The 72089-nt window shown below is 36.9% G+C and overlaps 4 long non-coding RNA genes across 5 annotated transcripts; 2 read left to right on the forward strand and 2 right to left on the reverse strand.

Annotated features, from left to right (window-relative positions):
• Positions 1-12983: 12983 nt before the first annotated feature.
• LOC138889031 (uncharacterized) lies at positions 12984-14241 on the reverse strand. The gene is made up of 3 exons (XR_011406588.1): positions 14080-14241; positions 13935-13980; positions 12984-13408 (listed from the first exon to the last, which is right to left on the reverse strand). It is a non-coding gene; the product is annotated as an uncharacterized lncRNA (long non-coding RNA).
• A 12857-nt stretch (positions 14242-27098) lies between these two features.
• LOC138889032 (uncharacterized) lies at positions 27099-28344 on the forward strand. Its single transcript, XR_011406589.1, has 3 exons — positions 27099-27260; positions 27360-27405; positions 27932-28344. It is a non-coding gene; the product is annotated as an uncharacterized lncRNA (long non-coding RNA).
• A 3197-nt stretch (positions 28345-31541) lies between these two features.
• LOC138889033 (uncharacterized) lies at positions 31542-32497 on the forward strand. Of its 2 annotated transcripts, none has more exons than XR_011406590.1 (3): positions 31542-31697; positions 31821-32033; positions 32139-32497. It is a non-coding gene; the product is annotated as an uncharacterized lncRNA (long non-coding RNA). The 2 variants fall into 2 exon arrangements; XR_011406591.1 differs by having other exon boundaries at positions 31833-32033.
• Positions 32498-46359: 13862 nt separating this feature from the next.
• On the reverse strand, positions 46360-47619 carry LOC138889034 (uncharacterized). Its single transcript, XR_011406592.1, has 3 exons — positions 47458-47619; positions 47313-47358; positions 46360-46786 (listed from the first exon to the last, which is right to left on the reverse strand). It is a non-coding gene; the product is annotated as an uncharacterized lncRNA (long non-coding RNA).
• Between the last annotated feature and the right edge of the window lie 24470 nt (positions 47620-72089).

Consider the following 72089-nt stretch of genomic DNA (forward strand, 5'->3'; position numbering starts at 1 on the left):
TAATAGGAATGATTGTATAACGGCTTATTTAATGTCATTTATTACTCATGATTATATCATTAAAGCTGAGACTTCATTCCTTTACTTAGAATTATCTATAAAAGGAAGAAGTATCATCATTTGTAAGGACACGGAATACTATTGAGAATTTATTGAAATACACATCTATTTGTTTTTTTTACCATCGTTCTCAAAAGTATTTTATTTTTGTCTCTTGATTATCAGTAACCCGAATTTCTTTTTAGCTTTGACCAAAAACTCAGATTTTTGGTTAAACAAATTGGTTCCGTTACCGGGAATCTGATAATCTTTCCTTTTAAGCCATATCTTATCTATTGTCGTCACCATGTCAAACAACAACGCCGACAACAATAGTAATACCACATTGGGAAACCATGAGACTCAAATACATCAAAATCAAGAGAACGTGGTTCCCTCTCATTTAAATTCACCACGTCAATCTCGTGAAGGCACTCCTGTTACTGAATCCCGTGCTGATCAACAAGAGCAATCTGAACATTTTGAAGGAGTTACAACTGAAGCTTGGCAAAAGCTAATTGATGCACAGGTCGGCAAAGCTCTTCAGGAACTTGTTAGTCGATTGCCTGTTGCGCCACCTACACCAACTCCTAATAATAATACATTGGAGAACCCCCGTTCTGGTCTTGATAATTCTGGAAACGGAGCAACCCCCAGTGAACCACAAGAAGGGGGACCAGGTAATTTAAATAATTCGTATTTGCAAAATTTAGTACTAACCTTGCAGAAACAGCTTAAGGAACAAAATGAGCGTATTGAACAAATCCCTGGAGTTCCACCTGTAATAAAAGGAGTAGACATGGACAAATACTCACAACAACCATGGAAGCCTAGTGCTGCTCCCCTTCCAATTCCGAAAAAGTTCAAAATGCCTGACATCCCGAAATATGATGGTACTACAGACCCACGTGACCACGTGACTGCATTTACAACCGGCGTAAAAGGCAACGACTTGACCAAACAAGAAATTGAATCAGTATTGGTCAAGAAATTTGGAGAAACACTCACCAAGGGTGCATTAACCTGGTATTCTCTTTTATCTGAAAATTCTATTAATTCTTTTGCTGAGCTTGCAGATTCTTTTATTAAAGCACATTCGGGAGCACAAAAGGTTGAGAAAAGGATGGAAGATATTTTCAAAATCAAACAAGGGGATTCGGAGTTGCTTAGAAACTTCGTTGATAGATTCCAGCGTGAAAGAATGACTCTACCTCGTGTGCCTGACAATTGGGCTGCTATAGCTTTTGCAAGTAATTTAAATGACAAAAGTTCTGAAGCCACGAGACGACTCAAAGAAAGTCTTCGAGAATTTCCTGCAACCACATGGAATGATGTTTACAACAGGTATAGCACGAAAGCTGCGAATCGAAGAAGATACCGTACCTAAGCTCCATCATGAAGAAAGGGGCGGTACCCGAAGGTCAAAAACCGAAAAAAGATCAGGTAAAAACAGGTACGATCCATATATGGGACCCGCAGGAAGGGGCCCACGGTCGAAACAAGATAGCCAGCAATATGATCAAAAATCGAGGAACCAGGATTCTGGCTCTTCTTCAAAGTTCAGGAATGATCGGAACAGACAAGAATCACGAGATGATGACAAAAGTTTAAAGGCACGATTCGGTGGATATAATTTTAATGTCTCTACCTCTGAGCTCGTAGCTGTTTTAAGAAGCATGGGAGACAAGGTACGGTGGCCAAAAGAGATGCGGTCAAATCCAAGTAGACGCAATCCGGATCATTGGTGCGAATTTCACAACGATCACGGGCATAAAACTTCAGAATGTAGATTCCTGCAGAGTGAAGTGGATCATTTATTGAAGCAAGGATACCTCACTGAGTTATTTAGTGAGAAAGGAAAACAAGCTTATATGAAAAACAGACAAGAGCCACCACAACCTCCTTCACCCAAGAGGACAGTGAATGTCATAAGCGGGGGAGAAGATATTCATGGCGTAACCTACACAGCCTCCAACAAGGTTTCTAAGGTAACGATTACACACGAGAAACGGGTGCGGCAGGTCCTTGAAAATGAAAGTATTTCGTTCGATGACGCAGATACCGAAGGAGTGACAACTCCACGTAATGACGCACTGGTAATATCTTTACTTGTACATGATACTAATGTAAAACGAGTTTTGATTGATCCAGGGAGCTCTATAAATATTATATTACAAAGGGTACTGCGGGAAATGCAAGCTGAAGACAAAATGATACCCAAGGCGCACACCTTGTCAGGCTTCGACAATTCAAGTGTAGTAACAAAAGGTGAGGTAATACTAACAACTTTTGCTATGGGTGTTGTGAAGGAAACTAAATTTCAGGTAGTTGATATGGAAATGGCCTACAATATGATCATGGGAAGACCATGGATACACGATATGGATGTTGTCCCATCAACCCTACATCAGGTTATTAAATTCCTATCACCATGTGGAATTTGCCAAATTCGTGGGGATCGGCAGATGGCTAGAAGTGTCAACGCTGTAACAAGTACGAGCGCCGTAAATAAAGCAAAATAGCAATTACAGGAAACAGTTGAAGGTAAAAAAGATCAAACTTCAACTGAACAAGAGAAAACAGATTTGGACTCAAGGCCTGACACAATTCAAGAACCTGAAGAGAATGAAAGCATCAAAACGACGATTGAAGATCTTGAGAAAGTGATGTTATTTGATCAATGGCCTGAACGGAAGGTTTATATCGGGGCTAATTTAAACACGAACATGCGAGGTATGATAATTGAATTTTTAAAAGCTAACTTAGATTGCTTTTCTTGGTCCCATGCTGATATGCCAGGGATACCACCAAATGTGATGACTCACAAACTCAATGAGGACCCTTCTTTCACACCAATAAAGCAAAAGAAATGGAAACAAGGTGCTTTCAAGAACCAGGTGATTCAGGATGAAGTCCAAAAATTATTAAAAATCGGATCAATCCGTGAGGTAAAATATCCTACTTGGTTAGCTAACACGGTGGTTGTACCCAAGAAAAATGGTAAGTGGCGTGTTTGTGTAGATTATACCGATTTAAATAAAGCCTGTCCAAAAGATTCCTTTCCCTTACCGCATATAGACCAACTAATTGATGCAACCGCAGGTCATGAACTTTTAAGTTTTTTAGATGCATACTCGGGATATAATCAAATTAAAATGGATCCTGGTGATGAAGAAAAAACTTCTTTCATCACAGACAGGGGGACTTACTGTTATAAAGTAATGCCCTTTGGTCTCAAAAATGCTGGGGCAACCTATCAAAGGTTGGTCACCAAAATGTTCCAAGAACATTTAGGGAAAACAATGGAGGTATATATAGACGATATGCTCGTCAAAACCCAGCAATCTCATGATCATATTTCTCATCTATCTGTTACTTTTGAAATTTTGCGAAAATTTAATATGAAACTCAACCCAGAAAAATGTGCATTTGGAGTTGCATCAGGTAAGTTTTTGGGTTTTCTTGTTTCTAATCGTGGTATTGAAGTGAATCCTTCTCAGATCAAAGCAATAGAAGAAATCCCGGATATACTTACTAATAAAAAGGAAGTACAAAGATTAACGGGAAGAATTGCAGCTTTGGGGAGATTTATTTCCAAATCCTCGGAAAGGTGTTTTAAGTTTTTCTCTGCACTTAAAAAGCAAGATCATTTTGAATGGAATGAAGATTGTCAACAAGCCCTTAGAAATTTGAAAGTTTATTTGTCAAAACCACTGTTGTTGGCAAAACCAAAGGTGGGGGAAAAACTTCTCATTTATCTAGCTATATCTGAAGTCGCAGTGAGTGCTGTTTTAGTCCGCGAGGACCAAGGTAAACAATCTCCTATTTATTATGCAAGTAAGTCCTTATTGGAAGCTGAGACATGATACCCACAGCTAGAAAAATTAGCATTAGCTTTGATCATGACATCTAGAAAGTTAAGACCTTATTTTCAATGTCATCCCATTGTTGTAGTTACTGCTTTTCCGCTTCGAAATATTTTGCATAAACACGAACTTTCAGGAAGATTAGCAAAATGGGCTATAGAACTAAGTGAGTATGAAGTTATTTATCAACCCAGGACCGCTATAAAGTCTCAAGTACTAGCTGATTTCGTGGCTGATTTTAGCCAGGGGATGCATTTAGAAGCAGAAAAAGAATTACTAGTTTTTAATGGTGCGAACCCGGGGACTTGGGCTTTATACACTGACGGTTCATCTAATGTAAAAGGGGCAGGCCTAGGAATAGTCCTCGTACCACCTGCGGGTGAGACCATTAGACAGGCTATAAAATGTCATTCTATAACTAACAATGAAGCAGAGTATGAGGCTATAATTGCAGGTTTAGAATTGGCACGAGAACTTGGCATAACACAGATTATAATCAAGAGTGATTCTCAACTCGTGGTTAATCAGATGCTGGGGACTTATACAGCTAGAGAGTCACAAATGCAAGAATACCTCGCAAAGGTACGGGAGTTAATAAAGCAATTCCAAACTTGGAAAGTAGTGTAGATCCCAAGAGATGAGAATGTAGAGGCAGATGCTTTAGCAAACCTTGCATCCGCAGCAGACGTGGCAAACAATACAGATGCTTCAGTCATACATCTATTTCATTCCGTTCTTGAATCTGATAAAAACGAGGTAAATTTTAATCATCTAACATGGGATTGGAGAAATGAAATTGTTGCCTTTTTACAGCACGGAACCGTGCCTAATGACAAAGGAAAGGCTTACGCGCTTCACAAAAAAGCTGCACGATATTGTTTATATCAAAGGAAATCTTTATCGAAAGATGTTCGGCGGACCACTAGCAAGGTGTCTCGGACCCTCTCAAACCGAATATGTCATGAGAGAAGTACATGAAGGACATTGTGGGAATCACGCAGGAGGACGGTCACTGGTAAGAACATTAATTCGCACAGGATATTATTGGCCTAAGATGGAAGAAGAGGCCACCGGTTTCGTGTCCAAATGTGATAAATGTCAAAGGTACGGCAATAATATGCACAGACCAGCTGAGTTACTACATCCTGTTTTAGCCCCATGGCCCTTTATGAAATGGGGAATGGATATCGTAGGTCCACTTCCACAAGCAAAAGCTCAGGTAAAATTTCTACTTATACTTACATATTATTTCACTAAATGGGTAGAAGCAGGGGCATTTAAATAGGTACGAGAAAAAGAAGTTAAAGACTTCATATGGCGAAATATAATATGCCGCTTTGGCGTACCAAATGAGATCGTGTGTGACAATGGACCACAATTCATTGGAGCTCAAGTTACAGAATTTCTTCGAAGTTGGCAGATCAAAAGAATAACGTCTACGCCATATCATCCAGTGGGGAATGGACAAGCAGAATCAACTAACAAAGTTATTATCAATAACTTGAAAAAGAGGTTACAAGATTCAAAAGGTAATTGGCCTGAGGTGTTACCTGGAGTACTATGGGCTTATCGTACAACGACCAAAACAGGCACTGGAGAAACACCATTTTCGATGGTTTATGGTACGAAAGCCTTAATTCCAGTTGAAATAGGTGAGCCAAGCACACGATACGATCAGGCAACAGAGGAATCTAATAATGAAGAGATGCGGGTTAGCCTAGATTTACTTGAAGGAAGAAGAGAAGCTGCTTTGATAAGGATGGCAGCACAAAAGCAAGTAATAGAACGATATTACAATAGGAAAGCACGCCTCAGATTTTTCAAAATTGGGGACTTCGTGCTTAAAAAGGTGTTCCAATCTGCAAAAGCTGCTAACTCAGGAAAGCTAAGTCCAACATGGGAAGGACCATACAAAGTCCGTGGCATTGCGGGAAAAGGAGCATACCAGTTGGAAACAATGGATGGTAAAGTTTTACCCTCACATTGGAATGCTGTCCACTTAAAAAGATATTACTTTTAAGAAAGTACCTACGGTCAGGTATCATCATGTTAAAATTTCTCTCTTGGTTTATTAATATTTTACTAACGATTTTAGATGCTAGGCAAAATATCCTAACTCGTGCCAAATGATGAGTCACAACCTGCAAGGCAAAATGGAGTATTCTTAAATTCCTAGCCCAGGGTTACAATTAATCTGATGGAAATACACACGAGTTAGCCGGTCTTCATCTATAATCGCACCTTCGGGTCCCACATATTTTTCTGTTTCAGGAAAAGGGGCAGAAATAAACAAGTGCTCAAGGCTTCATACTTCACCGCTCAAACACTTGGGGGACTACAATATTGTACACAGATACGTGTAGAAATGCAGATACGCAGATACGAATATCGAACGATGGAAGTCAAGTGTTGAGAAAAAATTATGAAGTCTTCAGCATTCAAGAGAACAACAGAGTCATCTTTCAAACTCATAAACAAAGTCACCTTTCAAACCCTTCTTAATATGTAAAGATAGGGTCATGACTATGTACTGAAACAGGTTATGAAGAAAAACCTTGTTTATTTTATGTTATTCACAAATCTGTTACAAGAAAAACAGTTACGAGAAAGTTGTAGATGTATTGTAATACATGTAACAGTCAAACACTTGTTAAAAGTTTATAAAAAAACTTGCCAAAGTTGTTTCATACAAAATGTGTGTATTCCTATTTCTTTCATCGTATTATAACACCATTATGAAGTTGAGACGTCTTCTTCATTAAGTGTCGATAAAATAAAAGGCCCTCTTTTATAAGCCTCATGTTAATAAGTCATGAGAAGAATCATAAAGCATTTTCAAAGGATAAAAATGCTAAACTATTCTATAAGTCCTAAATAAGTAAGCAAAAGGCAAGAATAGAACACATTGAAGTACTAACGAAACTTCTTAATATAATTAAAAAGATTAAGTAGAAACTTAGTCAATAAAGGTTTATACAAGTGCCCCATTATGATAACTGGGGACTTTCACCAAAAAATCCCTTAAAAACTAAGGGATAAAACCATCATCCAATTGAAGGGGTTAGCACATCCGAAGTGGCAATATTAATTTCACTTTCAGCCACAGGGACGGTGGCAACTTCTGAAGAAGCGGCAACATGAACGGTTTCAGCTGAAGCAGGAATTGTAATCCCAATTGCTGCAGTATTCACTTCTTCATTTAAAAGTTCTTCTGTTCCAGGAACTTCAAGTGCAGGAGAAGGAGTATCAGTAGACTGTTGGCTTTTCTCGATGGTATCTACGACTTTGGCCAGTTCAGACTGCAAGTCAAAACCTTCTTGAGCAGCTTCCGTCAAAGCATCACGACGAGATTTCAGGAAAGCCCAACTCACCTCTATGTTAAAATTTTCCTCTAGAAGTCCATATTCCTTTTCCCACATAGCAAGATCGTTTTTTAAGATTTGATATTCAGCTAAATGGGAATCAAGGGAAGCTTCAAGAGAAGCATGAGAACTCTTCAAGGCATGAATCTCGTCAGAAGAAGTCTGTAAGTCAGCCTGAGCTTGAGTCAAGCTTTGCACTAACTCTCCTGCATATTCTTCCTTCCTAGCCAAAAGTGCCTTCAGCTCCCTAACTTCTTCACTAGCCCTGGATAATTGTTCTGACAAAGAGCATTCCAAAAGCTCTTTGTCTCTTTTCAATTGGCTTGAAGAGGCTTTGACAGTTGCCAGTTCAGAAGTTAAACCACGGTTTTGCTGCTCCAGGAGATTTTTATCTTCTTGCAACTCCTCTATGGTCCCTTGAGCATTCTCGAACTGCTCCTTCCAATTGGTTGCTTCAAGCTAGGCTCCCCTAGCTATTTCTTCGGCCTCGTGGACAGTCTTTTCAGACTCACGAGCTTTTCTTTCCAGTAGGGAAATTCTTCCCATTAATTCCGTGCCAATAAGGTTAGCCTACAGAGATAAGTCATAGAAGTGAGAGATTGAAGATAATTAAAAAAAAACTTGTTGGTAAAAATACCTTCAAAGTAGAATGAACTACGTCATTCATCAGAGTTAAGCAGCTATGGCTCTCCATCTTCTTCTTCTCGATATCTCCAATTAGAGGTTCGAGCCAAACATCGGCTCTACCGGTCTTCCTCAAGAGGCTATGATTGGCAGGAACCTCCAAAGTAACACTTCTCATAGTCATACTTCCACTGCTAGAACCTGTCTCTGTATGATGAACAGGGGGAAGAGGAGCAATGGAAGGAATGGAAGGAAAAGATGTAGAAACCAACATAGGAGCGGAAGCAGGTGCGGTAGAAATAGCGAAGAGAACAGATATAGGAGCGGTAAAAACTGGCAAAATAATGGAAGTCGTCAAAACTGGTAAAGAAATACTTACGGTTGGCAGAGGAATGGAGGAAATAGGAAAAAATGAGGAAAGATGAGCTTCATCAAAAACAGGGCCGAGCTCGCCACTCCCGAAACCACTATCAAAAAGATGCTGAATTGACTCATTATTATCTCTTGGTTCGGCGTCCTCGTCAGAATGAATCAAAACAGGCTCGGTGGTGGAGGTTCGAGCAGGAGTGTTTTCAATTTCATCATCAATGATTATTCGTCTCCTGACCCTTGGCCTGGTAATTAGGGAGGTACCCTCCTCTTCTTCTTCAGAACTTTCCTTTGTAGCTTTCCTTTTAGGCAGCAAGGCTCGAGCCTTATCCAAATCAAGAGCAGCATTCGCAGACATGCGAATGGCCATAGCTACTTCAGCCGTCATTCCTCTAATGCCAAATCCTGATTAAAGGATGGATATACATGATTAAAGTTGAGGAAAAATTGCTTAACATGTAAAAAAAATTTATAAAAAGGGGGATACCATGTGTTTTGACCTTCCAACCATGTAAGGAAGAAATTGATTTCCAAGTTCTCTGCTCCCTAGAAGCAATCTTCAAAAGTGAGTCTACCCAACCACGAAAGTTGGGAATAGGTTCCACATCTCCCATGGTTGCTACAAAAAACCAAGAAGGGACGAGGTTAAAAACAACTTTCTTTTGAAATTCTCAAAAGTAGGTACGGTAAATAAAAGGAAACCTACGTTCAAAATTCCACTTCTCAGGGAAGGGAATATTTGTTTCGCCAATCAAGTCCACTGTACGGACAGCAACGTAACGGATATACCATCCACGATCTTTGTCATCCTCAGGATTTACCAAAACTTTTTTGCTCCTTGCAGTTAAGGTAAAAACCCCATGGCGTATTAAGTTAGGATGGTATAGATGAATGAGGTGAGAAAAGGTGAAATTGACATTGGCCTTGGAAGATAAATATCTCAAACAAGCCACTGTTCTCCACACTAATGGACCAATTTGGGCCAAACAAATTGTAAAGAAACGACAAAAATCTAGGATAACTAGGTCAATCGGAGGATTAAAACCTAAAGTGAAGGGCTAAGTATAAACAGAAGAATACCCACTTCTAAAAGAGGAAATTCTTTGATTTGGGGAAGGAATTGACATTCGGAGACTATCCTTCCAGTTACAATCTCTTCTTATGGTGGGGATTGTAAGCTCAGTTACTATTGTTGGGTAAGTATCGGCTCTTTCTAAATTTTTAATTTGTTTTTGAAGAGACGTTTTGTCACTTTCAAAAGACAAATCGCCGGGAACTATATCATCAACTGAGGGTTCTTGAGAAGGATCAAGAATTTCCCTACTTTTAGAAGAAGGGGCTTTTGGGATAGAACTCCTTGAAGAAGAACCAGAGGAGCCGCCTCGCGTAGATTCTAACCCTGTTCGAAGCCTACCTCCTCCGCCTCTTCTGTGTCTAATAGGGGCGTTGGGGAATTGATCTAGAATTGGAACTTTTTACGGTTATGGTTTGAAGAAGACATTGTTAAGAAGGAAGTATGTGCTGAAGATTTGTGAAGAAGGCAAAGGAAGAAGAAGTTATGTGTAAAATGGGAACCGTCAACTTTAGAAGTGTAATGATGAAAAACCTATAATAAAGGCAGCTATCACTTCGTAAATAGTGAGAATGAAGAAGTCTCGAAAAAGGGTATGAATAGCGGAATCAATTAGAAAATGACACATGGGCAGAACATTAAATAGAAAAGACTGCTGAGGCGTTAATACTGTCATGAGCATTAATTGTGGCAAAAATTCCTTTTACATGAAGATCCACTTCCCAATTATTTAATTGATAAAAAAATAGAAAGTGGGGGGACTATCTGTATTGGGAAAAAACTGAATTTATATTAAAGATGATGTGGCATGACACGTGGATTAGTTAAATGGTCAAAGCGCAGCAATTGACTAAGAGGCACGGATGGAGACAGCCACGGGAAGAAGAATTTAAATAGGCACGAGACGACGTATAGATACGAGTCTCGTACCAATTTAAATTATTTACAGCCAACGGATTAGAAGGCATTGAAGGCAAAGATCTGATGACAGAAAGGAGTCCAAATTCATTATTAAATACTTGATACGTTACAAAATTGGTATTTAATAGGAATGATTGTATAACGGCTTATTTAATGTCATTTATTACTCATGATTATATCATTAAAGCTGAGGCTTCATTCCTTTACCTAGAATTATCTATAAAAGGAAGAAGTATCATCATTTGTAAGGACACGGAATACTATTGAGAATTTATTGAAATACACATCTATTTGCTTCTTTACCATCGTTCTCAAAAGTATTTTATTTTTGTCTCCTGATTATCAGTAACCCGAATTTCTTTTTAGCTTTGACCAAAGACTCAGATTTTTGGTTAAACAAATTGGTTCCGTTACCGGGAATCTGATAATCTTTCCTTTTAAGCTATATCTTATCTATTGTCGTCACCATGTCAAACAACAACAGCCTGATCTGCCCGTTTTAATGTGAGATATGCTTGCAAAAATCTAATTGTTTTTTCTCCCATTTTCAGCATTCCATCATATTCTTCAATATTCAATATAAAGTTTGTGAACGAGTAGTCTATTGCCATACATGGACAATAAAATACTCCCTCGGGCCCGTTTTATCTTTATTGAGAATCATTAAAGAATTTTTTTTTCATAAAGCACTATATTTTAGTAGTAATTAGTCATTTATAGATATCATTTGCTATATTGTAGATTATAGATATCTTTTATGTGGTTATAAGATGTATTTGATGTATTTAAGCTATTGTATTCATGAATACAATAGCAAAAATAGGCATGAATCAGGGAAGTCCAGCTAATCAGTTGTTGTATTCGAGTGTATTTGACTGTATTCATAGAGTGAAACATGGGATTACAGCTGGACAAATTATTGTAGATTATTGTGTTCGACTGTATTCACGGCATGAAATAGGCGATTACACTGTTTTTAAAATGGAAAGTGAATCAATTAACATAATAGACTCCTAATATAACTCAACAAACTCAATTATCACACACAAATTTTGTATTTTCAGTTATAAAAAAGATTCTTAACCGAAAAATACTCAAAAAACATAGCAATCTTCAGAGAAATTATATAATACATCTCAATACATAAATTATATTAACTAAAAAAACTTATGAATACATTCATGACATATAGCGAGACGGTGAATACAATGAAATACATAGAATACAGCGGGATACATTAAAATACAATGAAAAAAAGACAGTGAATACAATGAAATACATAAAATACAACGAGATACACTGAATTACAATGAAAAAAAAGACAATGATTTTAGTTATGTGCCCCAATGAAACAACCCAATTAGCTGAATACAGGAAGTCGATGATTCTAGAATCTAGATTGCATTCCGAAGTCTGACGACGACTCTCTCTCTCAACTGTTAAAAAATTCTAGTCTGAATGAATATATAAAAGGATTGTGAAAAAATGGCATTTTTGAGGTGAATTGTGACTGCAAAAACAACCGACATTGCTGCTGTTATTCCATCTGCTGCTTTTGCTGTTTTAGCAAATTTCCTCTTCCCCCCTTCTTCTTCGTACTTCGGACGCCTTTCAAAGAATCTAAAATTTGGCTCAATACTTAAGCAAAGATTGTTTCCCTTCCCCCGTCGGAAATTTTAATGAGATGGGGGACGAGAATGGGATGTATCAAAGTAGAGAGAAAGAAAAAAGTGTAACAAATTAGCGTATTTAATGGCTTAGGGCTAGGAGGTAACCATATTTAAATATTTTGCTACAAATCTTAAAAGGTATCTATATAACATAATTTTATTAAATGATATTTATTTAAAATAAATAAGGTGTTAACCTTTGCTATAGGAGGTAAAAATTCCATCATTAAATGGCATCAGTCATGAGATACCAAATTAATAGTATGTTTGGCCAAGTTTCTTCACGTTAAAAGCACTTTTCTATTTCTAAAAAAAAAAAGAATAGCTTTCTAGCAATGCAGCTTGTGTTATTTTATTGGCAATGTTACTGCAAAATTGGCTTTCTTTCTTAATTTCAATACTAGGTGCACCATATGGGGTAGATCTGTGTTCTTCAGTTACTGGTTGATAACTCTTATGTTTTGTTTGCCAAGATTTCATGTCTTCTGCGTTAGAGATATGCAGATGCAAATGGGGTATAAACTCTAACTAGTATATTGATGTAGTTAAGAAAAGAATCAAAAGTTAACAATGTTAACTTCAAGTAGTTAGGTTAAAGGACAAAAATTGTACTCCGATCCCTCCGTTCCAATTTATGTGAACTTGTTTGACTGGGCACAAAATTTAAGTAAAAATGAAGACTTTTGGAATTTGTGGTCCTAAACAAGTTATACAATTGAAGGTTAAATGTACTTGGTCCACTAATACAAGGACTAAAATCAGGCTTAGGCAACAACCTAAAGACTAAAACTTCTATCTTCCCTTTAATATATTGATAGGTTAATAAGGTGTACGTAGTAATTAACACACATCTACTTGTAAATTACTCTTTAGATGCTATGGTGTTGTTGAACACAGGTGGAGTACTACCATTTTTGGGTCGTTATTTATTCTCATCATGTTGGGAAATCCAAATAAAGAGATGTTGTTTAACATGATTATTGTTGTAACTCGACAAACTAAACATAAGGGTTAGTTATATGAAATTATGAACCATATAGTATATTATTTTGTCTTTTAAGACAAACTAGAGTTCTCTAAAACAAAGATATAAGATAGATACATATTCTCTAGCTACGCAATTAAATATTATTACATAATTACTGGATTTCCTAACACAAATATATATCTAATAAAAAAAACTACTAGTTCTATGGAAAGTACATAGTACTTTAGCTCCGCTCCTGTGAGACATACATGTAATTCCATATAATTCTCGTATACTACTGCTGCTTCGCTACTTTAATGTTGTAGCTGTTGTCGTTGCTGTTACTGTTACTGTTGCTATTGATCTTTCTAGTTCTGCTCTTGTTGTTGCTGCTGCTGCAACTGATCAATGGAATTCAAGCAAGTGCATCAAACTTAATAAATCTTACAATGATGAGTTCGATACAGAAAGGCCAGGATGGAGATCTCCTTCTCTATTGGACATCAAACCTAAATGTGCTTCGGAGCAAGAAAAACATAAAAAATGTGTCGTAATTGACAAAACCATACAGATATACATATATTAAAATCGAAACATAAGATTTAAACAGATTATAGATAAGTACTCTACGTCCACGAACATTTAAAGCTAAATACTTAATGTTTGAACAATAAAATCTCCAACGTAAAGATTCTGTGCATAAATTCGAACATTCAAAGCTAACTGTTTGAAGTTTAGACATAGCATGATACTCTTTCCAAAACTACAGTATATAAAGATGGCTTAAAATAATAATTGTACCAAAATTGAACAAACAAATTGATAAAATTATAATTTTAACCACTCTTTGCAAACTGAAAAAAGGGGATTGTATTCCTTTTATTAATTAATGCTGAATGGACGACTTACTCTAGGAGAAGAAAAAAATGCTTTATGGATCTGAAAGATTAAGAAGAGTGAATTTTAAAAGATTTTTTATGGCATCAATTTTTATTTTTTCATGTGTTACAATATTTATAAACAAACTTAACCGATTGTAGATACCATGATATCCGGAAGGGAGATCGTTCAAGCAGCAAGGCTCCATTACCTAAGCATATTGACAGTTATAAGTGTAAGAACCAATTAAAGAATAAAAGAATAGAATATTAAACAAATACAAATGCTATTAATGAAGAAAAGAACTAACAATTTGGTGACTCATTGATTCAATTTGGATGAAACCTTTTACAGGATTCAAGGTGGAATTGGCTTCCAACGTCTTCATCGTCGTTGAAATCCTCATCCTCATCATTATCTTGAGATGTGTTCATGTATAGCCGCACAGGTTGAGAAGTGATTGATGAGAGAATGATAAAGCATATATGAGTTTATATAGGAGAGAAATGGTGCTCTAGGGTTTTTTGTATTTTAGTAAGTTGTTACCAACTTTAGTAATATGTGCTTTTAGTCCTCTATTGTATTAGAAATATTAACTCCTCTATTTCTTCAAACTCATAAGAGAATACTCTCTCGTAACAATTGCTGTGGAGATATTTGAATTGGCACAAAATTTAACAATGAAATAAATATTTTGAAATTAGTAGTATAAAACAAAGGTCGGATCTTTAGCGATTTGCATTTTGGACCCTTGCTAGAGAGAGGAATATTTAATTTGTTGGTAAGTGCCACTGCACTGTATTTATCCTCGAAATCGGATAACAATTAAATTTGTAAGTGGTTTTAAGGATGCGTGGATTAAAATGACACAACAAAGCGATAAATTAGAATTGCAATTGAAACGAACAATGATAAAGTAAATTTAAACCACACAACTTGAACAGTTACAGTCTTGCAAAGTCAGTCACACTTAAAATGGATGCAGCTGGATCGATATCAAGATATAGAAGAATAGGAGCTTAAAGAAAGAAATTAATAATATACTACTTTGGACTGCGTGTTACCATGTACTTTACAAGTAATCAGACCTCCCTTTATATAGTAGGGGAGTCCTATATTAGGTACAACTCTATAAAAGATAAAAAACCCTAATTAACCGATCGATGATCTCAGGTCGACATATGCCGAGATCTCCGCCATGATATTCGGTCGGTTACGGATATCATGGCCTTCTGGTTGTCGAGCTTGACTACCTGACAATATTCTTCGAAGTTAATTAAGGACAGGACTAATCCGAATCATGTCCCTGATATCCTCGAAGGCGCGTGTTATGGTCCGAACTCAGAATGGACGAGATCCCTACATCGGTCTAGGTTCCCGGTTACCATATCTCGAGCCTGGCTTATCATGTCAGAGAGCGGGATACACTTTGAGAATGGTTTTATCAGTATATAGATAGTTTCCTCGTTTTTTGGAGAGTAGATGACGAGACACGACATGAGCTTCTAATTCTCACCTCGATACGCCGCATCAGAAACGACAACATGAATTGAACGTGTCGTCAGTCACGTCTTAATGACATTAAATTCTTGTCAATTTCCGGTCGGCCGCTCTTGGATGCGAACCGTCGTTTGAAAACTATAAATACCCCCTTCTTTATTCATTCACACTTTACATCCAAATATTATACCCTTGTTCCTTAAAAATCTTTATACTTTCTGGCACTTATATCCTGGATTTTTGAGATCTTTGTGAGAACTTTTGCTCGTCTTCATCCCAAACCATCAAGTGTACTCCTTTAACTTCCGCTTTTTCCTCTTTTCCCCTCTATTTTTAAAGAAAATGGCGAAAACTTCTAAAATAGTTCCCCAAAAAGAAACTCCTTCTACATCGCGGCCAGCTGCTGAGGAGACCGTTCTGCGTACTCCCGTCGAAGAACCAATAGCGGAACCCCCCTTGATCATGTTCATCTGTGATGACCCAATAGGACATATTACGTTTTAGAACCAAATTCAGTGTTCTGATGCCTCAAAAACCTCATTTTATCCTTCTTCGATTTGCGTATGCAGCCCTGGCGTGTTTTCAGAAAGCTTTTATGTTAAAAACTGATAAAAATAAAAAATTTGCCTAAAAATTTCATTTGAGTTGACTTCAGTCAGCGTTTTGAGCAAACAGGCCCGGATTAGTATTTTGATGATCCCGGTTGGTTCGTATGGTGATTTGGGACTTGGGTGTTTGCCCGCAATCGAATTCAAAAGTCTCTAACCCGAGATATCGGACTTTGTAGAAATTTAAAAGTTAAAGGCTTAATGAATTTGAAATGTTTGACCAATAGTTGACTTTTAGATATCAGGTCCATATTTTTGTTTCGGAATTCGGTATAGGTCCGATACCATATTTATGATGTGTCTGTGAAATTTGGTGAGAAATAGAGTTGGTTTGACGTGATTCGGACGTCCGGTTGTGAAAATATAAGTTTCAAATTTTTCTTGAAATTTTTAATTGATTTGGTGCTCAATTTGTAATTCTAGGCTTTATTTTGACGATTTGATCGCACGAGCAAGTTCATATGATATTTTTAGATTTATGTGCGCTTTTGGTTTAGAGCCCCGAGGGCTCAGGTGAGTTTCAGATAGGCTACAGAGTGAAAATTGGACTTAGAACACTGCTGGTGTGTTTCAGATTTTGTTGCAGGTCTCAGACCTCGCAATTGCAGGGTCAATCATCGCATTTGAAAACCAAAGGGTCATTATTGGTGAGCGAGTGAAAACTAACTCTTGTTCGTTGTTGGTGAGCGAGTAAAAATCAAACCTGTCAACGTTGGTGCTGACCGCTGAAAATCACAAAGGTTGTACTCAATTCAATTTACAATGATCTCTAAAAGACAACAATCTTGCAACCCAAGAGGACTGGATTAGGATACCTATCACGACCCGGATTTTCCACCCTCGGGAATCGTGATGGCACCTACTAGTGAAAGCTAGGCAAGCAAATTAGTCCATTTATTTAACCATTTTTATTTATAATCCCTTAGCAATTCCAAAACAGTATAACAAAACAGCGAAATTAATGATAACAAAACAGTGCGGAAGACGAAATTTAGTAATTTAGATTAATACAAACTGCGAAAATCTAAGTAAAACTCTACCTAGAATTTGGTGTCACAATATCACAGACCGTCTAAGAGTGCTACAAATAAGGGTTCGAAAGATAAATACAATCTGTTTCGGAAATACATAAAAAATAGTGTATGTAAATAGAAGGAGACACCAGGGCCTGCGGACGCCTGTAGGACTACCTTGGGTCGCCTGAATGGACTGAAGACATCACCTTCACTAGGGTCCAAAAGCTATTGCACCGGGATCTGCACACAGTGCAGAGTGTAACATCAGCATAACCAACCCCATGTGCTGGTAAGTGCCTAGCCTAATCTCGGTGAAGTAGTGACCAGGCTAGGACCAGACTACCAAATAAACCTGTGCAGTTAAATTATATAGAGGGGAAAATAAAAGAAGGAATATACAGTTAAGGATGGGAGGGAGAAACATGCCGCGGGGAACATCAAATAATAACAGAATAACAACATGTAAATATAAGGATCACCACAGTTCAATTACCAACAAGAAACAGAATAAAAGACAAGTGCACGGCATCACCCTTCAAGCTTTTACTCTCATCCTCACCATAAGAATCAATAAAATCTGCACAGCATCACCCTTCATACTTTTACTCTCGTCCTCATCATTAGAATCAATATAATCGGCACGGAATTGTACATCGTGCGGCACGGCATCACCCTTCGTGCATTAACGCTCTAAAAATCATACACGACATCACCCTTCGTGCTTTACACTCTCTCACAAATATCATTCACAGCATCACACTTCGTGTTTTAACACTCTTCCTCACCCAAACAACAATCACAAAGCAATAAGGGCAAGAGAATCAATAAAATTACAATAAAATCCCGGCAAGGGATCAATGACAAAACAACAATATCCCGGCAAGGTAAAAAAATATCAAAAGCAATAATGTCCCGGCAAGGGAGATGATATCATAAACCTCTTCGCTTTTCCACATTTACTTCACAACTCGATTCTCAACTTAAGCCAATGCTCTACAATGTTCAACAACTAAATTCTCAACTTGAACCAACGCTCTACAATGTTCAATTAACAATAATACTTCCACAAGTCATATTCCTCAATAGAAATCATCACACAAAGCATGAACAATGCGAAACGGAGTCACATTAATCATAGTATAAGACTCGCGGGCATACTTGACACCAACGTATAGATACTCGTCACCATGCCTATATGTCGTACTCAACAATTTGCACATAGCAAATAAGACTCAACTCATAATCCCTCAAGCTAAGGTTAGACCAAACACTTACCTCGATGCCACAAACATAATTCAAGCCTCAACTACCGCTTTACCTCTTGTTTCCACCACCAACTCGCTTGTATCTAGCCACAATTTACTTAATGATATCAATAAATCCTAAATAAATCAACTCCAATGCATAAAAATAGGTTTTATAATGTTTTCCCCAAAAAGTCAAAAATCAACCCCAGGCCCGCTTGGTCCAAACGCGAAATTCGAACCAAAACCTGATTACTCATTCACCCCCGAGCCCGGAGATATAATTGGTTTTGGAATCCGACCTAAAATTGAGGTTTAAATCTCCAAATTTCAATATTCTTAGGTTTTATCCCAAAATTCCCAATTCCACCATGAAAACCCTAGATTCTAGGATAAAATCTTGTTAAAAGAAGTTAAGGAGTGAAAGAAATAAGTTAAAAATCACTTACTAGTGTTTTGGGAGAAGAAAGAGTGTTTGGAAAATCGTCTCTTGTGTTTTAGGGTTTTGAAAAGTGAAAAATAACTAAAAAGTCTGTTTACATATACTCCTCTCAGACCCTCTCCGCGTACCATATAAAAAGGACTATGGCCACGGAGCTCCACTGCGGACTGCAATAAATCGAGAGCGACCGCAAAGGTATGGCCTTGCCCCGGAACTGCGTGGGCCGGAACCTCATCGTCAAACTCAACCTGAGGCTTCGCCGCTGGTGCTGCTGCTTTAGGCTGAGCTTTGCCCCTGCCTCGGCCTCGACCACACCCTCTACCCCTCGTGGGAGCTACTGCTGGGGGCTCGGACTGCTGATCAGTGGATGAGGAAGCGCGTGTTCTCGCCATTTGCGAAAGAACAGAGTAGAATTTCAATTAGCATTGAGAAACCAAACCGCACGACAAGAAAGAACAGATGTGAAATTTTTCCTAACTCAGACTCTACTAAGCTTGTTCGTGAATTGTGAGACCTAAGTAACCTAGTGCTCTGATACCAACTTGTCACGACCCCAATTTCTCACCATCGGGAATCGTGATGGCGCCTATTAGTGAAAGCTAGGCAAACCAATTAGTCCATTTATTTAACCATTTTCATTTATAATCCCTTAGCAATTCAAAAATAGTATAACAAAACAGCGGAATTAATGATAACAAAACAGTGTGGAAGACGAAATTTAGTAATTTAGATTAATACAAACTGTGGAAGTTTAAATAAAACTCTACCCAGAATTTGGTGTCACAATATCACAAACCATCTAAGAGTGCTACAAATAAGGGTTCGAAAAATAAATACAATCTGTTTCGGAAATACATAGAAGAAACAATGTAGGTAGATAGAAGGAGACACCAGGGCTTGCAGACGCCTATATGACAACCTTGGGTCGCCTGAATGGACTGAAGACAGCACCCTCACTGCGGTCCAAAAGTTGCTGCACCAGGATCTGCACACAGTGCAGACTGTAGTATCAGCACAACCAACCCCATGTGCTGGAAAGTGCCTAGCCTAACCTCGGCGAAGTAGTAACGAGGCTAGGACCAGACTACCAAATAAACTTGTACAGTTAAATCATATACAATGGAAAATAAAAGCAGGAATGTACAGTTTAGGATGGGAGGGGGAAACATGTTGCGGGGAACATCAAATAATAACAGAATAACAAAAGGTAAATATAAGGATCACCACAGTTCAATTACCAACAAGAAACAGAATAAAAGATAAGTGCACGGTATCACCCTTCGTGCTTTTACTCTCATCCTCACCATAAGAATCAATAAAATATGCATGGTATCACCATTCGTACTTTTACTCTCGTCCTCACCATAAGAATCAATATAATCAGCATAGAATTGTACATCGTGCGGCACGGCATCACCCTTCGTACTTTTACCTTACAATATTGGCACGGCATCACCCTTCGTGCATTAACGCTCTAAAAATCATACGCGGTATCACCATTCGTGCTTTACACTCTCTCACAAATATTATGCATAACATCACCCTTCGTGCTTTAACACTCTTCCTCACCCAAACAACAATCACAAAGCAATAAGGGCAAGGGAGTCAATAAAATTACAATAAAATCCCAGCAAAGGAACAATGACAAAACAACAATATCCCGGCAAGGGAAAAGAATATCAAAAGCAATAACGTCCCGGCAAGGGAGATGATATCATAGACCTCTTCACTTTTCCATATTTACTTCACAACTCGATTCTCAACTTGATCCAATGCTGTACAATGTTCAACAACTAAATTCTCAACTTGAGTCAACTCTCTACAATGTTCAATTAACAATAATACTTCCACAAGTCATATTCCTCAATAGAAATCATCACACAAAGCATGAACAATACGAAACGGAGTCACATTAATCATAGTATAAGACTCACGGGCATACTTGACACCAACGTATAGATACTCGTCATCATACCTATATGTCGTACTCAACAATTAGCACATAGCAAATAAGACTCAACTCCTAATCCCTCAAGCTAAGGTTAAACCAAACACTTACCTCGATGCCACGAACACAATTCAAGCCTCAACTACTGCTTTATCTCTTGTTTCCACCACCAACTCACTTGTATCTAACCACAATTTACTTAACGATGTCAATAAATACTAAATAAATCAACTCCAATGCATAAAATAGGTTTTATAAAGTTTTCCCCAAAAAGTCAAAAATCAACCCCGAGCCTGCTTGGTCCAAATCCAAAATTTGGATCAAAACCCAATTACCCATTCACCCCCGAGCCCTGATATATAATTGGTTTTGGAAGACGACCTCAAATTGAGGTCTAAATCTCCAAATTTCAATATTCTTAGGTTTTACCCAAAATTCTCAATTCCACCATGAAAACCCTAGATTCTAGGATTAAATCTTGTTAAAAGAAGAAAGAAATAAGTTTAAAATCACTTACTAGTGTTTTGGGAGAAGAAAGAGTGTTTGGAAAATCGCCTCTTGTGTTTTATGTTTTGAAAAGTGAAAATTTACTGAAAAGTCCATTTAAATATACTCCTCTCAAACCCTCTCCGCGGACCGTATAAAAACGAATACGGCCACGGAGCTCCACCGTGAACCACACTAAATCAAGTGTGGCCGCAAAGGTATGGCCTTGCCCCGGAACTGCGTGGGTCGGAACCTCATTGTCAAACTCAATCTGAGCCTCCGCCGTTGGTGCTTCTGCTCTGGGCTGAGCTTTACGCCTGCCTCTACCTCTAGCACGGCCTCGGCCTTTGCCCCTCGTGGGAGCTGCTGCTGCGGGCTCGGGCTGCAGATCAGTGGATGAGGAAGCGCGTGTTCTCGTTATTTGTGAAATAAAAGAGTAGAATTTCAATTAGTATTGAGAAACCAAACTGCACAGCATGAAGGAATAGATGTGAATTTTTTCCTAACACTGTAACCTCTTGGGGAAAAATACAGACGTCTCCGTACCAATCTCTCAGACTCTACTAAGCTTGTCCGTAAATTGTGAGATCTAAGTAATCTAGTGCTCTGATACCAACTTGTCACGACCCGGACTTCTCACCATCGAGAATTGTGATGGAGCCTACTAGTGAAAGCTAGGCAAGCCAATTAAAACATTTATTTAACCATTTTAATATATAATCCCTTTGCAATTCCAAAACAATATAACAAAACAACGGAATTAATGATAACAAAACAGTGCGGAAGACGAAATTTAGTAATTTAGATTAATACAAACTGCGGAAGTCTAAGTAAAACTATGCCCAGAATTTGGTGTTACAATATCACAGACCGTCTAAGAGTACTACAAATAAGGGTTTGAAAGATAAATACAATCTGTTTCAGAAATACATAGAAGAAACAATGTAGGTAGATGTTTGTAGGACTATATTGGGTCGCCTGAATGGACTGAAGACAGCACCCTCACTGTGGTCCAAAAGCTGTTGCACCAAGATCTGCACACAGTGCAGATTGTAGTATCAGCACAACCAACCCCATATGCTGATAAGTGTCTAGACTAACTTCGACGAAGTAGTAATGAGGCTAGGACAGGACTACCAAATAAACCTATGCAGTTAAATCATATACAATGGAAAATAAAAGCAGGAATGTATAGTTAAGGATGGGAGGGGTAAACATGCTACGGAGAACATCAAATAATAACAAAATAACAAAAGGTAAATATAAGGATCACCACAGTTCAATTACCAAAAAGAAACAGAATAAAAGACAAGTGCACGTCATCACCCGTCGTGCATTTACTCTCATCCTCACCATAAGAATCAATAAAATCTGCACGGCATCACCCTTCGTGCTTTTACTCTCGTCCTCACCATTAGAATCAATATAATCGGCACAGAATTGTACATCGTGCGGCACGACATCACCCTTCGTGCTTTTACCTCACAATATTGGCACGACATCACCCTTCGTGCATCAACGCTCTCAAAATCATACACGACTTTACCCTTTGTGCTTTACACTCTCTCACAGATATCATGCATGGCATCACCCATCGTGCTTTAACACTCTTCCTCGTCCAAACAACAATCACAAAGCAAAAAGGGCAAGGGAATCAATGGGGTATTAACTCTTCTGCGTTAGAGATATGCAGAGCAAATGGGGTATAAACTCTAACTAGTATATTGAAGTAGTTAAGATAAGAATCAAAAGTTAACAATGTTAACTTCAAGTAGTTAGGTTAAAGGACAAAAATTGCACAATTTGTCCAATTAAAGGTTAAATGTGCTTGGTCCACTAATACAAGGACTAAAATCAGGCTTAAGCAACAACCTAAAGACTAAAACTTCTATCTTCCCTTGAATATATAGATAGGTAAATAAGGTGTACGTAGTAACACACATCTACCTGTAAATTACTCTTTAGATGGTGTGGTGTCGTCGAACATAGGTGGAGTACTTCCATTTTTGGATCGTTGTTTATTCTTATCATGTTGGGAAATCCAAATAAAGGGATGTTGTTTCATAGGATTATTGTTGTAACTCGACAAACTAAACATAAGGGTTAGTTATATGAAATTATGAACCATATAGTATATTATTTTGTCTTTTAAGACAAACTAGAGTTCTCTAAAACAAAGATATAAGATAGATGCATATTTTCTAGCTACGCGATTAAATATTTATACATATTTAATGGATTTCATTACACAAATATATGTCTAATAAAAAAAACTATAGTTCTATGGAAAGTACATATATTACACAGGAGGGAGCTACAGTACTATGTACTTTCCATAGAACTGTAGTTTTTTTTATTAGACATATATTTGTGTAATGAAATCCATTAAATATGTATAAATATTTAATCGCGTAGCAAGAAAATATGTATCTATCTTATATCTTTGTTTTAGAGAACTCTAGTTTATCTTAAAAGACAAAATAATATACTATATGGTTCATAATTTCATATAACTAACCCTTATGTTTAGTTTGTCGAGTTACAACAATAATCCTATTAAACAACATCCCTTTATTTGGATTTCCCAACATGATAAGAATAAATAACGATCCAAAAATGGAAGTACTCCACCTATGTTCAACGACACCACACCATCTAAAGAGTAATTTACAGGTAGATGTGTGTTACTACGTACACCTTATTTACCTATCTATATATTCAAGGGAAAGAAGTATTAGTCTTTAGGTTGTTGCCTAAGCCTGATTTTAGTCCTTGTAATAGTGGACCAAGCACATTTAACCTTTAATTGGACAAATTGTGCAATTTTTGTCCTTTAACCTAACTACTTGAAGTTAACATTGTTAACTTTTGATTCTTATCTTAACTACTTCAATATACTAGCTAGAGTTTATACCCCATTTGCTCTGCATATCTCTAACGCAGAAGACATCAAATCTTGGCAAACAAAACAGTTAAGCAAACACAAGATCATAATATTAGCCTTTTCTTCTTTTTTTGTTACTTTTTTTCCTCTCATTTGTCACTCTAATTTTGTCCTTATTTTAGGAAGAGATAAAATCAGCCTATCTTGAAAAGTGTTGTTTCTCAAAAGTGCTTTTTTCAAAAGTATTTTGGTGAGAAGCAGTTTGTGTTTGACTAATCAATTTGAGAAGCACAGAATTATTGTTTGCCCAAGCTTTTAAAAAGTGTTTGTACGTGTATTTTTCTCAAAATACTTTTCAAAAAGGGTTAATACCCTAGAACCTCATTATATTTTAATGTTCTTGTCAGTTTCCTACTTAATTAAATTATTTTGATGTCTAAATTCCTATTTTTTTCAAAAAAAAAAAACTAATTCTACCAAAAATTCCCAATTTCCACCATGAAAACTCTAGATTTTAGGTTGAAATCTCAGGAATTAATGATTGAAAGAAACTAGTTTAGAATCACTTACCAATGATTTGGGAAGAAAAGTTATTTGAAAAATCACCTCTAAGGTTCTTGAGTTTAAAAATTTGAAGAATGAACTAAAAATCCCATCTAAGTTAAGTTTTGATCAGTGGCAGGTGTTGCATTTGCGACCTGGGGTTCGCAAATGCGAAGATCATCACACCCCTGCTTTCTTCGCAAATGCGAATTCTTTCATCCGCAAATGCGACCTATTGATCACATTTGCGATCACTGCCTACCCAGCCTCCACTTCGCAAATGTGAAGCATTCCTCGCAAATGCGAAGCTTTGTTCTCAAATGCGAACTATGGCCTTCCCAGCTAATCTTCGCAATTGCGATGAGTAGATCGCAAATGCGAACCCATCAGTGACCGCAAATGCGATGATTGACCCTGCAATTGCGAGGTCTGAGGCCTGCAACAAAATCTGAAACACACCAGCAGTGTTCTAAGTATAATTTTCACTCTGTAGCCTATCTGAAACTCACCCGAGCCCTCGGGGCTCTAAACCAAAAGTGCACACAAGTCTAAAAATATCATATGAACTTGTTCATGCGATAAAATCGCCAAAATAAAGACTAGAATTACAAATTGAGCACCAAATCAATTAAAAATTTCAAGAAAAATTTGAAACTTATATTTTCACAACCGGACGTCCGAATCACGTCAAACCAACTCTATTTCTCACCAAATTTCACAGACAAATCATAAATATGGTATCGGACCTATACCGAATTCCGAAAAAAAAATATGGACCTGATATCTAAAAGTCAACTGTTGGTCAAACATTTCAAATTCATTAAGCCTTTAACTTTTAAATTTCTACAAAGTCCGATATCCCGGGCTAGGGACTTTTGAAGTCGATTCCGGGCAAACACTCAAGTCCCAAATCACCATACGGACCAACCGGGATCATCAAAATACTAATCCGGGTCTGTTTGCTCAAAACGCTGACTGAAGTCAACTCAAATGAAATTTTTAGGCAAATTTTTTATTTTTATTAGTTTTTAACATAAAAGATTTCTGAAAACTCGCCCGGGCTGCATACACAAATCGAGGAAGGATAAAATGAGATTTTTGAGGCATCAGAACACTGAATTTGGTTCTAAAACGTAAGATGTCCTATTGAGTCATCACAGATGAACGTGATCAAGGGGGGTTCCGCTACTGGTTCTTCGACGAGAGTACGCAGAACGGTCTCCTCAGCAGCTGGCCGCGATGTAGAAGGAGTTTCTTTTTGGGGAACTATTTTAGAAGTTTTCGCCATTTTATTTTAAAATAGAGGGGAAAAGAGGAAAAAGCGGAAGTTAAAGGAGTACACTTGATGGTTTGGGATGAAGACGAGCAAAAGTTCTCACAAAGATCTCAAAAATCCAGGATATAAGTGCCAGAAAGTATAAAGATTTTTAAGGAACAAGGGTATAATATTTGGATGTAAAGTGTGAATGAATAAATAAGGGGGTATTTATAGTTTTCAAATAACGGTTCGCATCCAAGAGCGGCCGACCGGCAATTGACAAGCATTTAATGCCATTAAGACGTGACTGATGACACATTTCATTCATGTTGTCGTTTCTGATGTGGCGTATCGAGGTGAGAATTAGAAGCTCATGTCGTTTCTCATCGTCTACTCTCCAAAAAATGAGGGAACTATCTATATACGGGTAAAACAATTCTCAAAGTGTATCCCGCTCTCTGACATGATAAGCCAGGCTCGAGATATGGTAACCGGGAACCTAGACCGATGTAGGGATCTCGTCCATTCTGAGTTCGGACCATAACACGCGCCTTCGAGGATATCAGGGACATGATTCGGATCAGTCCTGTCCTTAATTTACTTCGAGAATATTGTCAGGTAGTCAAGCTCGACAACCAGAAGGCCATGATATCCGTAACCGACCGAATATCATGGCGGAGATCTCGGCATATGTCGACCTGAGATCATCGATCAGTTAATTAGGGGATTTTTATCTTTTATAGAGTTGTACCTAATATAGGACTCCCCTACTATATAAAGGGAGGTCTGATTACTTGTAAAGTACATGGTAACACGTAGTCCAAAGTAGTATATTATTAATTTCTTTCTTTAAGCTCTTGTTCTTCTGTATCTTGATATCGATCCAGCTGCATCCATTTCAAGTGTGACTGACTTTGCAAGACTGTAACTGTTCAAGTTGTGTGGTTTAAATTTACTTTATCATTGTTCGTTTCAATTGCAATTCTAATTTATCGCTTTGTTGTGTCATTTTAATCCACGCATCCTTAAAACCACTTACAAATTTAATTGTTATCCGATTTCGAGGATAAATACAGTGCAGTGGCACTTACCAACAAATTAAATATTCCTCTCTCTAGCAAGGGTCCAAAATGCAAATCGCTAAAGATCCGACCTTTGTTTTATACTACTAATTTCAAAATATTTATTTCATTGTTAAATTTTGTGCCAATTCAAATATCTCCACAGCAATTGTTACGAGAGAGTATTCTCTTATGAGTTTGAAGAAATAGAGGAGTTAATATTTCTAATACAATAGAGGACTAAAAGCACATATTACTAAAGTTGGTAACAACTTACTAAAATACAAAAAACCCTAGAGCACCATTTCTCTCCTATATAAACTCATATATGCTTTATCATTCTCTCATCAATCACTTCTCAACCTGTGCGGCTATACATGAACACATCTCAAGATAATGATGAGGATGAGGATTTCAACGACGATGAAGACGTTGGAAGCCAATTCCACCTTGAATCCTGTAAAAGGTTTCATCCAAATTGAATCAATGAGTCACCAAATTGTTAGTTCTTTTCTTCATTAATAGCATTTGTATTTGTTTAATATTCTATTCTTTTATTCTTTAATTGGTTCTTACACTTATAACTGTCAATATGCTTAGGTAATGGAGCCTTGCTGCTTGAACGATCTCCCTTCCGGATATCATGGTATCTACAATCGGTTAAGTTTGTTTATAAATATTGTAACACATGAAAAAATAAAAATTGATGCCATAAAAAATCTTTTAAAATTCACTCTTCTTAATCTTTCAGATCCATAAAGCATTTTTTTCTTCTCCTAGAGTAAGTCGTCCATTCAGCATTAATTAATAAAAGGAATACAATCCCCTTTTTTCAGTTTGCAAAGAGTGGTTAAAATTATAATTTTATCAATTTGTTTGTTCAATTTTGGTACAATTATTATTTTAAGCCATCTTTATATACTGTAGTTTTGGAAAGAGTATCATGCTATGTCTAAACTTCAAACAGTTAGCTTTGAATGTTCGAATTTATGCACAGAATCTTTACGTTGGAGATTTTATTGTTCAAACATTAAGTATTTAGCTTTAAATGTTCGTGGACGTAGAGTACTTATCTATAATCTGTTTAAATCTTATGTTTCGATTTTAATATATGTATATCTGTATGGTTTTGTCAATTACGACACATTTTTTATGTTTTTCTTGCTCCGAAGCACATTTAGGTTTGATGTCCAATAGAGAAGGAGATCTCCATCCTGGCCTTTCTGTATCGAACTCATCATTGTAAGATTTATTAAGTTTGATGCACTTGCTTGAATTCCATTGATCAGTTGCAGCAGCAGCAACAACAAGAGCAGAACTAGAAAGATCAATAGCAACAGTAACAGTAACAGCAACGACAACAGCTACAACATTAAAGTAGCGAAGCAGCAGTAGTATACGAGAATTATATGGAATTACATGTATGTCTCACAGGAGCGGAGCTAAAGTACTATGTACTTTCCATAGAACTAGTAGTTTTTTTTATTAGATATATATTTGTGTTAGGAAATCCAGTAATTATGTAATAATATTTAATTGCGTAGCTAGAGAATATGTATCTATCTTATATCTTTGTTTTAGAGAACTCTAGTTTGTCTTAAAAGACAAAATAATATACTATATGGTTCATAATTTCATATAACTAACCCTTATGTTTAGTTTGTCGAGTTACAACAATAATCCTGTTAAACAACATCTCTTTATTTGGATTTCCCAACATGATGAGAATAAATAACGATCCAAAAATGGTAACACTCCACCTGTGTTTAACGACACCATACCATCTAAAGAGTAATTTACAAGTAGATGTGTGTTAATTACTATGTACACCTTATTAACCTATCTATATATTAAAGGGAAGATAGAAGTTTTAGTCTTTAGGTTGTTGCCTAAGCCTGATTTTAGTCCTTGTATTAGTGGACCAAGCACATTTAACCTTCAATTGGATAAATTGTACTCCCTCTGTTCCAGTTTATGTGAACCTATTTCTTTTTTGGTCCGTTCCAAAAAGAATGAACCTTTTCTAAATTTGGTAACAATTTAGCTTAAAGTTACAACTTTACCCTTAATAAGAAGCTTTTATAACTACACAAATACTCTGGGCCCCATTTGGACTTGTTTAGGACCACAAATTCCAAAAGTCTTCATTTTTTACTTAAACTTCGTGCCCAGCCAAACAAGTTCACATAAATTGGAACGGAGGGATCAGAGTACAATTTTTGTCCTTTAACCTAACTACTTGAAGTTAACATTGTTAACTTTTGATTCTTTTCTTAACTACTTCAATATACTACTTAGAGTTTATACCCCATTTGCATCTGCATATCTCTAACGCAGAAGACAAGAAATCTTGGCAAACAAAACATAAGAGTTATAAACCAGTAACTGAAGAACACAGATCTACCCCATATGGTGCACCTAGTATTGAAATTAAGAAAGAAAGCCAATTTGCAGTAACATTGCCAATAAAATAACACAAGCTGCATTTCTAGAAAGCTATTTTTTTTTTTTTTTTGAAGAATGTTCTTATTACTAATGCCATGTCCAGTGGAAGTAGGTACAGAAGTCACTCGTGTATTAACAAAAAGTGTTTTTTGGGAGAAGGTACTTTTTCCAGAAGTAGCCATAATGAGAATCCGATTCGCATCATTTCAAGTCCGTTTCTTAACAAATTTTACGGGCTCAACTTAAATACCATATAAGACCTGTACCGGGCTCCGAAACCAAAATATGGGCCCGATACCACCAAATTCTAATACATTCACATTTCCAAAAACTCCTAAAATTTCAGAGAACAATTTTCTTTAAAAATTCATTTCTAGGGCTTGGGACCTCGGAATTCAATTTCAGGCGTACGCTCAAATCCCATATTTTCCTATGAACCCTCCGGAACCGTCAAATCACCGGTCCGGATTCGCTAACCCAAAATGTTGACCGAAGTCAACTTAAATTCATTTTAAAAGCAAAATTTATCATTTTTCACAGATTTTCACATAACGGCTTTCCAGATACGCTTCCAGACAGCGCATGCAAATCGAGGTGAGACAGAAAGAGTTTTTTTAGGCCTCAGAACACAGATTTATTTCTAAAATAAGTGATGACTTTTTGGGTCATCACAATACCATATTGATTCCGAACCAATATAAAATTCCTGGTGTCGTTTACTTTTTCGCACTTATATTATATTATGTTACTTTACTGTTTATTGTGATAAACACTTGTTTAAATCGAAAGGACTAACAGTTCTATGTAGGCTGTCTCTGCATAAGTCGACTAGGTCTGAAGAGCAGTCGACTAGAAATTTAAAAAGGCTACAATTCACCCCCTCTTGTACTTTCATAATAAATTTGACAATGGAAGATATAGCATGTAACAGTAACTTCAATTAAGCCACATAAGAATAAACTCGATAATGGAAACTAGAGCATGAAATAACGACTACAATCTAAGAATATAAGAATGAATTGAATAACGAAAGATGTTAATAACAACTTCTAACTAAAAGCATTAAGTAACCTAAGAGTATAACCGGTCAATTTTGCCACATATAAGCGGGGTTCACACTCGTCACCTCATGTACACGTCTTTCACATAATTCAAACAATACTAACAGTGTTCCAGTTCAAAAAAGGGTTTGATAAACTTACCTCAAAAGTGAGAAGTAACTTGGGGCTCAACCAACAAAAGTGTTGTTAGTAACTTGGGGGTAGAAATTTATGAGAGAAGAGTTTTTGAGGTTTTCTTTTGCTAGAGAAGACGAAATTATAGGAGGTGGTTAAGAATATCTTCACAAGGGTGATATATATCACCTTAGATAACGATGAACAAAAGGTGGTTGTCCAAACTTTTTCTTCTTTGGATAAATACAAAAGGGTGGTTGCCCAAAACATTAACTATCAAATATATTTCATAACAATTTATCAAAATGATATTAAGTGTTAAACATAGCAACACCATGAAACTTCTTTGTACATATTAACACAATGTAGAGTAAGGAATTTTCCTATATCGTCAAATTAATGTTTAGGAAGTGTGAAGTAAAATCTATCCTAGCTAGTTATAAAGATGGTCAATTGAGATTGCAAATATTAGTCTAAAAACTTTGGGATGTTACAGAAGACCTCTAAACAACTCGGAATCACCTCAACTTTTGCACACAAGTTTCAAATGGCACAACTTTAGCGTATTTAATGGCCTAGGGTTAGGAGGTAACCATACTTAAACATAGTTCTAGCATTAGGGATAGATCTGGACGTAATTGTCTATCGTTTTTTATATATCAGGCATTGTATTCTCTAGATAATTCAAATCGAAGCAATTTGATGTCCATTTCGGGCATATATGACATGACTTATTAATATATTCACCTTTGTCATATATTTCATACATCACGCTAGATAGATATCATATTCATAAAATACGATTCATTTTCAAGATGCCTTGGTGGTGAAACGGTAGACACGCATGACTCAATCTCGTGCTAATAAAGGTGGAGGTTCGAGTCGTCACCTATAGATTTACGGGAATTCAATATTTTTTAAAAATAATATTACAAATATTATATATGGATGAGGACCACAATCCCACAAAAATAGAACTTTGACATTTGCATTAAAATAGTTAGTAAATCAGATCTTTTATGGAGTAAATCAGAGTATACTAAGTAAATCAGATTATGTTTTAGTAAAGTTTGTAACAACTTTTGACCATAGAGCCCAATTCCTCTCCTATATATAGAGATATACTTTACCACTCATCCTCATTCTCAACACAACTCAACCTATCTAGAACCTGCAGTGGAGATGAAGAGGACTACGACTAATGAAGAGAACGTCGGTGAGAATGACAATAACGAAGATGATGAAGACGATGACATCCAATTCCTTATGAGTCTTCTTCATGGATTCTTCAACATTGAATCAATGAGTCACCATGTTTGTAAGTTCCTCTCTCTTTGTTTGTGCTTTGGTTCTCATCATTGGTGTGTCGATCGATGTGCCCTTTTCCTTTATAAAATTCACACAAACACATGGAATCTAATGAATTATATTTATTGACTAGTTGTTTTCGTAGTGTGCATGTTTTGTGGTTTTGCTACAACAATAAAAGACGGTATGTTTGATTCACCTGGGAAAGCTACATCAATTTCCTTGTCTTCCTTTCTTCCAATGGTAGCCTTGAGCTTTCTCGTCTCTTGTTGCAAGCTTCGACCCATTGCATGTTGATCGTATTAATCCTTTAAAATACGATCAAAATTATTCGGGAGGTTCATTGGTAGGTAATTAAGCAACAATGAATTGTTTGTTTGTTATATTCATTGAGTGTTTGGAATAATATTCCACTCTACTTCTGACCCTCTATTATTCCTCTTCCTCTCAGGTCTTCCACTAGCTTTGGCTGACCAATCACAAGTTTGGGCACCTACAAAATCTCCCGGAGATGTACAAGTTACAGCTGAATCCTGAGCCTTCTTTGGGAGGAAGCATGAAAACTTCGAAGCAACCTTCATTTCTTGAATTGATCGCGAGGATAGAATACTTGGAAAGACAAGAACAACGACGACAGACCAACTTTAATGGGGGAGATATCGGAAGAATGAATTGATTTGTATAGGATGTACAAGATAAGGCTTTTTCTGGAAATTAGCTTCAGTATGTAAGGTGTAAAGTGGTAGTGTAATCTGAATTTCCATTTATTGTGTTGATTGTTTTAAGTGAATTCCCACATTTGCATATTCAGTTTTCATTTGACAGTACTTTACGATCCAAAGAGAGATTTATTGTAGACTCTTTTTTTTTTCGCACCTCTTTTACTATAGAATTCCCACATTAATTTGCAGTTTTCGTTCTTTGTTCTTATTTATTTTGCAGCCTTTTTAATGTTTAGGGCTATTGTTTAGTTAAGGAATTTAAAGACGTGGAAGGAACAAGTGTACGCATCAAATGATTGAAAGATAACTTTGCTACTGAAATTGAAGTAAAATTTCACAGATCTAAACTTCCCTTTTAGTTTATAAACTTATTTACTCAAAATACTTTTTTCTTTTACATTATCAATCCTTATATATATGGGATGAGATCATGGGAAATCTGGGGCATCCTTGCTCAGAAAGTTGCATCGTGTAATAGCAATTAGTTCTCCCAATGATAATGGTAGAGCCGGGAATAGGGGTTTAAAAATATACATAAGTACGCACGATGTACTTGTATTGGGAAAAAACTGAATTTATATTAAAGATGATGTGGCATGACACGTGGATTAGTTAAATGGTCAAAGCGCAGCAATTGACTAAGAGGCACGGATGGAGACAACCACGGGAAGAAGAATTTAAATAGGCACGAGACGACGTATAGATACGAGTCTCGTACCAATTTAAATTATTTACAGCCAACGGATTAGAAGGCATTGAAGGCAAAGATCTGATGACAGAAAGGAGTCTAAATTCATTATTAAATACTTGATACGTTACAAAATTGGTATTTAATAGGAATGATTGTATAACGGCTTATTTAATGTCATTTATTACTCATGATTATATCATTAAAGCTGAGACTTCATTCCTTTACTTAGAATTATCTATAAAAGGAAGAAGTATCATCATTTGTAATGACACGGAATACTATTGAGAATTTATTGAAATACACATCTATTTGTTTTTTTTACCATCGTTCTCAAAAGTATTTTATTTTTGTCTCTTGATTATCAGTAACCCGAATTTCTTTTTAGCTTTGACCAAAAACTCAGATTTTTGGTTAAACAAATTGGTTCCGTTACCGGGAATCTGATAATATTTCCTTTTAAGCCATATCTTATCTATTGTCGTCACCATGTCAAACAATAACGCCGACAACAACAGTAACAACACATTGGGAAACCATGAGAATCAAATACATCAAAATCAAGATATCGTGGTTCCCTCTCCTTTAAATTCACCACGTCAATCTCGTGAAGGCACTCCTGTTACTGAATCCCGTGCTGATCAACAAGAGCAATCTGAACATTTTGAAGGAGTTACAACTGAAGCTTTGCAAAAGCTAATCGATGCACAAGTCGGCAAAGCTCTTCAGGCACTTGTTAGTCGATTGCCTGCTGCGCCACCTACGCCAACTCCTAATAATAATACATTGGAGAACCCCCGTTCTGGTCTTGATAATTCTGGAAACGGAGCAACCCCCAGTGAACCACAAGAAGGGGGACCAGGTAATTTAAATAATTCGTATTTGCAAAATTTAGTACTAACCTTGCAGAAACAGCTTAAGGAACAAAATGAGCGTATTGAACAAATCCCTGGAGTTCCACCTGTAATAAAAGGAGTAGACATGGACAAATACTCACAACAACCATGGAAGCCTAGTGCTGCTCCCCTTCCAATTCCGAAAAAGTTCAAAATGCCTGACATCCCGAAATATGATGGTACTACAGACCCACGTGACCACGTGACTGCATTTACAACCGGCGTAAAAGGCAACGACTTGACCAAACAAGAAATTGAATCAGTATTGGTCAAGAAATTTGGAGAAACACTCACCAAGGGTGCATTAACCTGGTATTCTCTTTTATCTGAAAATTCTATTAATTCTTTTGCTGAGCTTGCAGATTCTTTTATTAAAGCACATTCGGGAGCACAAAAGGTTGAGAAAAGGATGGAAGATATTTTCAAAATCAAACAAGGGGATTCAGAGTTGCTTAGAAACTTCGTTGATAGATTCCAGCGTGAAAGAATTACTCTACCTCGTGTGCCTGACAATTGGACTGCTATAGCTTTTGCAAGTAATTTAAATGACAAAAGTTCTGAAGCCACGAGACGACACAAAGAAAATCTTCTAGAATTTCCTGCAACCACATGGAATGATGTTTATAACAGGTATAGCACAATGCTGCGAATCGAAGAAGATACCGTACCTAAGCTCCATCATGAAGAAAGGGGCGGTACCCGAAGGTCAAAAACCGAAAAAAGATCAGGTAAAAACAGGTACGATCCATATATGGGACCCGCAGGAAGGGGCCCACGGTCGAAACAAGATAGCCAGCAATATGATCAAAAATTGAGGAACCGGGATTCTGGCTCTTCTTCAAAGTTCAGGAATGATCGGAACAGACAAGAATCACGAGATGATAACAAAAGTTTAAAGGCACGATTCGGTGGATATAATTTTAATGTCTCTACCTCCGAGCTCATAGCTGTTTTAAGAAGCATGGGAGACAAGGTACGGTGGCCAAAAGAGATGCGGTCAAATCCAAGTAGACGCAATCCGGATCATTGGTGCGAATTTCACAACGAACACGGGCACAAAACTTCAGAATGTAGATTCCTGCAGAGTGAAGTGGATCATTTATTGAAGCAAGGATACCTCACTGAGTTATTTAGTGAGAAAGGAAAACAAGCTTATATGAAAAACAGACAAGAGCCACCACAACCTCCTTCACCCAAGAGGATAGTGAATGTCATAAGCGGGGGAGAAGATATTCATGGCGTAACCTACACAGCCTCCAACAAGGTTTCTAAGGTAACGATTACACACGAGAAATGGGTGCGGCAGGTCCTTGAAAATGAAAGTATTTCGTTCGATGACGCAGATACCGAAGGAGTGACAACTCCACGTAATGACGCACTGGTAATATCTTTACTTGTACATGATACTAATGTAAAACGAGTTTTGATTGATCCAGGGAGTTCTGTAAATATTATATTACAAAGGGTACTGTGGGAAATGCAAGCTGAATACAAAATGATACCCAAGGCGCACACCTTGTCAGGCTTCGACAATTCAAGTGTAGTAACAAAAGGTGAGGTAATACTAACAACTTTTGCTATGGGTGTTGTGAAGGAAACTAAATTTCAGGTAGTTGATATGGAAATGGCCTACAATATGATCATGGGAAGACCATGGATACACGATATGGATGTTGTCCCATCAACCCTACATCAGGTTATTAAACTCCCATCACCATGGGGAATTTGCCAAATTCGTGGGGATCAGCAGATGGCTAGAAGTGTCAACGCTGTAACAAGTACGAGCGCCGTAAATAAAGCAAAATAGCAATTACAGGAAACAGTTAAAGGTAAAAAAGATCAAACTTCAACTGAACAAGAGAAAACAGATTTGGACTCAAGGCCTGACACAATTCAAGAACCTGAACAGAATGAAAGCATCAAAACGATGATTGAAGAGCTTGAGAAAGTGATGTTATTTGATCAATGGCCTGAACGGAAGGTTTATATCGGGGATAATTTAAACACGAACATGCGAGGTATGATAATTGAATTTTTAAAAGCTAACTTAGATTGCTTTGCTTGGTCCCACGCTGATATGACAGGGATACCACCAAATGTGATGACTCACAAACTCAACGAGGACCCTTCTTTCACACCAATAAAGCAAAAGAAACGGAAACAAGGTGCTTTCAAGAACCAGGTGATTCAGGATGAAGTCCAAAAATTATTAAAAATCGGATCAATCCGTGAGGTAAAATATCCTACTTGGTTAGCTAACACGGTGGTTGTACCCAAGAAAAATGGTAAGTGGCGTGTTTGTGTAGATTATACCGATTTAAATAAAGCCTGTCCAAAAGATTCCTTTCCCTTACCGCATATAGACCAACTAATTGATGCAACCGCAGGTCATGAACTTTTAAGTTTTTTAGATGCATACTCGGGATATAATCAAATTAAAATGGATCCTGGTGATGAAGAAAAAACTTCTTTCATCACAGACAGGGGGACTTACTGTTATAAAGTAATGCCCTTTGGTCTCAAAAATGCTGGGGCAACCTATCAAAGGTTGGTCACCAAAATGTTCCAAGAACATTTAGGGAAAACAATGGAGGTATATATAGACGATATGCTCGTCAAAACCCAGCAATCTCATGATCATATTTCTCATCTATCTGTTACTTTTGAAATTTTGCGAAAATTTAATATGAAACTCAACCCAGAAAAATGTGCATTTGGAGTTGCATCAGGTAAGTTTTTGGGTTTTCTTGTTTCTAATCGTGGTATTGAAGTGAATCCTTCTCAGATCAAAGCAATAGAAGAAATCCCTGATATCCTTACTAATAAAAAGGAAGTACAAAGATTAACGGGAAGAATTGCAGCTTTGGGGAGATTTATTTCCAAATCCTCAGAAAGGTGTTTTAAGTTTTTCTCTGCACTTAAAAAGCAAGATCATTTTGAATGGAATGAAGATTGTCAACAAGCCCTTAGAAATTTGAAAGCTTATTTGTCAAAACCACCGTTGTTGGCAAAACCAAAGGTGGGGGAAAAACTTCTCATTTATCTGGCTGTATCTGAAGTCGCAGTAAGTGCTGTTTTAGTCCGCGAGGACCAAGGTAAACAATCTCCTATTTATTATGTAAGTAAGTCCTTATTGGAAGCTGAGACACGATACCCACAGCTAGAAAAATTAGCATTAGCTTTGATCATGGCATCTAGAAAGTTAAGACCTTATTTTCAATGTCATCCCATTGTTGTAGTTACTGCTTTTCCGCTTCGAAATATTTTGCATAAACACGAACTTTCAGGAAGATTAGCAAAATGGGCTATAGAACTAAGTGAGTATGAAGTTATTTATCAACCCAGGACCGCTATAAAGTCTCAAGTACTAGCTGATTTCGTGGCTGATTTTAGCCAGGGGATGCATTTAGAAGCAGAAAAAGAATTACTAGTTTTTAATGGTGCGAACTCGGGGACTTGGGTTTTATACACTGACGGTTCATCTAATGTAAAAGGGGCAGGCCTAGGAATAGTCCTCGTACCACCTGCGGGTGAGACCATTAGACAGGCTATAAAATGTCATTCTATAACTAACAATGAAGCAAAGTATGAGGCTGTAATTGCAGGTTTAGAATTGGCACGAGAACTTGGCATAACACAGATTATAATCAAGAGTGATTCTCAACTCGTGGTTAATCAGATGCTGGGGACTTATACAGCCAGATAGTCACGAATGCAAGAATACCTCGCAAAGGTACGTGAGTTAATAAAGCAATTCCAAACTTGGAAAGTAGTGTAGATCCCAAGAGATGAGAATGTATAGGCAGATGCTTTAGCAAACCTTGCATCCGCAGCAGACGTGGCAAATAATACAGATGCTTCAGTCATACATCTATTTCATTCCGTTCTTGAATCTGATAAAAACGAGGTAAATTTTAATCATCTAACATGGGATTGGAGAAATGAAATTGTTGCCTTTTTACAGCACGGAACCGTGCCTAATGACAAAGGAAAGGCTTACGCGCTTCGCAAAAAAGCTGCACGATATTGTTTATATCAAGGAAATCTTTATCGAAAGATGGTCGGCGGACCACTAGCAAGGTGTCTCGGACCCTCTCAAACCGAATATGTCATGAGAGAAGTACATGAAGGACATTGTGGGAATCACGCAGGAGGACGGTCACTGGTAAGAACGCTAATTCGCACAGGATATTATTGGCCTATGATGGAAGAAGAGGCCACCAGTTTCGTGTCCAAATGTGATAAATGTCAAAGGTACGACAATAATATGCACAGACCAGCTGAGATACTACATCCTGTTTTAGCCCCATGGCCCTTTATGAAATGGGGAATGGATATCGTAGGTCCACTTCCACAAGCAAAAGCTCAGGTAAAATTTCTACTTGTACTTACAGATTATTTCACTAAATGGGTAGAAGCAGGGGCATTTAAATAGGTACGAGAAAAAGAATTTAAAGACTTCATATGGCGAAATATAATATGCCGCTTTGGAGTACCAAAGGAGATCGTGTGTGACAATGGACCACAATTCATTGGAGCTCAAGTTACAGAATTTCTTCGAAGTTGGCAGATCAAAAGAATAACGTCTACGCCATATCATCCAGTGGGGAATGGACAAGCAGAATCAACTAACAAAGTTATTATCAATAACTTGAAAAAGAGGTTACAAGATTCAAAAGGTAATTGGCCTGAGGTGTTACCTGGAGTACTATGGGCTTATCGTACAACGACCAAAACAGGCACTGGAGAAACACCATTTTCGATGGTTTATGGTACAAAAGCCTTAATTCCAGTTGAAATAGGTGAGTCAAGCACACGATACGATCAGGCAACGGAGGAATCTAATAATGAAGAGATGCGGGTTAGCCTAGATTTACTTGAAGGAAGAAGAGACGCTGCTTTGATAAGGATGGCAACACAAAAGCAAGTAATAGAACGATATTACAATAGGAAAGCACGCCTCAGATTTTTCAAAATTGGGGACTTCGTGCCTAAAAAGGTGTTCCAATCTGCAAAAGCTGCTAACTCAGGAAAGCTAAGTCCAACATGGGAAGGACCATACAAAGTCCGTGGCATTGCAGGAAAAGGAGCATACCAGTTGGAAACAATGGATGGTAAAGTTTTACCCTCACATTGGAATGCTGTCCACTTAAAAAGATACTACTTTTGAGAAAGTACCTACGGTCAGGTATCATCGTGTTAAAATTTCTCTCTTGGTTTATTAATATTTTACTAACGATTTTAGATGCTAGGCAAAATATCCTAACTCGTGCCAAATGATGAGTCACAACCTGCAAGGCAAAATGGAGTATTCTTAAATTCCTAGCCCAGGGTTACAATTAATCTGATGGAAATACACACGAGTTAGGCAGTCTTCATCTATAATCGCACCGTCGAGTCCCGTATATCTTTCTGTTTCAGGAAAAGGGCCAAAGTAAAAGAAATAAACAAGTGCTCGAGGCTTCATACTTCACCGCTCAAACACTTGGGGGACTACATATTATACACAGATATGTGTAGAGAAACAGATACGCAGATACGAATATCGAACGATGGAAGTCAAGTGTTGAGAAAAAATTATGAAGTCTTCAGCATTCATGAGAACAACAGAGTCATCTTTCAAACTCATAAACAAAGTCACCTCTCAAACCCTTCTTAATATGTAAAGATAGGGTCATGACTATGTACTAAAACAGGTTATGAAGAAAAACCTTGTTTATTTTATGTTATTCACAAATCTGTTACAAGAAAAACAGTTACGAGAAAGTTGTAGATGTATTGTAATACATGTAACAGTCAAACACTTGTTAAAAGTTTATAAAAAAAACTTGCCAAAGTTGTTTCATACAAAATATATGTATTCCTATTTCTTTCATCGTATTATAACACCATTATGAAGTTGAGACGTCTTCTTCATTAAGTGTCGATAAAATAAAAGGCCCTCTTTTATAAGCCTCATGTTAATAAGTCATGAGAAGAATCATAAAGCATTTTCAAAGGATAAAAATGCTAAACTATTCTATAAGTCCTAAATAAGTAAGCAAAAGGCAAGAATAGAACACATTAAAGTACTAACGAAACTTTTTAATATAATTAAAAAGATTAAGTAGAAACTTAGTCAATAAAGGTTTATACAAGTGCCCCATTATGATAACTGGGGACTTTCACCAAAAAATCCCTTAAAAACTAAGGGATAAAACCATCATCCAATTGAAGGGGTTAGCACATCCGAAGTGGCAATATTAATTTCACTTTCAGCCACAGGCTCGGTGGCAACTTCTGAAGAAGCGGCAACATGAACGGTTTTAGCTGAAGCAGAAATTGTATTCCCAATTGCTGCAGTATTCATTTTTTCATTTAAAAGTTCTTCTGTTCCAGGAACTTCAAGTGCAGGAGAAGGAGTATCAGTAGACTGTTGGCTTTTCTCGATGGTATCTACGACTTTGGCCAGTTCAGACTGCAAGTCAAAACCTTCTTGAGCAGCTTCCGTCAAAGCATCACGACGAGATTTCAGGAAAGCCCAACTCACCTCTATGTTAAAATTTTCCTCTAGAAGTCCATATTCCTTTTCCCACATAGCAAGATCGTTTTTTAAGATTTGATATTCAGCTAAATGGGAATCAAGGGAAGCTTCAAGAGAAGCATGAGAACTCTTCAAGGCATGAATCTCGTCAGAAGAAGTCTGTAAGTCAGCCTGAGCTTGAGTCAAGCTTTGCACTAACTCTCCTGCATATTCTTCCTTCCTAGCCAAAAGTGCCTTCAGCTCCCTAACTTCTTCACTAGCCCTGGATAATTGTTCTGACAAAGAGCATTCCAAAAGCTCTTTGTCTCTTTTCAATTGGCTTGAAGAGGCTTTGACAGTTGTCAGTTCAGAAGTTAAACCACGGTTTTGCTGCTCCAGGAGATTTTTATCTTCTTGCAACTCCTCTATGGTCCCTTGAGCATTATCGAACTGCTCCTTCCAATTGGTTGCTTCAAGCTGGGCTCCCCTAGCTATTTCTTCGGCCTCGTGGACAGTCTTTTCAGACTCACAAGCTTTTCTTTCCAGTAGGGAAATTCTTCCCATTAATTCCGTGCCAATAAGGTTAGCCTACAGAGATAAGTCATAGAAGTGAGAGATTGAAGATAATTAAAAAAAAAACTTCTTGGTAAAAATACCTTCAAAGTAGAATGAACTACGTCATTCATCAGAGTTAAGAAGCTATGGCTCTCCATCTTCTTCTTCTCGATATCTCCAATTAGAGGTTCGAGCCAAACATCGGCTCTACCGGTCTTCCTCAAGAGGCTATGATTGGCAGGAACCTCCAAAGTAACACTTCTCATAGTCATACTTCCACTGCTAGAACCTGTCTCTGTATGATGAACAGGGGGAAGAGGAGCAATGGAAGGAATGGAAGGAAAAGATGTAGAAACCAACATAGGAGCTGAAGCAGGTGCGGTAGAAATAGCGAAGGGAACAGATATAGGAACGGTAAAAACTGGCAAAATAACGGAAGTCGTCAAAACTGGTAAAGAAATACTTACGGTTGGCAGAGGAATGGAGGAAATAGGAACAAATGAGGAAAGAGGAGCTTCATCAAAAACAGGGCCGAGCTCGCCACTCCCGAAACCACTGTCAAAAAGATGCTGAATTGACTCATTATTATCTCTTGGTTCGGCATCCTCGTCAGAATGAATCAAAACAGGCTCGGTGGTGGAGGTTCAAGCAGGAGTGTTTTCAATTTCATCATCAATGATTATTCGTCTCCTGACCCTTGGCCTGGTAATTAGGGAGGTACCCTCCTCTTCTTCTTCTTCAGAACTTTCCTTTGTAACTTTCCTTTTAGGCAGCAAGGCTCGAGCCTTATCCAAATCAAGAGCAGCATTCGCAGACATGCGAATGGCCATAACTACTTCAGCCGTCATTCCTCTAATGCCAAATCCTGATTAAAGGATGGATATACATGATTAAAGTTGAGGAAAAAGTGCTTAACATGTAAAAAAATTTATAAAAAGGGGGATACCATGTGTTTTGACCTTCCAACCATGTAAGGAAGAAATTGATTTCCAAGTTCTCTGCTCCCTTGAAGCAATTTTCAAAAGTGAGTCTACCCAACCACGGAAGTTGGGAATAGGTTCCACATCTCCCATGGTTGCTACAAAAAACCAAGAAGGGACGAGGTTAAAAACAACTTTCTTTTGAAATTCTCAAAAGTAGGTACGGTAAATAAAAGGAAACCTACGTTCAAAATTCCACTTCTCAGGGAAGGGAATATTTGTTTCGCCAATCAAGTCAACCGTACGAATATCAACGTAACGGGTATACCATCCACGATCTTTGTCATCCTCAAGATTTACCAAAACTTTTTTGCTCCTTGCAGTTAAGGTAAAAACCCCATGGCGTATTAAGTTAGGATGGTATAGATGAATGAGGTGAGAAAAGGTGAAATTGACATTGGCCTTGGAAGATAAATATCTCAAACAAGCCACTGTTCTCCACACTAATGGACCAATTTGGGCCAAACAAATTGTAAAGAAACGACAAAAATCGAGGATAACTGGGTCAATCGGAGGATTAAAACCTAAAGTGAAGGGGTAAGTGTAAACAGAAGAATACCCACTTCTAAAAGAGGAAATTCTTTGATTTGGGGAAGGAATTGACATTCGGAGACTATCCTTCCAGTTACAATCTCTTCTTATGGTGGGGATTGTAAGCTCGGTTACTATTGTTGGGTAAGTATCGGCTCTTTCTAAATTTTAATTTGTTTTTGAAGAGACGTTTTGTCACTTTCAAAAGACAAATCGCTGGGAACTATATCATCAACTGAGGGTTCTTGAGAAGAATCAAGAATTTCCCTACTTTTAGAAGAAGGGGCTTTTGGGATAGAACTCCTTGAAGAAGAACCAGAGGAGCCGCCTCGCGTAGATTCTAACCCTGTTCGAATCCTACCTCCTCCGCCTCTTCTGTGTCTAATAGGGGCGTTGGGGAATTGATCTAGAATTGGAACTTTTTTACGGTTAGGGTTTGAAGAAGACATTGTTAAGAAGGAAGTATGTGCTGAAGATTTGTGAAGAAGGCAAAGGAAGAAGAAGTTATGTGTAAAATGGGAACCGTCAACCTTAGAAGTGTAATGATGAAAAACCTATAAAAAAGGCAGCTATCACTTCGTAAATAGTGAGAATGAAGAAGTCTCGAAAAAGGGTATGAATAGCGGAATCAATTAGAAAATGATACATGGGCAGAACATTAAATGGAAAAGACTGCTGAGGCGTTAATACTGTCATGAGCATTAATTGTGGCAAAAATTCCTTTTACATGAAGATCCACTTCTCAATTATTTAATTGACAAAAAAATGGAAAGTGGGGGGACTATCTGTATTGGGAAAAAACTGAATTTATATTAAAGATGATGTGGCATGACACGTGGATTAGTTAAATGGTCAAAGCGCAACAATTGACTAAGAGGCACGGATGGAGACAGCCACGGGAAGAAGAATTTAAATAGGCACGAGACGACGTATAGATACGAGTCTCGTACCAATTTAAATTATTTACAGCCAACGGATTAGAAGGCATTGAAGGCAAAGATCTGATGACAGAAAGGAGTCCAAATTCATTATTAAATACTTGAATACGTTACAAAATTGGTATTTAATAGGAATGATTGTATAACGGCTTATTTAATGTCATTTATTACTCATGATTATATCATTAAAGCTGAGGCTTCATTCCTTTACCTAGAATTATCTATAAAAGGAAGAAGTATCATCATTTGTAAGGACACGGAATACTATTGAGAATTTATTGAAATACACATCTATTTGCTTCTTTACCATCGTTCTCAAAAGTATTTTATTTTTGTCTCCTGATTATCAGTAACCCGAATTTCTTTTTAGCTTTGACCAAAGACTCAGATTTTTGGTTAAACAAATTGGTTCCGTTACCGGGAATCTGATAATCTTTCCTTTTAAGCTATATCTTATCTATTGTCGTCACCATGTCAAACAACAACGCCGACAACAATAGTAATAACACATTGGGAAACCATGAGAATCAAATACATCAAAATCAAGATAACGTGGTTCCCTCTCCTCTAAATTCACCACGTCAATCTCGTGAAGGCACTCCTGTTACTGAATCCCGTGCTGATCAACAAGAGCAATCTGAACATTTTGAAGGAGTTACAACTGAAGCTTTGCAAAAGCTAATTGATGCACAGGTCGGCAAAGCTCTTCAGGCACTTGTTAGTCGATTGCCTGCTGCGCCACCTACACCAACTCCTAATAATAATACATTGGAGAACCCCCGTTCTGGTCTTGATAATTCTGGAAACGGAGCAACCCCCAGTGAACCACAAGAAGGGGGACCAGGTAATTTAAATAATTCGTATTTGCAAAATTTAGTACTAACCTTGCAGAAACAGCTTAAGGAACAAAATGAGCGTATTGAACAAATCCCTGGAGTTCCACCTGTAATAAAAGGAGTAGACATGGACAAATACTCACAACAACCATGGAAGCCTAGTGCTGCTCCCCTTCCAATTCCGAAAAAGTTCAAAATGCCTGACATCCCGAAATATGATGGTACTACAGACCCACATAGAATACATCGGGATACATTAAAATACAATAAAAAAAAGACAGTGAATACAATGAAATACATGGAATACAACGAGATACACTGAATTACACTGAAAAAAAGACAATAATTTTAGTTATGTGCCCCAATGAAACAACCCAATTAGCTGAATACAGGAAGTCGATGATTCTAGAATCTAGATTGCATTCCGAAGTCTGACGACGACTCTCTCTCTCAACTGTTAAAAAATTCTAGTCTGAATGAATATATAAAAGGATTGTGAAAAAATGGCATTTTTGAGGTGAATTGTGACTGCAAAAACAACCGACATTGCTGCTGTTATTCCATCTGCTGCTTTTGCTGTTTTAGCAAATTTCCTCTTCCCCCCTTCTTCTTCGTACTTCGGACGCCTTTCAAAGAATCTAAAATTTGGCTCAATACTTAAGCAAAGATTGTTTCCCTTCCCCCGTCGGAAATTTTAATGAGATGGGGACGGGAATGAGATGTATCAAAGTAGAGAGAAAAAAAAAAGTGTAACAAATTAGCGTATTTAATGGCTTAGGGTTAGGAGTTAACCATATTTAAATATTTTGCTACAAATCTTAAAAGGTATCTATATAACATAATTTTATTAAATGATATTTATTTAAAATAAATAAGGTGTTAACCATTGCTATAGGAGGTAAAAATTCCATCATTAAATGGCATCGGTCATGAGATACCAAATTAATAGTATGTTTGGCCAAGTTTCTTCAAGTTAAAAGCACTTTTCTATTTCTATAAAAGTAATTTTTTTTAAAGCTGAAGTGTTTGGCCAAGCCTTTAGAGAAAAAAAATACTTTTGACTAGAACCACAAGTAATTTTGAAGAAGCAAAAAAAGTACCTTCTCCCTAAAAATACTTTTTGTTAATACAAAAAAAGTGACTTTTTGTTATTTTATTGGCAATGTTACTGCAAAATTGGCTTTCTTTCTTAATTTCAATACTAGGTGCACCATATGGGGTAGATCTGTGTTCTTCAGTTACTGGTTGATAACTCTTATGTTTTGTTTGCCAAGATTTCATGTCTTCTGCGTTAGAGATATGCAGATGCAAATGGGGTATAAACTCTAACTAGTATATTGATGTAGTTAAGAAAAGAATCAAAATTTAACAATGTTAACTTCAAGTAGTTAGGTTAAAGGACAAAAATTGTACTCCGATCCCTCCGTTCCAATTTATGTGAACTTGTTTGATTGGGCACGAAATTTAAGTAAAAATGAAGACTTTTGGAATTTGTGGTTCTAAACAAGTCCAAATGGGGCCCAAAGTATTTGTGTGGTTATAAAAGCTTCTCATTAAGGGTAAAGTTGTAACTTTAAGTTAAATTGTTACCAAATTTAGAAAGGGTTCATTCTTTTTGGAACGGACCAAAAAAAAAAATAGGTTCACATAAACTGGAACAGAGGGAGTACAATTTATCCAATTGAAGGTTAAATGTGCTTGGTCCACTAATACAAGGACTAAAATCAGGCTTAGGCAACAACCTAAAGACTAAAACTTCTATCTTCCCTTTAATATATAGATAGGTTAATAAGGTGTACATAGTAATTAACACACATCTACTTGTAAATTACTCTTTAGATGGTATGGTGTCGTTAAACACAGGTGGAGTGTTACCATTTTTGGATCGTTATTTATTCTCATCATGTTGGGAAATCCAAATAAAGAGATGTTGTTTAACAGGATTATTGTTGTAACTCGACAAACTAAACATAAGGGTTAGTTATATGAAATTATGAACCATATAGTATATTATTTTGTCTTTTAAGACAAACTAGAGTTCTCTAAAACAAAGATATAAGATAGATACATATTCTCTAGCTACGCAATTAAATATTATTACATAATTACTGGATTTCCTAACACAAATATATATCTAATAAAAAAAACTACTAGTTCTATGGAAAGTACATAGTACTTTAGCTCCGCTCCTGTGAGACATACATGTAATTCCATATAATTCTCGTATACTACTGCTGCTTCGCTACTTTAATGTTGTAGCTGTTGTCGTTGCTGTTACTGTTACTGTTGCTATTGATCTTTCTAGTTCTGCTCTTGTTGTTGCTGCTGCTGCAACTGATCAATGGAATTCAAGCAAGTGCATCAAACCTAATAAATCTTACAATGATGAGTTCGATACAGAAAGGCCAGGATGGAGATCTCCTTCTCTATTGGACATCAAACCTAAATGTGCTTCGGAGCAAGAAAAACATAAAAAATGTGTCGTAATTGACAAAACCATACAGATATACATATATTAAAATCGAAACATAAGATTTAAACAGATTATAGATAAGTACTCTACGTCCACGAACATTTAAAGCTAAATACTTAATGTTTGAACAATAAAATCTCCAACGTAAAGATTCTGTGCATAAATTCGAACATTCAAAGCTAACTGTTTGAAGTTTAGACATAGCATGATACTCTTTCCAAAACTACAGTATATAAAGATGGCTTAAAATAATAATTGTACCAAAATTGAACAAACAAATTGATAAAATTATAATTTTAACCACTCTTTGCAAACTGAAAAAAGGGGATTGTATTCCTTTTATTAATTAATGCTGAATGGACGACTTACTCTAGGAGAAGAAAAAAATGCTTTATGGATCTGAAAGATTAAGAAGAGTGAATTTTAAAAGATTTTTTATGGCATCAATTTTTATTTTTTCATGTGTTACAATATTTATAAACAAACTTAACCGATTGTAGATACCATGATATCCGGAAGGGAGATCGTTCAAGCAGCAAGGCTCCATTACCTAAGCATATTGACAGTTATAAGTGTAAGAACCAATTAAAGAATAAAAGAATAGAATATTAAACAAATACAAATGCTATTAATGAAGAAAAGAACTAACAATTTGGTGACTCATTGATTCAATTTGGATGAAACCTTTTACAGGATTCAAGGTGGAATTGGCTTCCAACGTCTTCATCGTCGTTGAAATCCTCATCCTCATCATTATCTTGAGATGTGTTCATGTATAGCCGCACAGGTTGAGAAGTGATTGATGAGAGAATGATAAAGCATATATGAGTTTATATAGGAGAGAAATGGTGCTCTAGGGTTTTTTGTATTTTAGTAAGTTGTTACCAACTTTAGTAATATGTGCTTTTAGTCCTCTATTGTATTAGAAATATTAACTCCTCTATTTCTTCAAACTCATAAGAGAATACTCTCTCGTAACAATTGCTGTGGAGATATTTGAATTGGCACAAAATTTAACAATGAAATAAATATTTTGAAATTAGTAGTATAAAACAAAGGTCGGATCTTTAGCGATTTGCATTTTGGACCCTTGCTAGAGAGAGGAATATTTAATTTGTTGGTAAGTGCCACTGCACTGTATTTATCCTCGAAATCGGATAACAATTAAATTTGTAAGTGGTTTTAAGGATGCGTGGATTAAAATGACACAACAAAGCGATAAATTAGAATTGCAATTGAAACGAACAATGATAAAGTAAATTTAAACCACACAACTTGAACAGTTACAGTCTTGCAAAGTCAGTCACACTTGAAATGGATGCAGCTGGATCGATATCAAGATATAGAAGAATAGGAGCTTAAAGAAAGAAATTAATAATATACTACTTTGGATTGCGTGTTACCATGTACTTTACAAGTAATCAGACCTCCCTTTATATAGTAGGGGAGTCCTATATTAGGTACAACTCTATAAAAGATAAAAATCCCCTAATTAACTGATCGATGATCTCAGGTCGACATATGCCGAGATCTCCGCCATGATATTCGGTCGGTTACGGATATCATGGCCTTCTGGTTGTCGAGCTTGACTACCTGACAATATTCTCGAAGTAAATTAAGGAGAGGACTGATCCGAATCATGTCCCTGATATCCTCGAAGGCGCGTGTTATGGTCCGAACTCAGAATGGACGAGATCCCTACATCGGTCTAGGTTCCCGGTTACCATATCTCGAGCCTGGCTTATCATGTCAGAGAGCGGGATACACTTTGAGAATTGTTTTACCCGTATATAGATAGTTCCCTCATTTTTTGGAGAGTAGACGATGAGAAACGACATGAGCTTCTAATTCTCACCTCGATACGCCACATCAGAAACGACAACATGAATGAAATGTGTCATCAGTCACGTCTTAATGGCATTAAATGCTTGTCAATTGCCGGTCGGCCGCTCTTGGATGCGAACCGTTATTTGAAAACTATAAATACCCCCTTCTTTATTCATTCACACTTTACATCCAAATATTATACCCTTGTTCCTTAAAAATCTTTATACTTTCTGGCACTTATATCCTGGATTTTTGAGATCTTTGTGAGAACTTTTGCTCGTCTTCATCCCAAACCATCAAGTGTACTCCTTTAACTTCCGCTTTTTCCTTTTTTCCCCTCTATTTTAAAAGAAAATGGCGAAAACTTCAAATATAGTTCCCCCAAAAGAAACTCCTTCTACATCGCGGCCAGCTGCTGAGGAGACCGTACTATGTACTCCCGTCGAAGAACCAGTAGCGGAACCCCCCTTGATCACGTTCATCTGTGATGACCCAATAGGACATCTTACGTTTTAGAACCAAATTCAGTGTTCTGATACCCCAAAAACCTCATTTTATCCTTCTTTGATTTGCGTATGCAGCCTGAGCGTGTTTTCTTTAGCTTTTATGTTAAAAACTGATAAAAATAAAAAATTTGCCTAAAAATTTCATTTGAGTTGACTTCAGTCAGCGTTTTGAGCAAACAGACCCGGATTAGTATATTGATGATCCTGGTTGGTCCGTATGGTGATTTGGTACTTGGGTGTTTGCCCGGAATCGTATTCAAAAGTCCTTAACCCGGGATATCGGACTTTGTAGAAATTTAAAAGTTAAAGGCTTAATGACTTTGAAATGTTTGACCAATAGTTGACTTTTAGATATCAGGTCCATATTTTTGTTTCGGAATTCGGTATAGGTCCGATACCATATTTATGATTTGTCTGTGAAATTTGGTGAGAAATAGAGTTGGTTTGACGTGATTCGGACGTCCGGTTGTAAAAATATAAGTTTCAAATTTTTAATTGATTTGGTGCTCAATTTGTAATTCTAGGCTTTATTTTAGCGATTTGATCGCACGAGCAAGTTCATATGATATTTTTGGACTTGTGTGCACTTTTGGTTTAGAGCCCCGAGGGCTCGGGTGAGTTTCAGATAGGCTACAGAGTGAAAATTGGACTTAGAACACTGCTGGTGTGTTTCAGATTTTGTTGCAGGCCTCAGACCTCGCAATTGCAGGGTCAATCATCGCATTTGTGGCCACTGATGGGTTCGCTTTTGCGATCTACTCATCGCAATTGCGAAGAATAGCTGGGGAGGCTATAGTTCGCATTTGAGAACAAAGCTTCGCATTTGCGAGCAAAGCTTCACATTTGCGAAGTGGAGGCTGGGTAGGCAGTGATCGCAAATGTGATCAATAGGTCGCATTTGCGGATATAAGAATTCGCATTTGCGAAGAAAGCAGGGGTGTGATGATCTTCGCATTTGCGAACCCCAGGTCGCAAATGCGACACCTGCAACTGATCAAAACTTAACTTAGATGAGATTTTTAGTTCATTCTTCAAATCTTCAAACTCAAGAACCTTAGAGGTGATTTTTCAAATAACTTTTCTTCCCAAATCATTGGTAAGTGATTCTAAACTAGTTTCTTTCAATCATTAATTCCTGAGATTTCAACCTAAAATCTAGAGTTTTCATGGTGGAAATTGGGAATTTTTGGTAGAATTAGTTTTTTTTTTTTTTTGAAAAATAGGAATTTAGACATCAAAATAGTTTAATTAAGTAGGAAGCTGACAAAAACATGAAAATTTTATGAGGTTTTACAAACTAGAAAAAGGGGATTCTATTTCCTTTATTAAATGTTGAATCGACGACGACTTACTCTAGGAGAAGAAAAAAATGCTTTATGGATCTGAAAGATTAAGAAGAGTGAATTTTAAAATATTTTTTATGGCATCAATTTTTATTTTTTCATGTGTTACAATATTTGTAAACAAACTTAATCGGTTGTAGATACCATGATATCCGGAAGGGAGATCGTTCAAGCAGCCATGCTCCATTACCTAAGCATATTGACACTTATAAGCTGTCCAAAAGCTGTTGCACTAGGATCTGCACACAGTGCAGAGTGTAGTATCAGCACAACCAACCCCATTATCTGGTAAGTGTCTAGCCTAATCTTGACGAAGTAGTAACAAGGCTAGGACCAGACTATCAAATAAATCTGTGCAGTTAAATCATATACAATGGAAATAAAAGCAGGAATATATAATTAAGGATGGGAGGGGTAAACATGGAGAACATCAAATAATAACAGAATAACAACAGGTAAATATAAGGATCGCCACAGTTCAATTACCAACAAGAAACAGAATAAAAGATAAGTGCACGGCATCACCCTTCATGCATTTACTCTCATCCTCGCCATAAGAATCAATAAAATCTGCACGGCATCACCCTTCGTGCTTTTACTATCGTCCTCACCATAAGAATCAATATAATCGGCACAGAACTGTACATCGTGATTCACGACATCACCCTTCGTGCTTTTACCTCACAATATTGGCACGGCATCACCCTTCGTGCATTAACACTCTCAAAATCATACACGGCTTCACCCTTCGTGCTTTACACTCTCTCACAGATATCATGCATGGCATCATCCTTCGTGCTTTAACACCCTTCCTCACCCAAACAACAATCACAAAGCAATAAGGGCAAGAGAATCAATAAAATTACAATAAAATCCCGGTAAGGGAACAATGACAAAACAATAATATCCCGACAAAGGAAAAGAATATCAAAAGCAATAACGTCCCGTCAAAGGAGATGATATCATAGACCTCTTCACTTTTCCACATTTACTTCACAACTAAGTTTCATGGTGTTGCTATGTTTAACACTTAATATCATTTTGATAAATTGTTATGAAATATATTTGATATTTAATGTTTTGGGCAACCACCCTTTTGTATTTATCCAAAGAAGAAAAAGTTTGGACAACCACCTTTTATTCATCGTTATCTAAGGTGATATATATCACCCTTGTGAAGATATTCTTAACCACCTCCTCTAATTTCGTCTTCTCTAGCAAAAGAAAACCTCAAAAACTCTTCTCTCATAAATTTCTACCCCCAAGTAACTAACAACACTTTTGTTGGTTGAGCCCCAAGTTACTTCTCACTTTTGAGGTAAGTTTATCAAACCCGTTTTTGAACTAGAACACTGTTAGTATTGTTTGAATTATGTAAAAAACGTGTACATGAGGTGATGAGTATGAACCCCGCTTATATGTGGCAAAATTGACCGGTTATACTCTTAGGTTACTTAATGCTTATAGTTAGAAGTTGTTATTACTTGTTACATCTTTCGTTATTCAATTCATTCTTATATTCTTAGATTGTAGTCGTTATTTCATGCTCTAGTTTCCATTGTCGAGTTTATTCTTATGTGGCTTAATTGAAGTTATTGTTACATGCTATATCTTCCATTGTCAAATATATTATGAAAGTACAAGGGGGGGGGGGGGGAATTGTAGTCTTTTTAAATTTCTAGTTGACTACTCTTCAGACCTAGTCGACTTATGCGGAGATAGCCTGCACAGAACTGTTAGTCCTTTCGATTTAAACAAGTGTTAATCACAATAAATAGTAAAGGAACATAATATAATATAAGAGCGAAAAAGTAAATAACACCAGGAATTTTATACTGGTTCGGAATCAATGTGGTATTGTGATGACCCAAAAGGTCATCACTTATTTTAAAAATAAATTCTGTGTTCTGAGGCCTAAAGAAACTCTTTCTGTCACTCCTCGATTTGCATGCGCAGTCTGGAAGCGTATCCGGAAAGCCGTTATGTGAAAATCTGTAAAAAATGATAAATTTTGCTTTTAAAATGAATTTAAGTTGACTTCGGTCAACATTTTGGGTTAGCGGATCCGGACCGATGATTTGACGGTCCCGGAGGGTTCATAAGAAAATATGGTATTTGAGCGTACGCCGGAATTGAATTCCGAGGTCCCAAGCCTGAGAAATGAATTTTTAAAGAAAATTGTTCTCTGAAATTTTAAGAGTTTTTGGAAATGTGAATGTATTAGAATTTGGTGGTATCGGGCCCATATTTTGGTTTCGGAGCTCTGTACAGGTCTTATATGGTATTTAAGTTGAGCCCGTAAAATTTGTTAAGAAATGGACTTGAAATGATGTGAATCGGACCATCAGTTATTAAAAAATGGAACTTAAGAGTTCATGAGGTTGTTCTTTGATTTTTATGCTAAATTCGTTGTTAAAGGTGTTAATTTGGTGATTTAATCGTACGAGTAAGTTCATATGATGTTTTTGAGTTAGTATGCATATTTGGTTTGGAGCCCCGAGGGCTCGAGTGAGTTTCTGATAGGTTTCGAGATGTTTTTACACTTAGGAAAAAAAATTGCAGGTCTCTGAAGTCAGGTCACCGCAGGGGCAAGGCCATACCTTTGCTGCCGCGCTCGATTTCTTGCTGTCCGCAGTTGAGCTCCGCGGCCGCAGTCCTTTTTATGCGGTCCACGGAGAGGGTCTGAGAGGAGAATATTTAAACGGACTTTTCAGTTATTTTTTTCACTTTTCAAAACCCTAAAACACAAGAGGCGATTTTTCAAACACTCTTTCTTCTCCCAAAACACTAGTAAGTGATTTTTAACTTATTTCTTTCACTCCATAACTTCTTTTAACAAGATTTCATCCTAGAATCTAGGGTTTTCATGGTGGAATTGGGAATTTTGGATAAAACCTAAGAATATTGAAATTTGGAGATTTAGACCTCAATTTGAGGTCGGATTCCAAAACCAAGTATATATCCGGGCTCGGGGGTAAATGGGTAATCGGGCTTGAATCCGAATTTCGGGTTTGGACTAAGAGGGACAGGGGTTGATTTTTGACCTTTTGGGAAATTTTTTATAAAACCTATTTTTTTGCATTGGAGTTAATTCATTTAGCATTTATTGATATCGTTAAGTAAATTGTGGCTAGATACAACCGAGTTGGTGGTGGAAACAATAGGTAAAATGGTAGTTGAGGCTTGAATTGTGTTCGTGGAATCGAGGTAAGTGTTTGGTCTAACCTTAACTTGAGGGATTAGGAGTTGAGTCTTATTTGCTATGTGCTAATTGTTGAGTACGACGTATAGGCATGGTGACGAGTATCTATACGTTGGTGTCAAGTATGCCCATGAGTTATTAATGTGACTCCGTTTCGTATTATTCATGCTTTATGTGATGATTTCTATTATGGAATATGACCTGCGGAGGTATTATTGTTAATTGAACATTGTAGAGCGTTGGCTCAATTTGAGAATTTAGTTGTTGAACATTGTAGAGCATTGACTCAAGTTGAGAATCGAGTTGTGAAGTAAATATGGTAAAGCGAAGAGGTCTATGATATCATCTCCTTTGACGGGACGTTATTGCTTTTGATATTTTTTTCCCTTGCCGGGATATTATTGTTTTGTCATTGTTCCCTTACCGGGATTTTATTGTAATTTTATTGATTCCCTTGCCCTTATTGCTTTGTGATTGTTGGTTGGGTGAGGAAGAGTGTTAAAGCACGAAGGGTGATGCCATGCATGATATCTGTGAGAGAGTGTAAAGCACGAAGGGTGAAGTCGTATATGATTTTGAGAGCGTTAATGCACGAAGGGTGATGCCGTGCCAATATTGTGAGGTAAAAGCACGAAGGGTGATGTCGTGCCGCACGATGTACAATTCTGTGCCGATTATCTTGATTCTTATGGTGAGGACGAGAGTAAAAGCACGAAGGGTGATGCCGTGCAGATTTTATTGATTCTTATGGTGAGGATGAGAGTAAATGCACGAAGGGTGATGCCATGCACTTGTCTTTTATTCTGTTTCTTATTGGTAATTGAACTGTGGTGATCCTTATATTTAACTTTTCTTATTCTGTTATTATTTGATGTTCCCCACAGCATGTTTCCCCCTCCCATCCTAAACTGTACATTCCTGCTTTTATTTTCCATTGTATATGATTTAACTGTACAGGTTTATTTGGTAGTCTGGTCCTAGCCTCGTCACTACTTCGCCGAGGTTAGGCTAGGCACTTTCCAGCACATGGGGTTGGTTGTGCTGATGCTACAGTCTGCACTGTGTGTAGATCCTGGTGCAGCAACTTTTGGACTGCAGTGAGGGTGCTGTCTTCAGTCCATTCAGGCGACCCAAGGTTGTCATACAGGCGTCCGCAAGCCCTGGCGTCCCCTTTTATCTACCTACATTGTTTCTTCTATGTATTTCCGAAACAGATTGTATTTATTTTTCGAACCCTTATTTGTAGCACTCTTAGATGGTCTGTGATATTGTGACACCAAATTCTGGGTAGAGTTTTACTTAAACTTCCACAGTTTGTATTAATCTAAATTACTAAATTTCGTCTTCCACACTGTTTTGTTATCATTAATTCCACTATTTTGTTATACTATTTTTGAATTGCTAAGGGATTATAAATGAAAATGGTTAAATAAATGGACTAATTGGCTTGCCTAGCTTTCACTAGTAGGCGCCATCACGATTCCCGATGGTGAGAAATTCGGGTCGTGACAAGTTGGTATCAGAGCACTAGGTTACTTAGGTCTCACAATTCACGAATAAGCTTAGTAGAGTCTCAGTTAGGAAAAATTTCACATCTATTCTTTCCTGTCGTGCGGTTTGGTTTCTCAATGCTAATTGAAATTCTACTTTGTTCTTTCGCAAATGGCGAGAACATGCGCTTCCTCATCCACTGATCAGCAGCCCGAGCACCCAGCAGTAGCTCCCACGAGGGGTAGAGGGCGTGGTCGAGGCCGAGGCAGGGGAAAAGCTCAACTTAGAGCAGCAGCACCAACGGCGGAGCCTCAGGTTGAGTTTGACGATGAGGTTCCGGCCTACACAGTTCCGGGGCAAGGCCATAACTTTGCGGCAGCTCTCGATTTATTGCGGTCCGCAGTGGAGCTCCGCGACCATAGTCCTTTTTATACGGTACGCGGAGAGGGTCTGAGAGGAGTATATTTAAACAGACTTTTTAGTTATTTTTCACTTTTCAAAACCCTAAAACACAAGAGACGATTTTCCAAACACTCTTTCTTCTCCCAAAACACTAGTAAGTGATTTTTAACTTATTTCTTTCACTCCTTAACTTCTTTTAACAAAATTTTATCCTAGAATCTAGGGTTTTCATGGTGGAATTGGGAATTTTGGGATAAAACCTAAGAATATTGAAATTTGGAGATTTAAACCTCAGTTTTAGGTCGGATTCCAAAACCAATTATATATCCGGGCTCGGGGGTGAATGGGTAATCAGGTTTTGGTTCGAATTTCGCGTTTGGACCAAGCGAGCCTGGGGTTGATTTTTGACTTTTTGGGGAAAACATTATAAAACCTATTTTTATGCATTGGAGTTGATTTATTTAGGATTTATTGATATCATTAAGTAAATTGTGGCTAGATACAAGCGAGTTGGTTGTGGAAACAAGAGGTAAAGCGGTAGTTGAGGCTTGAATTATGTTCGTGGCATCGAGGTAAGTGTTTGGTCTAACCTTAACTTGAGGGATTATGAGTTGAGTCTTATTTTCTATGTGCTAATTATTGAGTACGACGTATAGGCATGGTGACGAGTATCTATACGTTTGTGTCAAGTATGCCCGCGAGTCTTATACTATGATTAATGTGACTCCGTTTCGCATTGTTCATGCTTTGTGTGATGATTTATATTGAGGAATATGACTTGTGAAAGTATTATTGTTAATTGAACATTGTAGAGCGTTGGTTCAAGTTGAGAATTTAGTTGTTGAACATTGTAGAGCATTGGTTGGGGATCTCCCGGGAATCTAACCCGTAGTCCCAAAGTAAACAACAAGGGGGAGCTACCGGAATCCCACATCCATAGTCCCAAAAATAAATACACAACACAACCAACAAAATCAACAGTTACATCACAACAGAAGTATCGAACATCACCGCAATACATATAACAACAACAAATGACAATAATACAAGGTAAGACAAGTAAATTAACTTAGGGGCTGTAAATCACGAGAAAATGGTAGAACCAGCTCAAAGGAACAGCCACAGAAAAGAACACTGGCATAAAGGAAATAGTTCAATAACGGAAAAACTAACACATAGCAACGATCCCACAATATACAAGTCAATAATAAGGAAATCAACACGAGTCAAGTAGTTATGAAAATATAACATGACAATAGGAGAGGCAAAACTCTTAATTTAAGTCAAATAGGAGTCACATTAATCAAAGTATGAGATTCACGGGCATGCTTGACACCAACGTACAGATACTTGTCACCATGCCTATATGTCGTGCTCAACAAATAACACATAACAATTATGACACAACTCCTAATCCCTCAAGCTAAGGTTAGACCAAACACTTACCTCGCTTTGCAACCAATTCAAAATTCCAACAAGCCTTTGCCTCGCGAATTCGTGCCCGAAATTCTCAAATCTAGTCATAAATAATTCGATTCAGTCAATAAAAATTATAGGAATTAATTCCATATGGAATTCTACATTTTCCATTAAAAATCCGAAATTGCACTAAATATTCGCCTGTGGGGCCCATGTCTCGAAATCCAACGAAACTCACAAAATCCAACAACACATTTATCCATGAGTCCAACCATACCAAAATTACAAAATTCCGATATCAGATTGGCTTTCAAATCTTAAATTTTTATTTTTGGAAGATTCGGTAAAAATTCGACTTTTCTTCCATAAATTCATGGATTCATGATGTAAATGAGTATGGAATCAGGATCTATAAAGGATTTATGATAAAGAATACTTACCTTGTTCAAATTTGTGAAGACCCTTCTGGAAATCGCCCAAACCGAGCTCCCCCAACTCTATTTTTGTCAAAAATGGTCAAAACCCCCGTTTTATAGCATTTTACGACTCGGGCGCCATAGGTGGCGCCGGGCGCTGCCTGTGGCACTGGTCAGTAGCCAAAAATAATCCCGGCACCATGGATGGCATCCCGCGCTACCTTGGGCGATGGCGATGGAAAATTATTTTTCCCCGATACGAAAATGGGCATAACTCTCTCATATAATGTCCGAATTGGATAATTATTTTTGCTATGACTCCAAAATTTCGATACGGATCTAATGCTTCAATAAAAACTTAATTTGGAGCTCATTTTGTTAATATGATACCACTTATTCTTGAAGAAATGACATCGAAACATTCTTGAAATGCCCAAGTTAAACTCCATTAACCATCCAAAATCCACTTGAGGCCCTCGGGACTTCAACAAAATATATCAACAAGTCTTAAAACATCATATGGACTTGCCTAGGGTTTCAAATCATTCCAAGCAAATGTTGAAACATCAATTCACACCTCGATTCGGACTTATGAGTTTCAAACTTTTCAATTTACAAAACTTGTGCCGAAACATATCAAATGAATTCGGAATGACTTCAAATTTGGCACACAAGTCATAAATGACATAATGGAGGTATTTCAATTTTCAATTGGATTCCGACCCCGATATCAAATAGTCAACTCTCGGTCAAACTTTCTAAAAATCATCTATTTCCCAACTTTTGCCAAAATGCGCTGAATTATCATACGGACTTCCAAATCCAATCTGAATATGCACATAAGTCCAAAATTATCATACGAAGCTATTGGAATCATCAAAATTCCATTCCAAAGTCATTTACATAAAAGTCAACTCTCCGGTCAACTGTTTTCTTTTAAGCTTCTTAAATTAGAATTTGTTCTTCCAATTGATCCCAAATTATCCGAAAGCCAAAATTGATTACAGACGCGAGTTATAATACATGTTACGAAGCTTTTTGAGGTCTTAAGCCGTTGAATGGGACGCTAATTCTTAAAACGACTAGTTGGGTCATTACACCTATGCACCCTCCAATATTCTTTTATATAGTGTTCCCTTCGTAGAACCCCTCTTTCCTTTTCTTAATAGACTTCCTTGATTGGTGTAAAAGATTTGCTCTCTAAAATAAACCATGCTATTTTCTTCCAATAAAATATTTCCTTTTTGATAGATCTCAATATATCTTTGACTCATTTCTTGATCTTGAAAAATAATCTCTTTCTATAATAGAGAATATACTATACTCCTAATATATTTTCTTTCCATAAGAAATATATTCTTCCTTGCCTTGTAATATCTCTTCCATATAGTATATTCCTTCCATAAAATAATAGATCTTCTTCATGATTTTAGCAACTTTCCTTTCAAGATATTGAAGAGCTTTCCATCCATAATTTCCATAGATTCTTCTTCTGATATTGTAGTAAGTAATTCAATATTTGAATTTTCACTTTCAAATATTATTCCTTATATGACTCTTGGGATTAAATCTCTGAAAATAATCTTCCTTGATAAATTCTTTACATGATATTCTCTCTCCCATATTTGTCTGGATGTTTACCAGCATCTTCTTTCTTGAATAAATCTGTACAAAAATAAGATTACCACAAGTAAATATTCTTTGATTTATATTGGTTTGCTATCATCAAAATTAATACGTGAAACCTTGAAGCTAACAATCTCCCCATTTTGATGATGGGAAACTATTGGGTATAAAATAAGAAATTTTTTCAAAGACTTAATTATAGGCAGTGATAAGCTGTAAGCTAGATAAACTGGTTACTTCCCTGAAGTGTTCCTCTTAAAATGCATATACTACATCAAGTGTGAACTCCCCCTCACCGTATGCATTCCTCAGTTCTGCTCCCCCTGTCTCCATATATTCTATCTTTTTCGAACTTTTGTACACATTATTTCTACCTCTTTTGTCATCATCAAAAGGGTGAAGTAACTTGTAAGGAATATGCAAATAAAAGTATAACTATAACTTATAATCATCCTGGGAGTTATAAAAAATATGGAGTAATAATTCCCTTTAAGAGCCGTAAGCAGAAAGAAAAATCTAACAAAATTTTAAGCTAGTTGACATCTTTTAATCTAACCAAAATATCCAAAGTGTTAACCCAAAGCTAAAAAATATTGAATTGTCATTGTAGGTAGACTAACAAAATATTCTAGACCACAGAAGAACATCATTTCACATTATTGAATGCTTAGCAGAGATTAAAAAAACGCACAGGATACTTGATTTTTCCAAAACATCATTTAGCATATAAGACGGTGTAATTGCATATAGTTACTTGAAAAACGCTCGATGATTTAAAAAGATTAAGAAACTTTTGATATCCTCACATGTTAAACTTTCAAGAAACATTTGAGCAAAAACTTAAGACCCTTAGAAAGATTACAACATATTAATGCATACAAGAGTCAAGTAATGGTCATATATTCATATAAAAAAAATGGGATCATATCACCAAGGAGAAGGATATTCTCATCAAAATATTTATCCTTTTCATGACATGAGAATATTAAAAATCTCCATCCCATTTTTTATTTCAGCCCACTTTGTTGCCTGCAAGGTTTGCATCTGAAAATATTCTACTAGATCAAAGCAATTAATTCTTGCATACAATAATCCATAATTTAGAATCAACCAAAGATCCTTTGTGGCACTATAAAGAGATATTATGGGATCATGTATATATGTCATAAAGATGCAATAGAGAGTCGGTCATACTTTGGTACTTTATTCGATCGTTGGACTTACTAATTTTCTCCTTGCTTCGCATTATTTGGAATGTGAAGATAAAGGTAAATTCTCCATTATACTCATTTCCGACCCGATCATCCACCATAGGCTTAAAAATACTTGACATGCTTTTAGTTAGTATTACAAAAAAATATGCTCTTGTAAATACATCTTTGGAAAGAATAATCGTCAGATGATAACCATGAATTTTTTTCAAAAGGTAACTAGTCTTAGTCACACGAATGTGATTCAAAAAACTTTCAATTCCAGAGAGAGGCTAGAGAATAATGTTATGCAGTTTTCAAACCTTTTAAAAAATATTTTAACATCCATACAAAAATACTTTATAAACTTAATAAGCACATGAAAAATGATATTCTAACAAAACTCTCAAGGGAAAAACATACCTTATTGTCGTGAATCCTTGGGTTACAAGTTTACACATATTTTTTACAACCTTACCAATCTTATCCAACTTTAGATATCCATGATTGCAACTTATTTTCTTGGTACTGGATTTCCATATTGTTGATTCTTTCAGCTTCGCTCAACAAATCTTGTATTACTAGGATCCATCATTCATCGTTTAACGCTTCTTCATGACTGTCTAGTTGAACTAGAATAGATATGTCACTAGTAATTTATTTCAAGCTATCCACTGTAAGTTCTCCATCCTTATTCACAATTTGCTTAGAAAAATATTAGTATAAGGAAAATGCGCATGATGAGATTTCTTTACGACTAATGAATAAGAAATATATCAAGAGTCTTACCAAGACAGTTGCAAAAAGGAAATAAGATAACCAAAAATTTGATTTTTCTTCCTTCCCATCAGACATAATTTCATTCAAGATAAGATCCAATGAAAATATTAAAGCACATATAAGCCAATGATGACAATTTATGCAAAAATGATGCTTTCTTTTCAAGGTTAAACAACTTTCTTAGATTTGAATGAAATATTGAAACTTTCACTAAGAGAATGGATATAAGAAGTAATTCTCTTCACAAAATATCTTTAGCTCACAACTACATGAAAGGAATGCATGCATGCACGCTTGCTTATCCTAATGCTTATACAAATGGCATAGTTCATACAAGATAATCGTTATTATTCAAATATCTAAGTGAAGGATAAGATTAAAATCAAACATAATAGTAGTATATTGCAGCTAGTCGACTCAAGCAATATGTAGTTGTACATATCATAAAAAATATTACTAGATACATATCACCTTATAACACATCCGAAGGAATTTGAATAACCTGTAGTAATACCAATCACTTAAGCTTTACCATCACGTGTAATAGTTCATTCATCATTTGTAGAGTATATATGAACTTTGAAACATCTTTAAGCTGGACTTAGAATTCCAGTAAGACAAATTAATTTTTTGGTACCCAAATCATTTTGGGTCCTTCATGGTTAGTGGATTGTGTAATTTGAGATACATGTAACTATTTAGGTCTCCAAACTTATTTTAATCTAACATAACTTTTGGCATAATTGCATGTAAATACTTTATGCCCAGAATTGCCACAGTAATGATATGTAATATGAGAAGAAGAGTGTTTACCTGCAACTGCCTTATTAGTTGACTTGGAGCTTTCCTCAGTCAACTTGTTCAAAGTAGGACGTTTACTAGTAGATCCCTTTTCGGTCGACTTACAGCTGTTAAGCCAAGAAAACGACTTTGATCGATCAATGTAGTGGCTGGGGGATTTGTGCAAGCTGCTTATTTGTTTGCGAAGCTCAAAATTTTCTTCTTGAAGTAAGTTGTTCTCCACCAGATATTTTTTAATCTGAATATCCCACTCATTGATCGATGAAAACTGTCTTCCACATGCCAGCGATGAGATGAAAACTGCCCCCATTCAGTGGTTCCCGCTTTTCATTTCTCAACTTGTTATACTCTTCAAGTTGGATCTCCCAATCTTTCTTCTCATGTGTCAACATCTTATATTCTTCAAGTTGGATCTTCCAATTTTCTTTTCCTTCCCCAACTTATGATATTCATTTAGAACTTTCTTAAGGTCATTGAGAACCAATTCCATATCATCCTGCAATTCATTACATTTATCGCAATACGTAATTGGAGTGGGACATACCTTGTTAATTTCTCCCATTGCCATGAAACATTGATTCTCTATTCTTTCATAATTGTTTTCTTCTTCAGATTCATCCTCTTCGCTCCAAGATTTGTGATTCTTTTTCTTGAGATAACAATCCAGAATAGCATTAAAGCACGCCTCGTCAGTTTCTTCTCTTTTCTTGAGACATATGTTTGTCATTTCTTCTTGACCATCCTCGTCTCTCCAAGTTGAGATTCTATGATATTTTTTCTTGAGGCTAGGATATTTTAATTTCATATGTCCAGGTTTACCACATTTGTAGCAGCATATGTTCTCTTGTTGTTGAACCTTATTCTTCTGATTCTTTTGATGATTCCGGATGATTGAGATTTTTTATTTCGCTTCTTTCTACTCTTCCTTTTTCTTATCCTAGGTATCACGTCCAAGTCTTCTCGATCTTCACCATTTTCATATTCTTTAAGAGTTGACATGGATTCAATTTCCCTAACTTTGTTGTCGTCCCCATAAATATTTTCTAATCTGTCCCATATATCTTTAGCAGTCTCACGGGTAGATATTCTCTTATATTCTTCTTCACTAATCGCACAATAGATCATGTTGATTGCTCTAGCATTTGTTTGCATAATATCCAACTGTTCTTTTGTGCAGTCAAATATGGATGCCCTTTTTACTAGCTTCTTTCCATCAGTGTTGTTTTGAATAGGTCTTGGTCCATTGTTAATAACTAGCCATGCTCGATAATCTATTGATTGAACATAAACCTTCATTCTTTCTTTCCAATAGCTATAGTATTGACTATTTAAGTACAGTGGCCTTCTTGTTGAGTATCCCTCTTGAAGTACGTTTCCAACAATTTGATTACCTGCCATCGATCTTTTCTCACTTGATGTTAAGCAAAAAAAAAAAATATGTGAGACCTGCTCTGATACCAATTGAAAGTACAAGATGGGGGGGGGGTGCATTGTAGCCTTTTTAAATTTCTAGTCGACTACTCTTCAGACCTAGTTGACTTATGCGGAGACAGCCTGCACATAACTGTTAGTCCTTTCGATTTAAATAAGTGTTAATCACAATAAACAATAAAAGAACAGAATATAATATAAGAGCGATAAAGTAAATGACACCAAAAATTTTATACTGGTTCGGAACCAATGTGGTATCTTAATCCAGTCCTCTTGGGTTGCAAGAGTGTTGTCTTTTAGAGCTCTTTGTAAATTGAATTGAGCAACCTTTGTGGTTTTCAGCGGTCACCACCAATGTTGACAGGGTTGGTTTTTACTCGCTCACCAACAACGAACAAGAGTTGGTTTTCACTCGCTCACCAATAACGACCCTTTGATTTTCACTCACTCACCAAAGAAACGAATAATGACACAACCTCGCGGACACACTGCCTCTCCAATATTTTTTTGTCTCTCTTCTCTCTTTTGTGCACACAGTAAATCTTCTAAAATGAATTACAATATTTGTTAAGAGTAGAATAAAGAACTTGTAGTTGGATAGACAATTGTATACAAGGTTGCATGCTTTCTTCCTTTGTAGATCTCCTTTTTATAGCCTTTCAATGTCTTTTGGCTATTACATAACCCAAGGATATTTAGAAATGATTCTCTTGATCATTGTGAATGGGTCTTCAAGAATATTTGTTTTCCTTTCTTTATTGAATCCTTCCTTGGTTACTGATAGTAGTCTTTGTCAATTGATACTCTATATTTTGTCTTAATCATGTTCTTTTCTAATTTTATTTGCTTCCATAAATTTCCATGACAATATTTGAAAATGTCCTTTGAACTTAGACACTTTGTACTTCTTGCCTTCTGAGTGTGAGTCTATGACACCCGCTACTTTCTTGTAATTGCTCACAAAATCTTGCTTAGCTGATTTTGTGGAGTACATGTTGATGCCATTTATTTCATTGTGGATAATATGACATTGGAACTTCCTTTGCTACATAGCTTCCTTTTGAACAGGTACTGATCATATCTTTATGGCTTGACATATGCACCCTCCAATATTCTTTTATATAATGTTCCTTCTGTAGAACCCTCTTTCCTTTTCTTAATAGACTTCCTTGATTGGTGTAAAAGATTTTCTCCCTAAAATAAATCATGCTATCTTCTTCCAATAAAATATTTCCTTTTTGATAGATCTCAATATATCTTTGACTCCTTTCTTGATCTTCAAAAATAATCTCTTTCTATAATAGAGACTATACTATACTCATAATATATTTTTTTTCCGTAAGAAATATATTCTTCCTTGCCTTGTAATATCTCTTCCATAAAGTATCTTCCTTCCACAAAATAGTAGATCTTCTCCGTGATTTTAGCAACTTTCCTTTCAAGATGTTGAAGAGCTTTCCATCCATAATTTCCACAATTTCTTCTTCTGATATTGTAGTAGGCCATTCAATATTTGAATTTTCACTTTCAATATTATTCCTTCTATGACGCTTGGAGATTAAATCTCTGAAAATAATCTTTCTTGATAAATTCTTCACATGATATTCTCTTTTCCATGTTTGTTTGGATCTTTACCAGCATCTTCTTTCTTGAAGTACAAAAATAAGATTACCCCAAGTAAATGTTCTTTGATTTATATTGGTTTGTTACCATCAAAATTAATGCGTGAAACCTTGAAGCTAACATATTATACTTTAACCGAAGTTGTTAGTACATATTCTATCCCTTATTGTTGAGTTACTCTTATATATATTCAATTGAAGTTGTTAGTATATGTCATGTCTTTTATTATTAAGTTCATTCATAAGCAAGTAATGGAAATTGGACTTACTATGAGTTATTAACCTGTTTTAGTTGAAGTAGTTGTTTTATGGAGTATCCTTCATTGTTGAGTTATTTTTCTTTTTATTTTGTTGTTATTGGGATTCTTGACATTGTGGTTGAGCTATGGGCAATGTGTTGTGGTGACATCGGTATTGTTGTTTTAGAAAGGTTGTGGCCTATGGGCACTTATGGTATGAATTGATATATCATGTTTTTATGATGTTAGCACATGTGGATTGATTATAACTATACGGAACATAAGGTTAGCATCTCACTATTATTGATTATGCGGAGTGATCCGGGTGGATATTGTAATTTATTATCTGGACGGAGCGATACGGGTGACTATTCTGTTTATCGTTTGGGCAGAGCGATAAGGGTGGCTATTATACGGAGTGATACGGGTGTCTATTATGATTTATTTTCTGGCGAAGCGATAAGGATGACTATTATGATATTCCCAATGCGGAGAGATGAGGGTGGCTATGTTAGGGATGATATCTGACGACCTAGGGGCATAATGTTGATGATATTCGTGTGATGATGTGATTTTCCTTGTGTATAAGATGCACCTTACGTGACTTGTTGTGTTGTTTTCAATGAACTCCTCGATGTCCTTGATATTACTTGTTGATTTAGATCGTAATGGTACACTCGCATAAGCATATACTGTAGAATGTCGTCTACACTAGTTCAAGAGTATGAAACTTGACATTCATTGATTAACACATGTATTCTTGTATTATTTGCATCCATTGTGATATTAAGCATATGACCACGCCAGGCGGATTGTGATGTTGAGCTTGTGACCACCCTAGGCGGATTGTGATAGTGAGCATGTGACTATGCTGGATGGATTGAGATATTGGCACGTAAGTTGTCCATGCCGTTGTGATTAATAATGTGGGCAAGAGGTGCCATGGGTACATGATTTGTGATTTGGGACTCATGACTTGTGACTTTTAGATGAGGTATCTCGGAGCAATTTTGGTTATGAAACTTGTGTTGGAATGGCTTGATTATTCGGTTGTCACTTGTTGACCTTATTTGATTTCACTGGTACTTTAATGGTGTTCTGATTACTTTACTGTTTTTATCACATATTTATTCATTATTGCCATTTACTGAGGCTTGTTCCAATTATTAGCTTTATACTTATATACTGCACAGGTTATTATGTTTAGTAGGTGTCTTGACTTGTACCTCGTCACTACTCCACCGAGGTTAGTCTTGATACTTACTGGGTATCGACCGTGGTGTACTCACACTACACTTATGCACTTTTTTGTGCAAATCCATGTATTGGAGATAATGGACTCAGGCAAAGTTAGCTACTTGATCGCAAGGATTCAAGGTAGAGCTGCTTAATTGCCGCAGTCTCTTTGAGTCCTTTTCCTTTTGATTGTATTGTTAATTCGTTATCCGAACAGTATTGTATTTAATTTTTGATAAATTCCTATGTATTCATCTAAAGTTCATGACTCTGTACTGTCTAGTCTTGGGAGGATTGTTTTGATTAGCGTCGCGTGGGCTTGTATCACCTTCATATCGGTATTTATATCAATCTTTATTTTAAAAATATCTTGTTTAAGATAGAATAAAATTAAGTAGAATTTCTTAATTAAGGTAGTCGCTTCTTTTGATATCGCTGTGCGAGAAGAGCGAATGAACATAAATCTTTTCGAATATCATGAATATCCTTTTTTGCTCTTTCCCGGTTCCGTGTTTATGGTGATAGTGCTGGTTATACTTGTCGATTTATAAGTCTTTTTTTGTTTTTTCTACTTTTTTGGAAGCAAAGAATGTTGCAACGATTTTCCCTCTTAAAGAATATCTCACCCAAGGTGTATATATCTATATGCCTTTTCATTTATCTAATTCTATTAATAGTAGGAGTATCACTTGGATACCTCTTTATGGATAAACTTCAAAGGGCGCCCTAGACGCAATTAAAAAACAACGCTAACGAGCAAAAAAGGCCCCCTTACTCTAGATAGCGCATTAGCACTTTACTAATAACATATATAGGGATGACTTTTTTCAGCTTGATCGGAATTGATTCTATGATTGAATAGCAGAAGTGCTACTTAGTAGTAGAAGCTCGGAGAGACATACAGAGATGAGACTCTTTCATACCTGCTAACTCCTAGGATGAGAAGTAGGTCCCTTGTTTTTGGCAAGAAGAGTTCCAACCTTTGTTGCCCCTCGGTAGAGTGAGTCTACTTAGCAAACAGGCAGGACGCGAAGATCTATTGATCAATATGAATCTCGAGAATGGATGGTTGATCACCGCCTCCTTGTCCTGGAGGCTCTCCGGTTAGGGAGGGGATTGCTATCGTAACCTTTTCTCCAAGTGTATGTGAAAAGAGTGACGAACACATTTTGATTTGGTCATAGGTTGGTCAAAAGCACGAGACTCGGCTTCCAACATTAAGTCTATTTTTCCTCAGTAGCTCAGTGGTAGAGCGGTCGGTTGTTAACGGTAAATTGATTGTTGGTTTTTATTCCTCACTCTCGTATAGATTAACTTAGTTCATTCCATTCTTAGGGATAAGAAGGATCCACTGGAAAGACTGGAGTAGTATCTTCATTAGCAAGAAGGAATTAGTCTCCACTAGCATCATTTGAAGAACGAATAAGAAAAGGGTTACTGTTTAGGATAGATGGATGTGGAACAATGGCTAAAGCTATGCCAGCTTCTTGTAGACTGAACTCTCTTCTCTTTATGCTCCGAGTTCTTTTTTGGGGGGTTCGTCTAATTTACTAGTGGCAATGAAGTATTAGGTAATTAGCAAGGGGAAGGAGGATCTCTGATAAGTTGGTATTTTACCAACTTATCTTGTCTTTAAGCCGACAGGTTTGCTATGTTTGAGTGATAAAATCATGTGTTTAATGCCATTTACTTTTATATTATAAGTTCTATGTGATTTAGAAGTGATATTGAAGAAACTAAGTGAAACGAGTCAAAAAGAAGCTAAAAAGAAGAAAATCTGGAAAGGGGCTTCAGCTGTCGCAGTTGCGACACATTTATGGGAAATGCGAACAAAGTAGTCATGGGAATTGCGAGTGCACCTTAGCAATTGTGTAGGAAGACCACTCAGGCAGACTTCGCAAATGCGAAGTCAACCAGGGCAGTCAATTTTCGCAAATGCGAAAGTCAACAATATAGTCATAGTTCGAAATTGCGAACATCCTACTTCAGCTCTGGGCAATTCTGTAATCTCATATTTTTTGGCCCCAAACCATTTAATACCCAACTTAGCTCATTTGTAAAAGATCTTTTGGCTTATTTTCAGTCTTTGGGCTAGAGAGAACAAGGTTGGAAGCTAGGGTTTATGCACTTACATTTGGGTTTTGAAGATTTGAAGATTGTGGTTAAGAATTTCTTACTCCTTTGTACTCATTTCTTCATTTCCTTGCTTTGTATTGATTATCTAAGTTTTTAGTATGGTATCCAATACTTGAATCTTGTTTATGGAAGTAATTATATTTAAAGTGTGGATTGAATAACTTGTTGTGCTTATTTATTTAATGATTTTTATCCTTTTATGAAGTGAGTTATTGTTACTTTAATTATTCTTGTTCTTTAATATTTCCAAAGGGATTAGCTAACCCCAGGACTCGCTCATTTTGGGAAAGATTATTTGAGGTTGTGAAAGATTAATTAACAAGAACTTGAGGCTTTAACCCTCATTTTATAGATTCTACCTAGGGATAGGATTGAATTACTTGTAGCTATACCCGAGTGTAATTAATCTCTTAATTATTTTAGGGATAATTCAATTAGGAAGTCTTGTTAGTCTTTGGAAGAAGTTAATATAGAATTATTACCCGAGACTAATTAACATAAACTCGCTCATATTTGTAAAATTGTGAAATACATTGGATCGTTACTTGAGTGTAATTCCCGATGCATCATCCTTGTAGCCATTGATCATTTTACTAGCTTTCTAAGTTAGTTTACATTGTCCGCATTTAGGTATAAATCTTTTCTAAAACCAATTCTAAGTGTTTGGCATTGCATAACAAGTGATAATTCTCTTATATTCGTAATCTTCTACATATTATTCTTTGTGGGATTTGACCCCGACTCATAGTTGGGTATATTATATTGCATGCGACCGTGTCAATTTACCTTTTAGTAGTGGATTTGGATGTCATCACTCTCCATTCATTTCATTTATTCAATGTCTGTGGTGAGGAGCGACCCACAACAAATGAAGGGGAAAAGCTTGCTTTGCTTGCTGTAGCCCTATTTTTATAGATTAGGCTTGGTAAGCATAAGATATGTTTAAGTAGGCTCGTAGCTATGCTCAGCATAAGAGCCTGACTTTTATTATATTAGTAAAGCGCTAGCGCTTAACCTATACAAGGGCTTTGAAGGGATATGGGAAGAAAAAAGAATACAAAGAGGGTCATTTTCTTTTAGGAACATGACTCTTTCATTCACTTACTCATGAACTCGCAGATTTGCCAAAAACGTCGAGGGGGGGGGGCTGGGAAGGCTGACGACTACATGAGGGGAAAGATTTCGTAGAAGCTTTAGCTCTTGCTTTACATAGATAGTTATGAACTGACTAAATGACTAGATTCTCCCAGAATGCTAGCTAAGCTAATCGTCTTAGTTTCCTTCAATTAAATCAATAAGCTTTTTGATTGATTCAGAGCGCCACACCTTTCTTAGAATTAGAACCCATTGAGGGGACCCTCGTCCCGGAAAGGGAGAGTGGCCGAGTGGTCAAAAACGGCAGACTGTAAATCTGTTGAAGTTTTTCTACATAGGTTCGAATCCTGCCTCTCCCACTTGTTTGTTGTAGACTTCAGAGAAGATAAAAGAGGCATTCGTCAATGTAGGAACGCCAACAGAGCGAAGCTCTTTCTTTTTTTTTAGCCGTGGCATAAAGTGAAATTGTATCGTATGTTAGTTACAAAGGTTGGCAAACTACTACGATCTATATATTTCCCATCTATATCCAATCCCAACGAGAACAGAAGCGAGTCGCTTTCGGCCTATTTTGTAGTCGTAGTCTTTTAGCTTACGTAGTCGTCGGCCTTCCTACACACATGCGTTTGCCAGAATGCATCCTTGGTTCAGGACGAAGCCAATCCAATACATACGATAGGTGAAGGAAAGACCACCATTTCATACAGCCCGGGGAATGCAAGTTTGATCGAGGATTGGAGAGGAGATGTGGAAGAAAGGGCTCGGGGTGGATTTAGGAGTCTTTGTGCGAGCGGTATGCAGTAAGAGACGCACGTACGATAATGAGGGGGGTTTGCATCTATATGTGTAGTGTGGTGCTTAGGCCTACCCACCCTATTTGTTCCATGATCTATGGGTCTACTGGAGCTACCCACTTAAATCAATTAGCTAAGATTTTGATCGGATACAAAAACACTGTTGCTCGATATAGTGGTATTTTTATGGGGATTCTATTTATCACTATAGGATACCTATTCAAGATCATTGCAATTCCTTTTTGGGTGGCTGTAGGACGGTCCCCTATAGGTGGTACGGTATGGTGGGTGGTACCGCTCAGATTGCGGCCAATCTTCCTAACTGCACGCGGGCCGGGTTAGAGCGCGTGAAACTCATCACTAACTCATAAGGGCATTGAGACCATAGCATGTTACACGAAAGTACCGCTTTCTCTGTAGTTTTGTCACACAACTGCCAACTTAGAGGAGAAACTCGCTCTATAGTGTTGTCACACAAGATAAACACACTGCCCGCCTGTTGGCCAAGCAAAGCGAAGTTATTTTCGAGTCAACTGTCCACCCATTCAAGTGCAAAAAATACAGTACAATCACACAACACATGTTGCTGGTATGCTTCCTTCTCGCGAGGAAAGAAAGAAAAGTGATATGGTTCAGTTCAGACTTGACTATTTGAAGCATGAGAGCGGATTCCCCAAAGAATCTCTAGGAACAATGAAGAATAAAAGATATCTCAGTAACGAAAACTATAAGGGATGTATTGGCGAGATCAAATGGTGAATAGCTACCCAATAGAAAAGCTACCTGGAAGTCCGAGGACCTTTAGTATTGTACTCTACCCCCGAACCAGTAGCCTTCGCACCAAGCAAGAGCACCCTTGTCCTTTCCTTTCTCCATTTTGCCTCCTTCTTTGCTTTGTTCCAATAGAGTTTTAAGCATAATGGTTTCTATGCCTACTTGACGAAAGGGAACGAACAATCTTTCATTTTCGAGTTTATGGATTGGATTCAGTCAGCCTCACAACATAATCAGAGTGAAACTTTGGTTACCTACAAAGGCGACGCTCTCGAGGTTTTGGCTATTTCTGTCATTGAAGTAGCCTTTCTTCACCCTACCAAATGAAAGAAGTCACTATCAAACAGCTCTCCCTATTGAAGTACCAAAGGTGTGTTCATCCCAGTGACTAGATGGGTTTGTCCTTGAATTGAAGTGACGAGGTCGGAAAGATGAAAGTAGGGCTCCTATTGACTAAAGTTTGGTTCTTTGCTTTCCTTTTGAATAAAAGATGCTATGAAGCCCCTACTACTTACTTTTTTTTTATTCAAAAGGCTAACATCCCCTTAAATAGTTGTATGGGGTGGGTGCTTGTGAGGAGCGACCCACAACAAACGAACGGGGAAAGCTTGCTTTGCTTGCTGTAGCCCTATTTTATAGATTAGGCTTGGTAAGCGTAACCTATGTTTAAGTAGGCTCGTAGCTATGTTCAACAGAAGAGCCTGACTTTTTATTATATTAGTAAAGCGCTAGCGCCCAACCTATACAAGGGCTTTGAAGGGATATGGGAAGAAAAAAGAAAACAAAGAGGGTCATTTTCTTTTAGGAACATGGCTCTTTCATTCACTTACTCATGAACTCGCAGATTTGCCAAAAGCGATGAGAAGGGGGGAGGGGGCTGGGAAGGCTGATGACTACATAAGGGGAAAGCTTTCGTATAAGCATTACCCCTTGCTTTACATAGATAGTTAT

Source organism: Nicotiana sylvestris, chromosome 4 (genome assembly GCF_000393655.2).
Source record: "Nicotiana sylvestris chromosome 4, ASM39365v2, whole genome shotgun sequence".
NCBI classification, from domain to species: Eukaryota; Viridiplantae; Streptophyta; class Magnoliopsida; order Solanales; family Solanaceae; genus Nicotiana; species Nicotiana sylvestris.